We start from the raw sequence: 61117 nt of genomic DNA on the forward strand, positions 1-61117 counted from the left end.
AATACATGTAGTAATAAATAGAGTAAAATAATAAATATAATAATAATATTAAGATCAGAGTGAAATAATAAATGTATTAATCATAATAATAAAAATAGAGTAAAATAAATGTAATAGTAGCAACAATAATAGAGAAAAATAATAAATGTAATAATACCAATAATAATAGAGTAAAATAAATGTAATAGTAGCAACAATAATAGAGAGAAATAATAAATGTAATAATACCAATGATAATAGAGAAAAATAATAAATGTACCATATATTCTCAAGTATAAGCTGACCCAAATATAAGCCAACCAGGACCCTCATCCGAGTATAAGCCAAAAGGAGCTTTTTCAGTCCTAAGAAAGGGCTGAAAAACTAGGCTTATACTCAAGTATATACAGTACTTTAATTGCTTTAATTGCTGAGTTCAAAGTGCAAAAATTAATTTAGTAGCAGAAGAGAAGGGAATCGAATTTTGCACTTCTCTGTTAGCACAAAGTTGTGCCGTTTCCATTTTGTGTGTGTTTTCTCCTCGATCCTCGGGCTCTGCTTGGTAACAGGGATTCCAGTTTTCCTCTGTGAATTGCTGGAAGGTAATGCCATACTACACTTCCAAATAAGTACAAAGCCAAACCAAGCAAAAAACAGACTTTAAATAAAGAGACAATACTACGGTATGCTTGTTTTTGCAATGTTTTTATTAAAAATAGCAAAAGAGGCACAATGGAGAAGGAGTGCATCTACGCTGTAGAATTAATGCTGTTTGACACCCAATTAACTGCTATGCTATGGAATCAAGGAGGTTGTAGTTTTAGTCTTCTCTGGCAAAGAGTGCCGGGGGGGCCATCAAACTATAACTCCCAGGACCCCATAGCATTGAACCAGGGCCGTTAAAGTAGAACCAAATTGCATTAATTTTACAGTTTGGAACAGGCACAGGTGTTTTGGACTTCAACTCCCACAATCCCTAACAGCCTTGGGCTCTTTGCTTTTCCGCCGGCCAGATTCAGTGTTGTCCTGTTGATTTTGTATCTCCTTTCCCTACATCTGAAAATAAAACTCTCCCGTTTCCTGCTCTCATTTGTATATTGTGTACAAGCCCTCGTCCTGAAGAATTTGGTATACAGTAGACTCTCCGTTATCCAGAACTCAAGCAACTGGCAGAATATCAAAGACATAATACTTTCAATGCTTTAAATAAGAATTCAAATAAAATTGATTTTTATCTGCACCTTAATTGCATACTGCATCCACAATACTATTTTAATAATACAGCAAAGAAAGGTTGGTGTTTCGATTCTGCGAGGCGGGGTGAGCTCCCATAGTTAGCCCCAGCTTCTTCCAACCTAGCAGATCGAATACATGCAAATTTGAGTAGATCAATAGGTACCGCTCCAGTGGGAAGGTAACAATGCTCCATGCAGTCATACCATCCACATGACCTAGGAGGTGTCTACGGACAACGCCAGCTCTTCGACTTAGAAATGGAGATGAGTACCACCCCCCAGGGTAGGACACAACTATATCATGGTTTGCAAAGGCACTGTGCTGTGTGTGTTAACTGTAAAATGAAGTGCATGAAGCCGATTGGCTGAGCCTGCAAAGATCAGGGGGTTGATTTGATACTGTTTCTGTTCTGCTGCTGCAGAACCAGTTTGGACAAGTTTTTCAGTGCTGACTGAATACTGCTGTGAAGAGAGCTGTGTACTCAGAGAGGCCTTGCTATTTTGAGGCCTGTTTGCTGCTGAGAAAAGAAGGTGAAGAACCAGGACTGTCTTCTTGAGGGACCATTGTAAATACTACTTTTTTTTAATGTCTTGGAATCAGTAAAGTTTCTGTAGTTTTCCTGAGTGGTGGGTGATTCTGGAGCGCGGGCACAAGTAAGATCTTCCATTTATCATCTCCAATCTGCAACAAACTAGACATAATGTCAAGGGGAAACCTTTACCTTTAAAGATGTACATTGAGTTATGTCTGTATTTCATGTCTTAATTTGCTCTTAATGACTGTATTTCAATATTGATATCATTAATGCAATTTACAGTATGGGGTATATTAGACCTACCATATATACTCGAGTATAAGTCTAGTTTTTCAGCCCTTTTTAGGGCTGTAAACGCTCACCTCGGCTTATACTCAAGTGAGGGTCCTGGCCTCACTCATATTCAGGTCTGCTTATACTCGAGTATATCGGTAATCAGAGTTGGACAGTATTATCTTATTAAAGCCTTTTTATTATCTTAAATTACGGTTTTATATAAATGTTCAAAAACATTTAAGCTACTGATGCTTCAATTAATGTAATTTTATTAATATCTATTTTTATTTTTTAATTTGACCCGTAGCTGCTGCATTTCCCACCCTCGTCTTATACTTGAGTCAATAAGTTTTCCCAGTTTTTGTGGTAAAATTAGGTGCCTCGGCTTGTATTCGGGTCGGCTTATACTCGAGTATATACGGTATTTTAATAGTAACTCTCAAGGAACCAGAAACTACATTTATCTGGCATCTACCAGTCCCCACGAGTGCTGGTTAACTGAGAGTCTACTGTATTCAGATGGGTGGCGACACCATGTAGACTGGACTCAAATCTATCTGTCTATCAACACTGAATCCGTTGCAGATCTAGATCTCAAGCAAGAACAATCAGTGCCAAAAGAATCAGCCAAATATATTCTTTGCTTGCGCACCATTGTGTGCATCTGGATGCAGAAGAGAAAATGAAAAATGTACACATTGTAGCACTGCATCAACATTTGTGCAATTGCGTATATACAGCTGCACTTGTGGCTTCTTCCTCACATTCTTGGGGATCCAACCCAGTGTAAACAGGGGAGTTAATGCGGATCATGGCTTTCTGACTTCAAACGAAAGAGAGATGCTTGTCCTCTGGAACGTTGTACTTCAGTTTATGGTCTTCGAAGAGCTTGCTCAGCTCCGCCATGTACAACTGGTGTAAGTCGTCCACTTCTTCTTGGCTGGGGTTGGGATTCTTCTCAACTGGAATGGGTTTGCCAACTGGGAGGAGGAGTGGGGTGAACAAGGGAGGGAGATAAGCAAGAAGAAAGAAAACATTTATTTATTTATAGTATTTATATTCCACCCTTCTCACCCCGAAGGGGACTCAGGGCAGATCACATTACACATATAAGGCAAACATTCAATGCCTTAACATAGAACAGAGACAGAGACAAACGCAGGCTCCGAGCTGGCCTCGAACTCATGACACTTGGTCAGAGTGATTTGTTGCAGCTGGCAGCTGGCTGCTCACCAGCCTGCACCACAGCCCGGCCCTTGGCTGAGGTCCTTCATGGTGCTTTCATGGTGCCCATCAGTAGAATCATAGAGCTGGAAGCAGGGCCGCCCCAAGGTAATTTTTAAGTATAGACGAACAGAATTTTGGCACCCCCACCCAAACCAATCACTGAAAAATAAAAGCATTGGATAAGCGAAAATGTTGGATAATAAGGAGGGATTAAGGAAAAGCCTAAATAAAGAACAACACTATGAAAACAAGGGAAATCCAGACAGGAAACAATCAGGGCCAGCTAACACCTCCCAACCAAGGATGCTCCCAGGGAGGAAGCAGCCAGGCTTTGAATCTGCAAGGCCATCAAATGCTAATTAAGCTGGCCAATTGCAACATTCACACTAGCCTCAAACAGACAAGAGCTCTTTCTCCCGTCCTGGACTTTCCACAGATGTTAAGCTGCTTTCCACTTGCTTCATATAATTTTATAAACCTGTCTGCAAAACAACTTCTTATTATGGAAATAATATGCAAACTATTTGAAAAAAATTGATTTCTTGAATGTTGGGAAACCCTGACAACCCTGATATCACCTAGGCCTTGAAAAATCCATGTCCTTTTCCCACAGAAATGGCATTGTTTTCAGAAAAAAATTATTTTGTACAGAAAATTCTATTTTTCTGTGCAAAAATCAAATGCATTTTGTTTGCACAGAATAGTCTTACACTATAGTCTTCCATACTCTGCAGTTTTTGACAACTTTCTTGTAGCAAGAAGAAAAATGGTAAAATGGTAAAAAAAAAAAATTTCGTGTCAAGAGCAACCTGAGTTGCTTCTGGAGTGAGAGAATTGGCCGTCTGCAAGGACGTTGCCCAGGGGACGCCCGGATGTTTTTGATGTTTTACCATCCTTATGGGAGGCTTCTCTCATGTCCCCGCATGGAGCTGGAGCTGATAGAGGGAGCTCATCTGCGCTCTCCCCGGGTGGGATTTGAACCTGGCAGCCTTCAGGTCAGCAACCCAACCTTCAAGTCACAAGGCTTTTATCCCCTAGGCCACCGAGGGCTCCATGGTAAAAATGACTATGCATCTTTTCTTTTCTTTTTTTTTGGCAAAAAAAGGCTTCTAACTGCATACTTAATGAATAAAGGTCTATGTAAAAGGTTCTTGGAAGAATGGATTTAAGTCATGTATATGTTTTTAATGCTTTTAAATGTTTGTATAATGTATTTTTACCAATTACTGTTAATGGTTTTAAATGTGTTGTTAATTTTATTGATTGTTTGGCATTGAATCTTGCCGGGTGTTGTAAGCCGCCTTGAGTCCCCTCGGGTGAGAAAGGCGGGGGTAAAAATGTTGTAAATAAATAAATAAAAATATATAAACCCCACTTACCTAGCTTCCAATAGAACTCAGAACCTCTGAGGATGCCTGCCATAGATGTGGGTGAAATGTCAGGAGAGAATGCTACTGGAACATGGCCAGGCAGCCCGGAGACCTGGCCTCGAGGAAGGGGCGAGAAGAAAGGCATTCGCCGCTTTGCAGAGCAGAGAAACGGCGCTTCTCTGCTTTGCAAAGCGGGGAATATCTTCCTTGCGGAGGCAGGCATGGTGGCGGAGGCAGGAGTTGCCTCAATGGCACCCCCTGCAGCAGGGGTCCCCAAACTAAGGCCTGGGGGCCGGATGCGGCCCTCCAAGGTCATTTACCTGGCCCCCACCCTCAGTTTTATAATATAACATATTGTATATACATATAATATTGATAATAATATTATAATGTAATACAATATAGCACTAATAATAATACCATATAATAATATTAATTATATATTCTATATTACATATAATATTACTAATAATATTACAGTGGTATAGTTCAATACAGTAGTATATAATGCTAATATTGTGCTATGCTAATAATATAATATATTGTATGTACATATAATTTGTAAGCCACTCTGAGTCCCCTTTGGGGTGAGAAGGGTGTGATACAAATGTAGTAAATAAATGCAGTAAATAAATAAATAATTAATAAATAAATTTTAGACTTAGGCTCACCCAAAGTCTGAAATGATTTGAAGGCACACAACAACAACAACAACAACAACAACCCTAATTAACTTGACTGTCTCATTGGCTAGAAGCAGGACCACACTTCCCATTGAAATCCTGATAAATCTATGTTGGTTAAAATTGTTTTTATTTTTAAATATTATATTTTTCTTTCATTGTTCTTGTTCTTTTTCTTGTTGTTGTTGTTTTTGCACTACGAATAAGACATGTGTGGATAGGAATTTGTTTGTATTTTTTTTTTCAAATGATAATCCGGCCCCTCAACAGTCTGAAGGATTGTGGACCGGCCCTCGGCTTAAAAAGTTTGAGGACCCCTGCCCTACAGGATGGTGCCACAGGCAACTGCCTAGTTTGCCTCGCGGTTGAGCCGCCCCTGGCTGGAAGAGACCCCCAGGGCCATCCAACTCTCTTCTATGATTCTAGATCAGGCATGGTCAAACTTGGGCTCTCCAGGTGTTTTGGACTTCAACTCCCACAATTCCTAACAGCCAGTAGGCTGTTAGGAATTGTGGGAGTTGAAATCCAAAACACCTGGAGAGCCCAAGTTTGACCATGCCCGATCTAGAATCATATGGTTGCTGTTATTTTGTCTTGACTAATGTTGGCCTTCCAACAGCATCTCTCCATCTCTGATTTTGCATTTTTACATCGATATCAAAACAGGGAGAAAATTCCACGATGGGGAAATCCTTTTTCAAATCAACACTAAGAGTTCCTCTTATCTGCCTTCTCACGGAAACTTCATCCTAATTGTGTTTGTCAGAGAACCACGGGCTGCCACTGTTTGAGGCCAACCTTGATCTATCTCATTAAACGTCTTCTGCTACAAGGGGTGGCAAAAGTGAGTAAAAGCACTGAGACGGTCCAAACAAGGTGTAAAACAATTACAGGTAATCGCCGCCTGTCAAATCCCATCAGAGAAGGTGACCTTACTTGTAGGGACCTGCCTTTTTGAATTAACCTGTTGAGAAGGATTGGCTGGATTTGTCCCAACCATGCCAAACTATAACTTGTTCACTGCAACCAAATACTAGAAGATGCAAAAGAACTGCTAGCTTCAATATCAAATGTAGGATCTCTGATTGTTTGGGAATGTTGGAGATATAGAGCCCAGATTATTCGGGAAGATTTGTACATTTTTTAGGGAACTGGGAACCTAGATTGTTTGAGATAATTCATGAGATACAATAAACTGGATCCCCATTATTTGGAAAAGTCAAATGACATACAGCATAGATCTAGATTCCCATATTGTTTGAAGGGTTTGTTGGTATTCAGCACACACATACGCACAAACGCACACACAAAATAGGATCGTTAATTGGGTTGTTGTGAGTTTTCAGAGCTGTATGGCCATGTTCCTGAAGCATTCTCCCCTGACGTTTTGCCCACATCTTTGGCAAGCGTTTCTCAGAGGTTGTGAAACAAAGCAAATGGGGTTTATATATCTGTGGAATAATGTCCAGGGTGGGAGAAAGAATTCTCATCTGTTGGAGGTAAGTGTGAATGCTGCAATTGATCACCTTGATTAGCATTGAATAGCCTCACAGCTTCAAAGCCTGGCTGCTTCCTGCCTGGGGGAATCCTTTGTTGGGAGGTGTTAGCAAGGCCATTCAATGCTAATCAAGGTGACCAGTCACCACATTCACACTTGGCTCCAACAGACAAGAATTCTTTCTTCCACCCTGGACATTATTCCACAGATACTGTATATACTCGAGTATAAGCCTAGTTTTTCAGCCCTTTTTTTAAGACTGAAAAAGCCCCCCTCGGCTTATACTCGGGTGAGGGTCCTGGTTGGCTTATATTTGGGTCAGCTTATACTCGAGAATATATGCTACCTTTATTATTTTTCTCTATTATTATTGGTATTATTACATTTATTATTTTTCTTTATAATTGTTGCTACTATTACATGTATTTTACTCTATTATTATTATTATTATTATTATTAATACATTTATTATTTCACTCTGATCTTATTATTATTATTGCATTTATTATTTTACTCTATTTATTATTACATATATTTTCCTGTATTTATTATTATTATTATTATTATTATTATTATTATTATTATTATGACAGATATTATTTTACTCTATTATTATTAAAAGGATACATAAGCACATTTACATTGAAGAAGGTGAAAATAATGATTTGATCAGAGTTGGACAGTCTTATCTTAAATTTGGGCTTTATGTAAATATTCAAAAACATTTAACCTACTGATGCCTCAATTAATATAATTTTATCAGTATCTATTTTTATTTCTGAATTTACCACCCTTGGCTTATACTGGAGTCAATGTTTTCCCAGTTTTTTTGTGGTAAAATTAGGTGCCTCGGCTTATATTCGGGTCGGCTTATACTCGAGTATATATGGTATTCCCTTCTTTTCAGGATGATGTCAGTGGAATCTCTTTCGTACATGTACTCTGCAGAATGAGGTTTGACCCCACTTTGACTGCCATGGCTCAATGCTATGGAGTTGTAGATTTACAAGGTCTCATGCCTTTTTTGCCAAAGAGGGCAAAAAACACAACTCCTAGGAGTCCATAGCATTGAGCCATGGCAGTTAAAGTGATGCCAAACTGCATTCATTCTCAAGTGTAGACACACCTCTTATTGTGATTTTGGAAAGTGCTGCTTGTAAAGTCTCAAACTCCGCTGTGCCTTTGCTTGTGCTCCATGCATTCTGGTCCTGAACCTTGGTTTAACCCTTTGGAGTTTAAAGTCATATAGACAGAAATCTGTTCCCAGTCTCCAGTTAATGAGAGAAAGCTTACCCACGGTGAAGATGGGTTTCCGATACGGAAGCAAGCCAAAGCTGTACTGGAAGATTCCTCTGGCGTGGAAGAGCGGAAGGGAGACCCCCATGAACCTCTGCAGGAGTTCTTGCGTGCTTCTCAGCCAGGAACCTGGAGGGTTCTCCACTTGATCAAACAACTCATTCTCTCCAAAGGAAAAGACGGGGACAAGCGAGGCTCTGGAAGAAGCAAAGGAAAGAACAAAAGAAGGGAAGAAGAAAGGAAGAAATGTCTTATATTGTCACAATTTTCACAGATTCAGCCTATGTTGTTTGAGGAACACCGCTTGGAAAAGGCACTTCTGCGCTTACAATTTCCTTCTGGCAGCATGTGGAAATTTGGAATCTACACTCCAAAGCAGAGATGTCATTTTTCACTAAGGGTGAATCTAGGTAAAGGTAAAGGTTTCCCCTGACGTTAAGTCCAGTTGTATCCGATTCTGGGGGTTGGTGCTCATCTCTATTTCTAAGCCGAAGAGCCGGCGTTGTCCGTAGACACCTCCAAGGTCATGTGGCCGGCATGTCTGCATGGAGCGCCGTTACCTTCCCACCGGAGCGGTACCTATTGATCTACTCACATTTGCATGTCTTCGTACTGCTAGGTTGGCAGAAGCTGGAGCTAACAGCGGGTGTTCACTCCGCTACCTGGATTTGAACCTGAGACCTTTTGGTCTGCAGGTTCAGCAGCTCAGCGTTTTAACACACTGAGCCACCGGAGGCTCCAAGGGTGCATCTGCACTGTAGAATAAATGAAGTTTGACCCCATTTTAACTGCCTTGACTCAATGCTATGGAAACTTGGTATGTTTACAAAGCCTTTCACTTTCTCCGCTTGTGCCTCACCAAATTGCAAATCCCAAGGTCCCATCGCATTGAGCCGTGGCATCAATTCCACGGTGTAGGTGCAGACCACATTTTCACCTGGGAAATGTTGGAGTATTTGTGCTCAAATTCATTACCTATCAACTCTAGTTGATGCTCAGTATGTCCTTTTGAATGGCCTCACCAGTTGTGAAGTATGTGATCCTCCTTAGGTCTCACGTTTTGGCCCTGAAATCTTAGGTCTTGAGATGGTCCTGACTTAGCCACCTTACCCATGCTGTAAGGCCTGCCGGACAAAGCCCTTCCGGTTGGCCAGCAGTAAGGTGAATGCTCCAGGCCGAGCTTCCAAGGCTTCTCTTGCCCCTCCGATGACAATGGTGAGCACATTCCCACCTCCGGGTTTCCTTAAGATGTTGCCAGCAGATTCCTTGTCAGAGGCCACCAAACCTGGGTTAGGAAATGCCGGAGAAGGAGAGCAAAGTGTTCAAACTGTTTGCAAAAATATAGCTTGAAAACATAAAAGGATAGTGGGGTCTTCTGAACTTGGGCTCTGGACTATCTCTTAATTCCTCAGAGGAGTGATCAACCAAAGGAAAAGAGAAGGTGGAGAGGGATGCCACGTAGGAGATGGAGCTAGCTTCTTATCTTCTGCTTCGGAAAACAAACCAATAGATTAAAATGCATGAAAAGACATTCCACCTAAATATTTGGAAGTACAGTAGAATCTCACTTATCCAACATAAATGGGCCAGCAGAATGTTGGATAAGCAAATATCTTGGATAATAAGGAGGCATTAAGGAAAAGCCTATTAAACATCAAAATAGGTTATGATTTTACAAATTAAGCACCAAAACATCATGTTATACAACAAACTTGACAGAAAAAGTAGTTCAATACGCAGTAATGCTATGTAGTAATTACTGTATTTACGAATTTAGCACCAAAATATCACGACATATTGAAAACATTGACTACAAAAATGCCTTGGATAATCCAGGACGTTGGATAAGTGAGACTCTACTGTACCACATTTCTTGATTGAGATTGGATTCTCCTTCTTTGAGGGTCTTTTAAACAGGTTGGATAGATTTTTTTTTGAAATGCGTTAGAATCAGAATCATAGAGTTGGAAGAGACCTCATGGGCCATCGTATTCAAAGCACCCCCAACAGATGGTCATCCAGCCTCTGTTTAAAAGCCTCCAAAGAAGGAGCCTCCACCACACTCCAAGGCAGAGAGTTCCATTCCTGAACAGTTGTCACTCACAGTGAGGAAGTTCTTCCTAATGTTCAGGTGGAATCTTCTTTCCTGTAGTTTGACGCCATTGTTCTGTGTCCTAGTCTCCAGGGCAGCAGAAAACAAGCTTGCATCCTCCTCCCTATGACTTCCCTTCACATATTTATATATGACCATCATCATGTCTTCTCTCAGCCTTCTCTTCTGCAGGCTAAACATGCCCAGCTCTTTAAGCCGTTCCTCATAGAGCTTGTTCTCCAGACCCAGCTTGTCAACATCTCCCTTGAATTGAGGTGCCCAGAATTGGACACAATTTGATTCCAGGTGTGGTCTGACCAAGGCAAAATAGAATAGAATAGAGGGTGAGCATGACTTCCCTGGATCTAGACACTAGACTCCTATTGACGCAGGCCAAAATCCCATTGGCTTTTTTGCCGCCACTTGACTTTGTTCGCTCATGTTTAACTTGCTGTCCATGAGAACAACATCCTGACAGATGTCAGGAATCCTGGTGCCCTAGCTTCCATTCAACAAAGAGTCTCTTCCTTTCCAAAGTAACCTTATTGTAACTATCAGGAGAGATGCCATCACAAGGAATTTTTTTGTCAAAACTGGAAGGACTCTCTTCCATTGCCTATCTAAAGTCTTACATTCCAGTTGCTCCTGGGATCATAAATCACACTCATCTCCTCGAAACTCAGATTTTTCCTCCTTTCCAAAGATCTTGGAAGCAATTGCCATTTATTGCCCCTGGATTACACCTTGTCAGATGACTCCTATACATTCACAACAAAGAGTATCACAATAAACACATTTCCCCATTGTTGGGCGAGTGGGCTTATTAACAAAAGATCCTCCCCATAAATGCACAGCAAAGTAACTTATTAGCAGCAGTGTGACCCAGCTCCGGAATTGATAAAAAGAACAAAACACATAGAGCAAAGTTATCTTGTCCTTAGGAGGTTTTTCTTTGTAGCAAAATAATATGGTTGCACTATTTACAAAAACAAGGTTTCCACAACACAAATAAAGTTCTTTTTACTTCCCTCTTTGCTTCCACACTATTCTTCTTTCTCATGTAGATAAATAGCTTTGCTCTCAAAGAGCCTCTTCTCACACTGAATTTACACAGGATCTTCACACAGTAGCCTTACACACAGCAGCCTTCACACTGGAGCTTCACACACAAGGCCTTCAACCTGGGGCTTCTCTCACCAAAGCTTCTCACACTGAGGTCATCTCACACTGAAGCCTTCTCATACTGATGCCTTCTCACACTGAAGCCTTTCTCACACTGAAGCCTCTCTCACACTGATGCCTTCTCACACTGCAGCCTTTCTCACACTAAGGCCATCTCACACTGAAGCCTTCTTATACTGAAGCCTTTCTCACACTGAGGCCTCTCTCACACTGAAGCCTTCTCATATTGATGCCTTCTCACACTGAAGCCTTTCTCACACTGAGGCCTCTCTCACACTGAAGCCTTTCTCACACTGACGCCATCTCACACTGAAGCCTTCTCATATTGATGCCTTCTCACACTGAAGCCTTTCTCACACTAAGGCCTCTCTCACACTGCAGCCTTTCTCATACTAAGGCCATCTCACACTGAAGCCTTCTCATATTGATGCCTTCTCACACTGAAGCTTTTCTCACACTGAGGCCTCTCTCACACTGAAGCCTTCTCATATTGATGCCTTCTCACACTGAAGCTTTTCTCACAATGAGGCCTCTCTCACACTGATGCCTTCTCACACTGAAGCCTTTCTCACACTGACGCCATCTCACACTGAAGCCTTCTCATATTAATGCCTTCTCACACTGAAGCCTTTCTCACACTGAGGCCTCTCTCACACTGAAGCCTACTCAGCTACAGGCACACCTGCTTATATTGAACTACAGCTTTCCTGAGTCATTGCTTCCATTTAACCCTTTCAGTGCTTGACTCACATTTTTGTAATTAAAAACACCTAGTTAATTTTTAATATTTCTGACACCCATTTGTTTCTCAATGCCTACAAGACATCAGGCAGGGGGCTGGACTAGATAACTCTGGTGGTCCCTTCTAGTTCTGTTATGCCTTACCTCCGCTCATGACGTAGTCGCGAAAGAATGGGGCTCTGAACCAAAGATCCAGCAGCATCAGATGAGGGCTCAGGCCTCTAAACATCTTGGAAAACCCTGTGGCTTCAGTGCAGAAATTGATGAAAGCCCCGGCCACCAGGACCCCGTGGGGATGGAAGCCAAAGAGGTAATTCTTGGTGGGATCCAAATCCGCCGTTTTCACCAACTGTAAGACCAAAGATCATTTTCAGTTCTTTCAGGAGAAAATGGACACTTACCTACTGGAGCATGATTTTTGGAAAAGGTGGGAGAAATTGTAGCCGATTCACACAATTACTGGATTACTGGATGCTTGTCTTGTCTAGGTACTACACTTAGAAATGTACAGATATAGGATGGGTTAAAAACAGTCCACATGAAAGGGATCTAGAAGTCTTAGTAACCCACAAGCTGAACATGAGTCAACAGTGTGATGCTTCAGCTTAAAAAGTCAACCATCTTCTAGGCTGCATCAATAGGAGTCTAGTGCCTAGATCAGTGGTTCTCAACCTTAAGACAATTCCTCATGTTGTGGTGACCCCCAACCATAAAATTATGTATTGTCGAAGGCTTTCATGGGTTCACTGGGTTCACTGGGTTGCCCACGGAATCACTGGGTTGCCGTGAGTCTTTCAGACTGTATGGCCATGTTCCAGAAAGCTTCTGGAATATGACCATACAGCGCAAAAGACTCACAGCAATCCATAACATTATTTTTGTTGCTACTTCAGAACTCTTTTGCTACTGTTTTGCTACTGTAACATAATTTTGCTACTGTTATGCATTGTAATGTAAATATCTGATATGCAGGATGTATTTTCATTCACTGGACCAAGTTTGGCACAAATACCCGATATGCCCGAATTTGAATACTGGTGGGGTTGGGGCGGGGATTGATTTTGTCATTTGGGAGTTGCAGTTAACCAACAATCAACGAGCATTTTGAACTCTACTCAAGATGGAATTGAACCCAACTTGGCACAGAACTCCCATGACCAACAGAAAATACTGGAAGGGTTTGCTGCGAATTGACCTTGTGTTTTGGAGTTGTAGTTTATTTATTTATTTACAGTATTTATATTCCGCCCTTCTCACCCCGAAGGGGACTCAGGGCGGATGACATTATACACATATAGGGCAAACATTCAATGCCCATATACACATAGAACAAAGACAGACAGACACAGAGGCAATTTAACCTTCTCCTGAGGGGATGTTCGATTCTGGCCACAGGGGGGAGCAACTGCTTCATCATCCACTCTGACCGCACTTCCTCATTCCAATGTCGTAAATTAGTTAAATTTGCCTCCCCACTTTTTATAAGTGGTACCTTATCTCCTACTTGATAGATGCAACTATCTTTCGGGTTGCTAGGTCAGCAATGAGCAGGGGCTATTTTTTATTTTTAATTGACGGGTGCTCACCCCGCCACAGGCTGGCCTCAAACTCATGACCTCATGGTCAGAGTGATTTATTGCAGCAGGCTGCTCACCAGCCTGCGCCACAGCCTGCACCAGAGAGCACTGTGGACTCCAAACAATGATGGATCTGAACCAAACTTGGCACGAATACTCAATATGCCCAAATGTGAACACTGGTGGAGTTTGGGGAAAATAGACCTTGATATGTGGGAATTGTAGTTGCTGGGATTTATAGTTCACCTACAATCAAAGAGCCCCTTGAACCCCACCAATGATAGAATTGGGCCAAACTTCCCACACAGAGCCCCTATGACCAACATAAAAAAACTAGAGGGATTTGGGTTCCTAAAACCATCAGAAATATGTGTTTTTGATGGTCTTTGGCAACCCCTCTGAAACTCCCCATGCGATCCCAGGGGTCCTGACCCCCAGGTTGAGAAATATGGTCTAGATGGAGGGAAGTCATAATGACACCCCCTTCTGCTTTGAGGACAGGGGAAGAGGGGCCTTAGTAGTAAGCCTTGGGACATTTGAGGCTAGTTTTCATTCCCTGCAATGTAATTTTGTAGATTGTGGGACCGAATTCGCACAGTTGACAAATACTTTTCTTTACTTTATTTGTGCCAAAGAGAAAAGATATATAGATATAGATATATAGGAGGCTGCAGAAATGAGACTCTTGCCCATATTGGGAAGCTATAAAAAAAACAACAGCATCATCATCATGTGAGCTTCTGCAATCTATCTTGAAAGTAGCAACTGTGGACGGAGCCGCTATTATTAGGCAGGTCCTGTCCTTAAGGTTTTTCTTGCCGCTGTGGATTTTCCATGTGGTCCAGAGCGCCGAGTGTTGACTGTACTCATCAAGCACCGTCTCCTAATGAATTAAAGCTGAGAACAAACTGTCTCTTTTTGCTGCTTCAGTGCAACAGGGAGACTCGATTTGCTGATGGCCTCTGTTCTCTGAGGGATAAGAGCTCCATAATGTCCAACATGGACCATTTTTGCTTTCCATCACTGATCCCTGTTAAGTAAACTTAACCATCTGACGTTAGAGCAGGGATCATATGATCGTTCCTATATGGCTTGACTGCAACTCATATCCTCCCCCCACAGTTGGATATTGGTTTGAGACTGAGGGAAGATGTAGTTATATCCAGATAGCTATGGGTTCCAAATACCTAAATCAGTCCTCTTGGTGTTTTGGACATTAATCCACCAAAACCTTAACTTCATTGGCCAATGATCATTGTGGGAGCCAAAGTTGCAAACACTTGGAATTCCAGAGTTTGGGAAATGCTCCTCTAAATCTGTTTTCTTTACTCAAATGGGGCCGGGCTGTGGCACAGGCTAGTGAGCAGTCTGCTGCAATAAATCACTCTGACCATGAGGCCATGAGTTCGAGGCCAGCCCGTGGTGGGGTGAGCACCTGTCAATTAAAAAAAGATAGCCCTTGCTTGTTGCTGACCTAGCAACCCGAAAGATAGTTGCATCTATCAAGTAGGAAATAAGGTACCACTTATAAAGTGGGGAGGAAAATTTAACTAATTTACGACATTGGAATGAGGAAGTGCCGTCACAGTGGATGATGAAGCAGCTACTCCCCCCTGTGGCCAGAATCGAACATCCCCTCAGGAGAAGGTTAAATTGCCTCTGCGTCTGTCTCTGTCTCGGTTCTATGTGTATATGGACATTGAATGTTTGCCCTATATATGTATATAATGTGATCCGGCCTGAATCCCCTTCAGGGTGAGAAGGACGGAATATAAATACTGTAAATAATAAATAAAAATAAATAAATGCATAATTTCACAAAGTTTGGGAGGGGGTTGGAGAAGGAACACTACAACTCCCAAAATCCAGATGCATAATGAACTTGCTGGCTGATGGAGCCTAGAAGGTGTCGTTTCTTTTCCTCCGATCCATTTTCCCAACTGTTTAGTAGAGAGGAAATGTATGATTCCTGTATTCATAGTGTTGCACCTCAGGATAGCTTCACCTTGCTGTAAACTCCAAACTGCACACAGGTTGAAGTCTTTTGTAGTTTATTAGAAAATAGAAGATAAAAAGTTATTTAAAAGCAAAAGTAAAGTTCCGAAAGATAGTTACAAAATAAAGCCTTAAAGAATAATCCAGGAAATCACAAGGAATAAACAAAGTCCCATTAGAGCATGACAAAGTTCCATGAACATGAACACAAAAGCTGCCAGATAATCCAGGAAAACGAGAGCTTGCTTCTTGGATGAACAAAAGTTGCTTTGACAAAGGTTTGTCTCCAAACACATTACTTTAATACCCTTTGCAAAGCATGAAAGCATTTCTCTGGCCTCTAACCTCCCTCTTGTTTGCAATTCTCACACTCCTTCGAACCCTGAATTCCAAACGGTCAGCTCGATCTAAGGAACCTGTTTCATCAAGGTCAGCCTGCTCGTTAGTTTGCTGAGCCTCATTATCAGACTGAGAACTGTCCTCCTTTTCCAAGTCCATTTGCACCTGGCTAGTTTCAGTATCAACAATATCATTCCTTGCTGTGGGAAAATGAACTTGCACTCTCTGTTCCTCATCTTCTACAACAGGGACATTTTGAACCTGATTTTGAACCTGAATCCCATCATCCACATCAGAGTCAATCTGAGGTTCCAGCTGAGCTACAACACATAGGGGATGCAGAACCATTAATACCAGTCATATCGTGCCAGAGCCACAGTGGCCCAATGGGTTAAACCCTTGCGCCGGCTGGACTACTGACCTGAAGGTTGGTTGCGGACCTGAAGGTTGCCGGTTCTAATCTGCAGATGGGGCGAGCTCCCATCTGTCAGCTCTAGCTTGCGAGGACATGAGAGAAGTCCCCTGTCCTGGAGACTAGGATGTGGAACAATGGTTTCAAACTACAGGAAAGGAGATTCCAACAGCACATTCTAAGGATTATTTCTGAGTTTGATTCATTAAAATATTCCCATCCAAACCCAAGTAACGAAGGCGGAGGCATTACTTTTCATTCAACCCTCGTATAAACTGCAATCATTTTGTGATGCAAGGATAAGGCACATGTGACTTTGCTCACTTATGCATGTGTGATTAGAAGACGCAAAGAAACCTTGTAGAGAAAGAAACAACCCCCCCAAAGTCATGCGATTCGATTGTTAAATAATTACTGGATACAAAATGTAAGACGGACGAATGTTCTTGGTCTCAGTTTTGATCTCAAAGCTCAGCTGAATCCCTTTTGTATAGTTTAGTCCTTCGTGCCCACAAAGAAGGCATTTGGGAGCACAAGAAAAGTTTTGAATGGTTTGTTGTATGTTTTCCAGGCTTTATGGCCATGTTCCAGAAGCATTCTCTCCTGACGTTTCACCCACATCTATAGAATGCTTCTAGAACATGGCCATACAGTCCGGAAAACATGCAACAACCCTGTGATCCCAACCACGAAAGCCTTCGACAACACAAAGTTTTGAATCCTAGGAAACCGCAAGTATTATGACCACTTGGGAAATTAAAGTGTTAGCAAATTATACACCATTAGCCATCCCTTCCTCCCAATTTCTAGAGATGTTCTTGTTGCTAAAAATTAATTTAACATGGGAGGCATCATGAGTTTTCAAATTGTGACCGGAGAGGATCCGCTTGTTATGGCCTTCCAGGTCCTTGGCATTTGATTGATGGTGCTTTCACCGGATGCTATGGTGAATTTTCCGTCGGGTTGTTTGGTTTTGGGTCATTTTTGCCCACAATCATCCCGTTTGGAGCGTGATCAGATGAGAAACATTGTGCAGACTGGTATTGATCTGAACAAATGAGAGAGCTGGGACCAAATGGACAGAATGAATGTCAACAGGGAGAAATATAAGGGACTACACCAGGCATGGGCCAACTTGGGCCCTCCAGGTGTTTTGGACTCCAACTCCCACAATTCCTAACAGCCGGTAGGCTGTTAGGAATTGTGGGAGTTGGAGTCCAAAACACCTGGAGGGCCCAAGTTGGCCCATGCCTGCATTACACTTTGCATTAAACAAATTGCATTAATTCTGCAATGTAGATGCACCCTTGGAATATCTAGTTCCTCTCCAAAAACCATCCCAGCAAAATCGGTTGCATCGGCCCAAACTGTCTTTGCATCCTCTACAGAGTGAATGTTTGTTTTGAATGATTATCCCTTTCTGTTTGCTTTCCTTGGCCAGTCATGCCCCATTTGCCACCTGGATCGAGGTTGACGTGGTACCAGCTTTCTCCTCCTAGGAAAAGCGCAGGTGTGTTACATAATATACCCTTCACACCTCCCCGGTGGTTATGCAAAACAATCTCATTTAATCTGGGTGTTTGAAAAAGGCAAAAGGGCAGAAGAGGTCCAAGCTCCAAAAAATGCCATTAAACCAATTGGCTTGTTTGTGTTTTTCTGCTGACTGTGATTTCCCTCCGAATCTGTCTTACTATCATCAGCATTTCATATACAGTAGAGTCCAACTTATGCAACACTCGCTTATCCAACGTTCTGGATTATCCAACGCATTTTTGTAGTCAATGTTTTCAATATATCATGACATTTTGGTGCTATATTCGTAAATACAGTAATTACAACATAACATTACTGCCTATTGAACTACTTTTTCTGTCAAATTTGTTGTTTAACATGATGTTTTGGTGCTTAATTTGTAAAATCATAACCTAATTTGATGTTTAATAGGCTTCTCCCTGATCTCTCCTTATTATCCAACATATTCGCATATCCAACGTTCTGCCGGTCCATTTATGTTGGATAAGTGAGACTCTACTGTATATCTATTTCCATCTTTTCCTCCTCTTTTTTGTAAAAATTATTATATCATCAGTTGTGTGTTACAAAGCTATGTCTTTTAATATACATGCTTTAATGATCTTATGTTTTATTTATATACTAGCTGTGCCCGGCCACACGTTGCTGTGACGAAGTCTACCCTTCTGACTGGCAGCCAGGGGGAGAAGGGCTCTTCCTTGTCCTCTGTAATTTGGACTTTATTTTTCTAGGGTTTTTTAATTGAAAGACATAGATTGGATGACTATGTCTTTTGTGGCCAAATTTGGTGTGATTTGATTCAGTGGTTTTGCTGTTTACTCCATGGGAAAAATGCGCATAACATATATAGATAGATGATAGATAGATAGATAGATAGATAGATAGATAGATAGATAGATTTAACTATATTATACCCCACCTTGAGAAAAGAGGGTGGTGGATTCCCCTTCTCTGGAAGGTTTTAAACAAAGGATGGCCATCTGTCGGGGTGCTTTGATTGGGTTTTCCTGCATGGCAGAGGGTGGACTGGACGGCCCTTGGGCTCTCTTCCAAATCTATTATTCTTCTATTAGCACTAGTATTATTATGCCTTGATACATTATGCATGTCTTATATATGTATCACCTGAAATGGAAAACCATGGATGATACTGAATCCTATTAAAATGAATGTCTCTTGTCAAGTGCTGGGCGACACTTGATTGATATGAGGTGTATATACTGAGACACTTACGGCCGGCCGTCTCAATTTTCCCTTCTGTTCGGCAACTCAGCATCTGCTTAGTAGCACGAACAAATAAGACTGCCTAGCTGTCTTCCGATCCTGGTGGTAATTACAGTAGAGTCTCGCTTATCCAACATTCGCTTATCCAACGTTCTGGATTATCCAACGCATTTTTGTAGTCAATGTTTTCAATACATCGTGATATTTTGGTGCCAAATTTGTAAATACAGTAATTACTACATAGCATTACTGCGTATTGAACTACTTTTTCTGTCAAATTTGTTGTATAACATGATGTTTTGGTACTTAATTTGTAAAATCATAACCTAATTTGATGTTTAATAGGCTTTTCCTTCATCCCTCCTTATTATCCAACATATTCGCTTATCCAACGTTCTGCCGGCCCGTTTATGTTGGATAAGTGAGACTCTACTGTACCGTATATACTCGAGTACAAGCCGACCTGAATATAAGCCGAGGCACCTAATTTTACCACAAAAAAAAAAAAAACTGGGAAAACATTGACTCTAGTATAAGCCGAGGATGGTAAATTTCAGAAATAAAAATAGTTACCAATAAAATTACATTAATTGAGGCATCAGTAGGTTAAATGTTTTTGAATATTTACACAAATCTCAAATTTAAGACAAGACTGTCCAATAATAAATGTACCATATATTCTTAGTATAAGCTGACCCAAATATAAGCCAACCAGGACCCTCACCCAAGTATAAGCCGAGGGGGGCTTTTTCAGTCTTAAAAAAAGGGCTGAAAACCTAGGCTTATACTCGAGTATATACAGTAGTCTTTATTTACAAGTATATACACAAACAGCAGCCAAAGCTACTGGAACACATGTTGCTCTCACAGAAAATTAATGGCGACATCTCTCAGGTCCTTAAGCTTCTTCATCAAGATCTTTCAGCAGAAGCACACCAAAAATTGTTTTGAAGGCCCTATAAAATGCTTTTGGAGGACACCTTTCTAGCATGTCTAAGTCCTGCAATATGTTTACATTGGTCAACTTACAATGTAAACATACTATAGAATTGCATTGGAGAGTCTAGAGCAGGCATGGGCAAACTTCGGCTTTCCAGGTGTTTGTACTTAAACTCTCACAATTCCTAACAGTCTACTGACTGTTAGGAATTGTGGGAGTTGAAGTCCAAAACATCTAGAGGGAGGGATGAAGCTTGCTCATGGCTGATCTAGGAGGGTTGAATGAAAAATAATGCCTCCATCTTCGTAACTCCGCAACGGGTGGCAGTCCTGGTCTGCGGCAGGTCCTGGCTTGTTCAGTAGACTCTCCTCTACAGTTCCATTTGGTGGGAAGCCTTAGCATTGAATGGTTGTGTTGTTAAAGTGCGAAGTATGGAACCCTGCACAGACGGTCGGTCAATGCGACTTAAGCAACGTGTAATCACTGAATTCTTGACAGCAGAAGGTGTCACCCCAAAGGAGATTCATCAGAGAATGTGAGGTGTTTGTGGGGATTGTGTTGATGTAAGTACTGTGTGTCGTTGGGCGAGTGAGTTTAAATATCTTGAGGTGGGAACATCTGACTTGCACGACAAACAAAAAAATTGGATGTCCTGCGACAGCAGCCACTGAGTTTCACAAGCAAAAGGTTGACAGATTGATTCGGGATGACGGTCGTATCGCTCAGAGAGAAATTTCAAGCATAATCGGCATTTCACAAGAACATGTGGGTCACATTATTGCTTTGCTTGGCTATCGGAAGATCTGTGAACAATGGGTCCTGTGAGATGCTGGATGCGGAAACAGAGTGACAACTTCTTCCATGATGCCTTCAGAAAACTTGTTCATGGTTGGCAGAAATGTATCCAATTGTCTGGCGATTATGTAGAAAAGTGAATTGTGGTAGTTAAAGAGCACATTCTAAGGATTATATCTGCATTTGATTTATTAGCATTATCCCATCCAATCCCAAGTAACGAAGGTGGAGGCATTACTTTTCATTCAACCTTTGTAGAAAAGGCCTAGAACAGAGGTTTCCAACCTTTGGTCCTCCAGGTGTTTTGGACTTCAGCTCCCACAATTCCTAACAGCTGGTAAGATGACTGGCATTTCTGGGAGTTCAAGCCCAAAACATCCAGAGGACCAAAGGTTGTGAACCACTGGCCTAGAGGGAACATACAGTATATTATTTTTGGACAAGAGTAAATGCGATTGTAAATAATAAATACCTGTCTCGTGAATATTGGAGTCACACTAAACATCAAGCATTAAAAGAGCTGTCCAAGGTGCTGAAGAGGTTTTCTAAAACTGACTCTGCTCCATAGATGGCTCTCTTAAAGTTCAGACTTGAACCCAGTGTGGATTCACCATCCCACTAAAGTGGAAGCCACCAGAGATTATTGGAAGCATGGGAAGTTAACCATGCCTCCTTCGTGGATATTTGAAAAATTAAGGAGTGTTTTCTTCTAGGGTGACTCTGGGTGATTCAAAGCAACATGTCCTTATGGAAAATGCACCATAGTATCTCAATGTGAACACCTTGGAATAGAACCATCAGTCTGATTTAGAAGGAACCTTAAAGAACACAGCAAGTGAGGACTCATTAAGCTGAAAGTGCCTAGCAAGACCGGGCTGTGGTGCAGCTGGTTAGCAGCCAGCTGCAATAAATCACTAATGACCAAAAGGCCATGAGTTTGAAGCCAGCCCGGGTTGGAGTGAGCTCCCGACCATTAAATAGCCTAGCTTTGTGTTGACCTATGCAGCCCGAAGACAGTTGCATTTGTCAAGTAGGAAATTTAGGTACCGCTTTATGCGGGGTGGCTAATTTAACTAATTTACGACACTGTAAAACCTTCCAGCGTAAGGAAGAATGAGGAAGTACTCCATCAAGGACTCAGTGTCACATGTGGACGGTGAAGCGGCAGCTACCGCTGTGGCCAGAATCGAGCATACCCTCAGGAAGCCCAAAGCTGGAAAATGTTAAATTGCCTCTTTGTCTGTCTATATGCTGTATGTGTAATGGCACTGAATGTTTGCCATGTATATGTGCATTGTGATCCCTTCAGGATGAGAAGGGCAGAATATAAATACTGCACATAAATAAATAAATGATCTGAAGGTACCTGATGCAGACTGTGATGAATTACTTTCTAGAAATAGGACACTTTTAGGATCCGGATGAAATGACTATTCAGTTATCTAACTCACTGATTTCCCAAGGGTGCATCTACACCAGGCATGGGCAAATTTTGGCCCTCCAGGCTGTTAGGAATTGTGGGAGTTGAAGTCCAAAACACCTGGTGGGCCGACGTTTGCCCATGACTGATCTACACTATAGATTTAATGCAGTTTGAGAACACTTTAACTGCCATGGCTCAATTCTATGGAATCCTGGGAGTCATTGTTTGGTGGAGCACCATCACTTCGAGGTAGAGAAAGCTAAAGATCTTGCCAAACTACAAGTCCCATGATTCCCTAGCATTAAGTCAAAATGCAGTCAAAATGCATTGACTCTTCTATAGTGTGGATGCCCCTTCCTCTTGGCTTCTTGTTCTTCAGTCCATTTTTGATCCATGAAAGGACTTTTTTTTGCTGCCTGCTAAGATTTTTGTGAAGGAATGCTTTGGATGTCCAAGTAAGCAATATCAATGAGACCAAGAAGCATTATGAGATCATCACACTTTTTGGAAAACGGTAATGGCAATTTTCTTTGGAAACCGGAACAATTTTGCACAACCTTTCATGTTCTTGCAGCTGCCGACAGCTTTAGAGGAACCCAATTCAAAATGGAGAAGGGGGAGGGTCCGTGTTGTCAAATGTTTAATATCAAAGGAGCACAAAGAGATCTTTCAGTAAATGGTATTATCTTCTGGTCATAAGATCAGGCATCAACAACCTTGGTCTATTAGCTATTAGAAATTTGGACTGTGCCAAATTTGGTATGTGCCAAAACATTTATTTGGCTCCAGAGGCATCCTTGGAGATTTCTTATTGAGATAATCAATCCTTTGTGGGCACAGAAAAACCACAGCATAGTGATATAGGGCCCCATAGAGGTATATGGGACCACAATGTGACCACACAGTGAAGTGATGGAAAGGAAGGGTCCCAGAAATGGGGCTTGCCCCCAATGTCTTTGCATCCATGAGAGGTACCATGTTTGAATCTTCATAGCATCATGGAGTTGGAAGGGACCTCAAAGACCATGCTATGCAATAATATGCAATCCAAATATTCCTGAGATATATTTCAATAATTAAGCATAACTATCAGATCACCTCTCCACCTTCTTCTCAAATGTCATTCTTCCAATATCTGTGCATTTATCATAGCCTGTTCCTGGGGTTATTTTGGGTGCTGATTCAGAAAATTGCATTGGACAAACCACATCAACTCTAGTTTCTTATATATGGCTATCAAGGGTTATTTTGGGCAAGCAAATGGCAACTGATAGATGTCACATGTCATATGTTGTGTATTTCAAAACCCAGAGCTCATGGAGGAAAACTGGTGCCATTTTTGGAATCAGCAGGTCAAAGATACCCCAAAACAGGTCTAATATTCGAGACACCAAAATGTGTGTTGGCCGGTGTAAAAGAGTTGAAAGAGCCCCCAAAGGCCATACTGTTATTCTGACCTCTCATCAAGCCCTGAAGACCTGGCTATGCGAGCAAGCGTTTAAAGAATAAGTTTTTGTTGCTTCAAGGCGGTCTGGATTAAGGTTTTTGTACAAGGTCTGGAGAATGAATGGCACAAGCATTTTGCACTGCTTTAATTTTGTTTATTGTATATTATAATACTATTGACATGTTTTAACTGTTTTAATGTTATTTTATTGTATTGGCAGTAATTGCCATTTTTGTAAGCCGCCCTGAGTCCCCTCGGGTGAGAAGGGTGGGGTAGAAATGATAGAAATAAATAAATAAATAAATAAACTTCAGATTAAGAAGAACATCCTGACAGTAAGAGCGGCTAAACAGTGGAACTCTTTGCCTCGGAGTGTGGTGGAAACTCCTTCCTTGGAAACTTTTAAACAGAGGTTGGATGGCCATCTGTCAGGGGTCTTTGATTGTGCTTTCCTGCATAGCAGAGGGTTGGACTAGATGGCCCATGTGGTCTCTTCCAACTCTATCATTCTATGATTTGGAATGCTGGTAACTGGATTGACCCAGGGCTGTAATTTGCCTTCCCTTCTTCTTGTTGCCTTGATTTCTGTTGAACTAATTGGCTTGACCTTGGACTGTATGACTATTTTGTTGGAGATTTGAGGTCAAGGCTTTTGACAGAAAGGGCTTGGAAACACCCAACACAATCCACATGGCGAGGTGGGGTCCGCATGTGCAAATCTGCTCCGCTCCTGTACTATTTGGCACAGCTCCATATTAAGGGCTTTATATCTTCAGTATGGAATAGAATAGTTTTATTGTCATTGTGCTATTGCAGTCCTACGAATGAGAGGCCTTAAAGAAACCCTGTTATGAAAATTATTGAATTCAGCAATGTATATTTGCACTTGGGGATGCTTTCTAGTTCTTTCTTGGTTTCTGGATGTTCACGTAGCAGCCTCAGGCCTCAGGCAGGCCGAGGGGCAGCAAACTTGTGAATAACAAAATCTGTGAATTCCAAATCCATGAATGCAGAGGGTCAACTGCAACTAAATATTGCTCATCCTTCTCTTTATTAACAACCAAGGGGTGGAACTGATATAGCATGCTCTACTCTTTTGAAATTATGTACTCCAGTTTGTCACAAGTTATGCATATTTATAATTTACAGTGTTGCTCATCTGTCTGGTTGATCTGTTCACGCTGGATCTATTTATATAATAAGTATGTTTCTGAGATAACTGTTTATCATGCAGTGGTTCGAGGGATGTGCCGAATCTGTGTTCTGCACCTACATTGGCCACTCTGCCGTATTGATCTGCTCAGATCCTTTCTGAAATTCTAACGTCAAAAATTAAAAATTGTGCAGTTATCACTAGTAAAGGAATGCTTTAATATGTGGCAGTTGTCAGAAGTCAATAACTGATGGCAAAATAAAAAATGTCACAGAGAGGGGAGCATTTTGCATTACTCTTACTAATCTTGCATCAGCCTAGCGTAGTGGTTTGAGCATTGAACTATGACCAAAGATCAGGGTTCAAATGCTTGCTCAGCCATGGAAAGCCATTGCTCACCTGAGGAGAGTCACACTCTCTCAGCCTCAGGAAGCCAATGGCAAACTTCTTCTGAACAAATCTTGCCAAGAACGCTCTCTATTCTTGACAAGATTTGTCTTAGGGTCACCATAAGCCAGAAATGACTTGGAAGCACACAATAACAACCAACCTGTATATTATGTTTCTTGTAAGTATGCCTGGGTGCTTATACTTGCTGGAGTCAACAGTTGCAGTTGTAAAACATCTGGTTAAAAACAACCAATTTGCTCCCTTTCATAATATTCTAGATCAACTATCAATGTCCTGAATGTGAATGCTATTGGTATCCTGAAATAGAGTAGATTCACTGAATCAGAAGTGCAGGGGTGAATCAGCCTGTAGGTAAGCATCTTGTGATTCATTTAAACGGCATTGACTTAATAATTCTGCTCAAATAGAGACTAAAATGGCTAATAATTTGCTGTGTTTTTGTGATGACTCCCATTACTTACTCCCAACTATAGTAAGGTTAACTGATGAATGGTGAATCAACCCATAAGTACATTCCAGTGATTTAATAAGTTTACTTTAATAATAATAATAATAATAATAATAATAAAACTTTATTTATACCCCACCACCATCTCCCCACGGGGACTCGGGGCAGCTCACATGGGGCAAAGCCCGGTCAACATAGTTCACAGAGGTAACGACATAAATACATTTGCACAATATACACAAGTGAAAACACAATAAGGTAATAACACAAGAGTTAATACAACAGTAATAATATCAAGGAACCACCAATACAATTCAATCAACTTCATAGGTGGGGGAACTGCAGTAGCAATATAGAGATAGCATCAACAGATTAAAATACCCAAATAAGAGGGATCTAATAAAATTCAGAATAGAATTATAATGAGGCTGGTGATTTAATTGGGGCTATCAATTAATTGGTGCTATTAATTGGGACCTAATGCAAGATGCGGAAGCATGTTGACATCTGTCAACATTCCTCACCTTGCTGGGACTTGTAGAATCATAGAATGATAGAATCCTAGAGTTGGAAGAGACCTCGTGGACCATCCAGTCCAACACCCTGCCAAGAAGCAGGAAAACCACATTTAAAGCACCCCCGACAGATGGCCAGCCTCTGCTTAAAGCCTCCAAAGAAGGAGCCTCCACCACTGTCAGGGGCAGAGAGTTCCACTGCTGAACAGCTCTCACAGTCAGGAAGTTCTTCCTCGTGTTCAGGTGGAATCTCCTTTCCTGCAATTTGAAGCCATTGTTCCGAGTCCTAGTCTGCAGGGCAGCAGCAAACAACCTTGCTCCCTCCTCCCTATGACTTCCTTCCCCTCACATCTTGATTCATGACCCTCATCATGTCTCCTCTCAGCCTTCTCTTCTGCAGGCTAAACATGCCCAGCTCTTTCAGCCGCTCCTCATAGGGCTTGTTCTCCAGACCCTTGGTCATTTTAGTCGCCCTCCTCTGGACACATTCCAGCTTAGAGTCAACATCTCCCTTCAATTGTGGTGCTCAGATTTGGACACAATGTGATTCCAGTTGTGGTCTGACCAAGGCAGAATAGAGGAGGAGCATGACTTCCTTGGATCTAGGCCAATGATGGGCAAACTTTTGCGCTTGGTGTGTCAAAATTCACCAAAAAAACCTAGCATGACTTGGGTGGTGTGTCACTTCGAGAAACAAACCATAATTTCGCAATATGTATAGTTTAAATAACAAAAATATAATTGTAATATATAACTGTATTTAATAAATCAAAAACTATTTACTACCATTATTTCCATGTACAACAATCTATGGTACCTCTTGCAGTTTCCATGCTGATTTCTCCCTATTCTAGTTTCAATGTAGTCATGAATAATGAATAATAATATAATAGTAATAATATGATAATATATTACAATAATAATAGAATGATATTATATATATATATATATATATATATATATATATATATATATGTAATGTGCATAATTCCCATGGACTAAACAACAAAACCACTGGACCAAATCGCATCAAATTTGGCCACAAAAGACTTAGTCATCCAATCAATCTGCATACGACAGCGTGTCAGCAAAAATGGCTAGGCGTGTCAGTGCTGACACACGTGTCATAGGTTGGCCATCACTGATCTAGGCACTAGACTCCTATTGATGCAGGCCAAAATCCCATTGGCTTTTTGCCGTTGCATGACATTGTTTGCTCATGTTTAACTTGTTGTCCACGAGGACTCCAAGGTCTTTTTCACACATACTTGAAGTCAATTGCTTCCTTCCCTTCCTCCTGAGAGCAGCAAAGGTCAACCCTACTTTCCCTGCCACACGTTCTTCTTTCCCTCTGTTTCTCTCTGTCATTTAGAGTCCCTTCCCAGATGAACAGCAGTCAGAGGGAAGGACAGCAATCTTTACCTCCTTATCCTGAGATGCTACAGAGTCATTAGGAGAGGATTAGAAGGGCCACTTAATCTCTTGGGAGGAGTACTTAATCCCGTTTGGTTTAAGAAAACCTGACTGTATGTTCAGATACGAACGGGGATGAGAAGGAAACAGCTAGCACCTGAAATAGCCATGCATTTAACAGTGTTTAGAATATGCATTCAGAGACTTGTGCCTTGCCAACAATAGGGAAACCGATCACCAAAAACAAGGCAATAAAAGCGACTCCCTCCCACATTTCTCCAGTTCTTTCCAGCACCATGCAGAATTCAAAAAGTGTCTTGTTGAAACTCTTTTCCTCCCAGTTTTCCTCCCACAATGAGTCCAAGAGAATAGGCAGCGAACAGGGCTTTACTAGAGGAAAGTTTCCTCTGCCTCTCCTTATTGTTGGGAATCACCCTGGACTACTCAAGTCTAAATGTAGTCAGATAGATGATAGAGTTAGATTGAGGGAATCCTTTCCCCGTTTCCAAAGCATGCCTAGATAGGCTTCACCATTGTTTCCTGCTTCCCATCCTATTTAGGTCAGCCCGCCCTTTGATGTTTCTAGAAATGTGATCTCTCCTAGGACTTTGACATAACTTCCCCAATTTGGCCTTTGGAATGTTTATGGCCCTAGAGAAGAAGCGACCCATGAGGTTTGGTCACCATTCCAGCTTCCTGCTTTGTTCCAGAGAGGACACACCTCTATTAGTCAAGATGTAGCTACCTAGAGCTTTGTTATTTTAATCTGTCTATGTGTATTAGAACAGGATAGATTAGATAGTTAGCTCCAAACCTTTTCTATCCATCAATGGATTTCTTTTTACCTCAATAAATGCTTTTAAACTTTAAAGCTAACTTTGCATCTCTTTGCCTTCCTGATGACACAAGGCCTTCCAAAACTCACACCGCGTAAGTCTCACGCTGCTGCAATTTTTACTCTGCTATTTTAATGGGAATTTACCTCATAAAGAGGGTGATTAGAGCTTAACATCTCATCCATTCCCAACACTTACAGGGTTGCCATATTCCAGTTTTCCACATCCCAGAAGCCCATTTTACATCATATGCAAATTACGAACATTAATAGCTGCATTTCTTGTCTCTCTGGTAAACACCTAAGTGGTAAGCATGAAGCCATGGAAGTCTGGAAGATGTTTTAATCATTCAGTATGTAAACAAACCAGTGGCATCTAGTAGCTGGTATGTTAGCAGAACAATGAATGCTCTCCAAATTTTAGTACAGATTTCTAAGGAGCTACAGAAAAGAAGGTTGAGAGGAGACGTGATAGCCGTATATAAATATGTGAAAGGGTGTCATAAGGAAGAGGGAGCGGGCTTGTTTTCTGCTGCCCTGGAAACTAGGACTCGGAGCAATGGGTTCAAGTTCCAGGAAAGAGGATTCCATCTGAATATTAGGAAGAACTTCCTGACCGTATGAGCTGTTCAAAAGTGGAACTCTCTGCCTTGGAGTGTGGTGGAAGCTCCTTCCTTGGAAACTTTTAAACAGAGGTTGGATGACCATCTGTCAGGGATACTTTGGTTGTGCTTTTCCTGCATGGCAGGGGGTTGGACTAGATGGCCCATGGGGTCTCTTCCAACTATTATTCTATGATTCAAAGTGAATGAGTGAATGTCAGGTCCTAAATCTTATCTTCCTAATATAGTGGTTCTCAACCTGTGGGTCCCCTGGTGTTCTGGCCAACAACTCCCAGAAATCCCAGCCAGTTTACCAGCTGTTAGGATTTCTAGGAGTTGAAGGCCAAAACATGTGTGGACCCACAGGTTCAGAACCACTACCCTGATAGTTTTGGAAACATTGAAGGTCAGAGTACAATTAAGAGCAGGATTACAGCTATAGACATGAAAAGCACTGAGTTAAATTAATTTTACCATAGTGGCAAGATTTAGTAGGCTGGGAATGGGATGTATTGATGGGGGAATGAGAGCATTTCCTAACCATTCTGCTCCCCAATGAAATTTTCCATCAGGGCCCAAAATATCTACCATTGCAGTTACTAACAACATCAGTTGAGCATTTGGAAATACAATTTCCAAAAGGGAATGCAAACACAACAAATAGACCACACCTGGAATCACACTGTGTCCAGTTCTGGGCACCGCAGTTGAAGGGAGATGTTGACAAGCTGGAAAGTGTCCAGAGGAGGGCGACTCAAAGGATCAAGGGTCTGGAGAACAAGCCCTATGAGGAGCGGCTTAAAGAGCTTGGCATGTTTAGCCTGCAGAAGAGAAGGCTGAGAGGAGACATGATGAGGGCCATGTATAAATATGTGAGGGGAAGTCATAGGGAGGAGGGAGCAAGCTTGTTTTCTGCTGCCCTGCAGACTAGGAACAGCAGCTTCAAACTACAGGAAAGGAGATTCCACCTGAACATCAGGAAGAACTTCTTCACTGTGAGGGCTGTTCAGCAGAGGAACTCTCTGCCCCGGACTGTGGTGGAGGTTCCTCCTTTGGAAGCTTTTAAGCTGAGCATGGATGGCCATCTGTCGGGGGTGCTTTGAATGAGATTTTCCTGCTTCTTGCAGGGGGTTGGACTGGATGGCCCTTGAGGTCAATTTCAACTCTAAGATTCTATGATTCCAAAAGTTCTGCATCTGAAAGATGTTCCATGAATCATTCTCTGCAATGCCACAAATTTGTGAATTGGAGGAAACCTGCACTTGAGAGGCAGAATTCCTATTTTAGGGGAAGATTCCTTCATCCCACCCTGTTCCCTGGAGATATACCCTTGTAATGGCTTCTTCCCTCTTTCAGAAAACACAAGCCTCAATCAGACTGCTAAGCTGATTTCTATACAACTCTAGTTTGATTTTCAAAGAAACATTTGGAGTTGACTTAGACCCTTTCCACACAGCTGAATAAAATCCCATATTATCTGCTTTGAATTGGAATGTTTGGCAGTGTGGACTCAGATAACCCAGTTCAAAGCAGATATTGTAGGATTTTCTGCCTTGATATTCTGGGTTATATGGCTGTGGTGAAAGGCATTTATATAGAGCCAGTCCTTCTGGCTTCACCTGATGAATTCGGTGGAGCTTCCAAAGCTTACATGGCGTATTTTGTGAATTTTTGGCTGGTCCAATAAAGGCTCGCTATTTTATGGATTTGGATATCATTGAAAAAGGATATAGTTGACATGACAGGATGGCATATAATTTCTTGGTACAGTAGAGTCTCACTTATCCAACACTCGCTTATCCAACATTTTGGCTTATCCAACACATTTTTGTACTCAATGTTTGCAATACATTGTGATATTTTGGTGCTAAATTCGTAAATACAGTAATTACTACATAGCATTACTGCGAATTGAACTACTTTTTCTGTCAAATTTGTTTTGGTGCTTAATTTGTAAAATCATAATCTAATTTGATGTTTAATAGGCTTTTCCTTAATCCCTCCTTATTATCCAAGATATTCACTTATCCAACATTTTGCTGGCCCGTTTAGCTTGGATAAGTGAGACTCTACTGTAGTTGGAAAGTGCCATCTGCTGGTGTGATGGAGCACAGCAGGGCTCTAGAATCCATTTTGGAACTAAAAGAAAGGATAAAACAGTTGGTCAACGAAGGCTGAGGCTAAATTGCCATATACGTCATGCAGTTTGGAACAACATTATATGGTCAATGTGATCATTACAATGCAGTTCAGTGCAGGTACGCTGTAATATATGGTGCTACACTGACTGTATAATGCCGTTCCAAACTGTATTCCAAAAACTGCTCTCCTTTGACGATTACATGACAAGGCATGACTCAATAGGAAAGACTGATGTTTGAAAAGGTAGAAATCCATAGGGAAAAGAGGGAAACATTCCAGATAGAGAGACTTAAGGAAACCACAGATGCTTTGAGTCTGCAAGACCTGAGCGAAGCTGTTGAGGAGAGGATCATAGAATCAGAGTTGGAAGAGACTACGTGGGCCATTAAGTCCAAAACCCTGCCATGCAGGAAAAGCACAATCATGGTGGATGCCTCACCTCCAAGAGGTCCTTGGACCAAAATGTGGCCTTGAAGCCCACAATGGTTGCTCACAACTGTGGCAGACACTCATTCATTGGAGGTTTTCAAACAGAGATTGGATGCTTTAACTTGAGATTAGTGAATTTGCAGAAGATTGGATTAGGTCAACCCATTGGTTTCTTCCAACAGTGTGGCTGGAATCCCATCTTATGCATGTGTAAAAAGCCTTAGGTGGCAAAGTGTGTTAAAGCGCTGAGCTGCTGAACTTGCAAACTGAAAGGTCCCAGGTTCAAATCCAGGGAGCAGAGTGAGTGCCCGCTGTTAGCTCCAGCTTCTGCCAACCTAGCAGTTTGAAAACATGCAAATGTGAGTAGATCAATAGGTACCGCTCCGGCAGGAAAGTAACAGCATTCCATGGAGTTATGCCAGCCACATGACCTTGGAGGTGTCTATGGACAACGGCAGCTCTTCGGCTTAGAAACGGAGATGAGTACTAACCCCCAGAGTCAGACACGACTGGACTTAATGTCAGGGGAAACCTTTACCTTTACTTTAAAAAGCCACAATGGATGGACTATAATTCTGGAGACCAGATTTTCACTCTTTACTAAGAAATGAAAATCCACTCAGTGATTCTGGGTGAGTTATATGCTCTCAGCCCTAGAAAAGTCATAAGTTTGCCTTAAGTTGGAAATTGTTGCACTGGAGCCCTGAAGCCTCTTTTCACCACAAACCACACACTGTGCAGATAATCCAATGTAAAGGTTTATTAAAAACAGAGTATAATAAAAGCTGAATATATGAAAAGCAAGCAAATATTAAAAAGGAATGAAAGTTCACTGGGTTATGTCCATAAGAGTCAAGAGTCCCCAAAAATCTCTTCAGAAAAAGTATCTAAGACAAACCAGCAAAATATGCAAGAACGGGGCACATGGATCCAAGGCAGACAAAACTATGCCATTCTAAGGCAAGGTACATGAATACCAGACAGATAAAACCATACCTCGCAAAACCAGAGCACAGAAACAGCTTGACACTTGATTACATGAATTCCACGGCTCTTCCCAAGAGGTCTATACGTGAACACAGTGTTGCTCTTGTTGTGGTAATCTCTGAGCGGTTAGACTCAATTTAACCCTCTCTGGGGGAGATTCCACCAAAATCAGCAGAGTAGCAAAAGCAAAGTTTTCAAATGCAGCAGTTACTTACACGGGGTGAGCAAGAGAAGCCTTTGTCTATTTAGGATTGCAATGGACTGCAGAGTCTCAGTAAAAGTTCAAAAAGTATTTATTCAGGTAAAAAGAACTCCATTGTAGATAGAAAGGCTTGGGAGCTGTCTAGTTACTCTAGACTGGTTTCTAAGGAAAAATAAGAAAGGAAAAATAACAAACATCTAAATAGTTACATCTTGCCAGGAGAGATGGCAAGATGCTTCTTGTTAGCTAGAAGAACAAAGGGAGAAGAGAGAACCGAAATAGTTCCAACCTCATGGTCCAGTTTATTGGGGCCATAAAAGACATTCTGACCAATGGGAAGTTAGTGTCCCTAAAGATTTACATTTTTGCTAACTTCAAAGTAAGGGATGTGACGTACACAGGATAGAGTGAAACACAGTAAAGCCTGCCTAGTCATGCTTTGGAAACAGGGAAAGGATTCCCTCAATCTAACTCTATCATCTACCTAACTACATCTAGACTTGAGTAGTCCAGGATGATTCCCAACAGCTCTCACAATGATTGTATCAACATGAACCATGTTTAAAACCCCCAAATCCCTCCCATGAGATCACTTCATTTGCACCTGGTTTCCTTATCTCTGAGCTGGCAGGAGAAGTGTCTTTAATTGTCAATCCTGTTGGCGTAGGTCTAATCTCTCTGACCTCGACAAACACTTGTTTTCACCAATTTCCTCGGACAACACTTCAGGTAGGTTCACCTAGGAATAGTCTTCACCATTCTCTGGGAACGACCAGTTGAAACCAAAACATTGCTGCTGGAAGAGTCCAAAACACTTCCTTCTGGGCCCTCTGAAACTCTCACAGCATCCCCAGCCTCATCTTCTGGACACTCAGAAGCTGACCAGACCACAACAGAAATGGCTTAAAGACACACATCAACCCATATATAAGAAGCGGGATATTTTTGTCCGAGATACAACACATTCAGTTGGCTGTCATGAAATGTGTAATAAGTCATGCATCCAGCTGGGCATTGGATGACAAATGTTGCCACCCAACCTTGAGTTTCACAACACAAATTTAGATGTAGGCTATGCCACCCTGATGTAGGGTCATAGACATTGATTTGGTGATGCTTCGCTTACCGTGATGGGGAAGTAGTCCTTCATATATCTCCAGACAACCAAGTTTCGAATCATATTGATCTTCCTGCCACCGTTGCGCGGACTGTCCCAATCGTAGGCCCACCATGCTCCGTAAAGCACACTGATCAACCAGAAGCGGGTGAAGACCAGGCCAATGAAGATCACAATGCACAACGGAGCTGTTGAGGGAACGACAGTCTTTCAGAAAATGCCATGCCCTTGATATAAGGTGTATGAGAACGAATCTGCTTATAAAGTTTGATGCCACTTGTGTCATTGCATCTTCCTACAAAACCCTGGCATTGGGTGAGGCAGAGCGCTCTGGAAGTTCTCAGCAAGAGCAAAGGAACTGTCCAAAGTCCTGAACTCTGTTCCTCAAATATATTACAAAAGATTGTATACAATTACCTTAAAGCAGGCATGGGATAGTTTCAGCCATCCAGATGTTTTGGACGTCAACTCCCACATAACATCTGGAGGGCCAGAGTTTGCCCATGCCTGCAGTAAAGTTATATGAAGGTGTAAATGAGGCATAAATGAATGCTGTGTTTGAGTTGAGTCCCATCCTCAAGATATCTCATTATATACTGTGTTTCCCCGAAAATAAGACAGTGTCTTATATTAATTTTTGCTCCCAAAGATGCACTAGGTCTTATTTTCAGGGGATGTCTTATTTTTCCATGAAGAAGAATTCGCATTTATTGTTGAACTAAAAAAATGAACATTTATTATATGCTGTACAGTAGTCATCACAAACCAGCATAACCAGACAAACTGTGAATCCTATCAAGAATTTCTTGTTACTACCATTATTTCCATGTACAACTGGTATGTACATTTACCGATCCTGCATGCTCTGGTGTTCTGTTTGTCAGGCGCTGGGCATGCTTCCAAACAAAAACTTTGCTAGGTCTTACTTTCGGGGGAAGCCTTATATTTAGCAATTCAGCAAAACTTCTACTAGGTCTTATTTTCCGGGGATGTCTTATTTTTGGGGAAACAGAGTACATACAGTAGGCACTGCTCATTTTCAGGTTCCAGTGTTGCGAATTTAATTATTGATTTTATTAATATGGGGTCTCTAGGAATCTCTAGCAACTTCAGTGTGACTATGGTCAGCATTTTCAGGAAGCTGACCAACAGTTGAGTTCGAGGACCAAGATAACTATATTCATTCTATACTGTAGAATAGATGCACCTGAGAGATCTGAAGGTAAATCCAGCATCCAACTTGCAAAGAGGATGTTACTTCAGAGTTAATGAACCACTTGGCTATGGAATCTTGAGATTTGTAGTTTGAGGCACCAGAACTCTTTGGCAGGGAAGGCTAAAGACCTGTTAAAACTACAGCTTCCATTATTCCACAGCACTGAGCCATGGCAATTCAAGTGGTGTCAAACTGCATTAGTTCTACAGTGCAGATGCACCCCTTGTAGACATGGATGACAAAGCTATCCGAAGCACACAAAAACATTATAATTGTGGATGAGTAACATTTCAAGCATTGATTCAATGCCAGTTCCTTCGGCTGCGTTGTTTTATGACTGGTGAAAACCCAAAGTGCATCTTATTAGCTGATAGCATGACCTTGTTCTCGGTCGAATTGACTGATGATTAATCAAGGCAGAGATTAAATCTCACATCATTCCCTCAATGGCAGATGGCAGCTTCTATATACTGGGATGGAGAATCTGCTCTGGGTTTTAGCCCAAATCTGAAAGGAGAAATCTATCAGGATTGTCTCATGCTCTCTTAGGACTATAATACCTTGGATAAATAATAATAATAATAATAATAATAATAATAATAATAATAATAATAATAACGACAACAACAACAACAACAACAACAACAACAACAACAACAACAGGTGTACTGTGTATATCCACATTACATTCTGTATAACACATTACAATTACCAAAATGTATCAGCTATCTACTTATATGGTTTATTGATCATAAATGAGATATCACATAGGGTTGTTGTGAATTTTCCGGGCTGTATGACTATGTTACAGAAGCATTCTTTCCTGACATTGGCAGGCATCCTAAGAGGTTGTGAGGTCTGTTGGAAACTAGGCAAGTGAGGTTTAAGGTAAAGGTAAAGGTTTTCCCCTGACGTAAAGTCCAGTCGTGACCGACTCTGGGGGTTGGTGCTCATCTCCCTTTCTAAGCTGAAGAACCGGCATTGTCCATAGACACCTCCAAGGTCATGTGGCCATAGGCATGACTGCATGGCGCGCCGTTACCTTCCCGCCGGAGCGGTACCTATTGATCTACTCACATTTGGCATGTTTTTGAACTGCTAGGTTGGCAGGAGCTGGGGCTAACAGCGGGCGCTCATTCCGTTCCCGGGATTTGAACCTGGCACCTTTTGGTCCGCAAGTTCAGATGCTCAGTGCTTTAACACACTGTGCCACCAGTGAGGTTTAAAATGTCCAAGATGGGAGAAAGAACTTTTATCTGCTTGAGCCAAGTGTGAATGTTGCCATTGGCCAGCTTGATTAGCAGGGAATAGTCTGGCTGCTTCCTGCCTGTGGGAATCCTTTGTTGGTAGGTGTTATCACAAATAATATGCTGTGTCCAGGTTGGTTCATCCAGTGCTCTGCTATGGCTGACCTTCTCTGGTTGACTTAGTCTGCAGTGCTTTTCATGTTCCTTGATTTGTGTTTGGGCAATGCTGCTATATTTGGTGGTCCTTCTGTAGACTTGTCCACAGCTGCATGGTGTACGGTAGACTCCTGCAAAGGTGAGAGGATCGCTTTTGTCTTTGGCTGAACATAGCATTTTCTTAATGAGTCTGTTTGTAGGTTGTGTTTCTTCCTCAGCTTCCCTATGCAGTCATGTATGATAAGTCAATGTATGATAAGAACACTTTTCCTTTGGGTGGATCTTTGTCTTTACTCTCACGGCTTCTTCTTGGCCTTGAGTTTTTATGAAGGTATCTATCCGTGTGTGCAGGTTTTCTGTAAACTGTGTGACCCAATTGCTGATTGAGTTTGTAGATGACTAGGATATCTAGAAATGGCAGTTTTCCTTCATTTTTTTCCATAGTGAATTAAATGTTTGGGTGGATGCTCTTGAGGTGGTTCAGGAACCTGTTGAGTTCTTCTCCATGGCTCCAAATGGTGAAGGTGTCAACCATATATCTGAATCACGTAGACGGCCTTTTTGTTGCTTGTTTCTCAAAATGTTCCATGTAGAAATTTACTATGATCGGGCTGAGAGGGATCCCCATGACTACTCCATCTTTCTGTTCCTAGATTCATTGTCCCACTGGAAGTAGATACTTTAATGCTTTTATGTGTAATAGAGATGTTGAGCTTAACAGCAAATAATGGCTTGGTAGTAGCCTGGTACAGGCAAAATCTCATTAGTTAAGAATGGAGGCTTATCTTGTTAGGCTGAGTTATAGGCTTTGTTATGGCAGTAAAGTAACTAAAATGTCTTTCTCATGTGAAAGCCTGGGAGAATGAGAGCTGAAGATGTTTTAAAATACCTGGGGAATAGTATGGGGTTATTTTTATATGAGATCATTTCATTAATGTATTGTGAAAACTTAATACAAATTAATTTTAAAAATGTGTGGCTGCTTCTTATGCCAACGTGACCCCCAGCTTTCTGCATACAAGGTCCTTTTGTCTGTTTGGACAAAAGGGATGCTCAATGCTCATTTTGGTGCAAACTGTCACCTCTCTTTCATTAGCAGCTTGCTGAAAAATGCCAGCTTTTCCCAGAAAGAAACTAGAAAAAAAAGTCTCTGGAGTCCTGACATCACAAGCTTGTCTGAGGCCAGCTGCCAGACCTTTGCGTGCTAAGAGGGCTAAGCAATTGCCTACTGTGAGAATGAATCAGCTCTTCCATTCTCTTCCTTCGCACTGTTCATCTGGGCAGCCTCCGAGGCCTAGGCTTCATCTCCATAGCCATGGCAACAACACACAGCAGCCGCCACGGAGCCCATCTGCTAATGGGCAGAATGGTTGGCACAGAAGCCCTGGCTGCCAGGCAAACAGAGGGATCCTTTGAGCCACAAGGCAGACTGGCAAACCTGCATCTTGAGCACAAAAAGAAGGCACAAGCAATGTCAGTTCTGTGGACTACAAATCCAGAAACGCTCAATTGCCATAAGCATAAGCTCTTACGGCAAGGAATGATTGGGCACACCTGTCAATGAGCACACCTGGAATACTATGCCCAGTTCTGAGTATAACAATTCAAGAACGATATTGACAAGGTGGAAGATGTTGTTGCACCTCAGGTTAGCTTCCCCTTTCTAAAGACACCATGCTGTACACAGAACGTAGTCTTTTGTAGTTTATTAGAAAATAGGGAAAAGATGAGCTTTGCAACTCCTTCCTCACAAAACTCTGCCACTTGCGTCCTCAACCACTTGTTTCCAACAATAAAAGGGGGGTGGTGGCTGGCAACGCAGCGTTTTGGCGATGATGCGCAGCTGCGGGTAGGGGTGACCAGCTGGTTGAGGATGCAAGCGGCAGAGTTTTGTGGGGAAGGAGTTGCCAAGCTCATTCATTGCTATGTTAAGTGCCTAGATTTGAATGGCGACTACGTGAGATGTGGTATTTGGGTGTGGCTTTCAACTGCATATGGTAAATGTTTTCTCCTATACTTTGTTCATTTTTAATTCCAAAATGTAATCTAATTTCTGGATAGCCCTCGTAGATAGATAGATAGATAGATAGATAGATAGATAGATAGATAGATAGACAGACAGACAGACAGACAGACAGACAGACAGACAGACAGACAGACAGATATTCCTGGAGTTAAACTTTAAAAATATGCCTGTTAAGACTTACATGTAAATTCAACTTAAGAACAGACCTACAGAACCTATCTTGTTGGTAACATGGGGACTGCCTGTACTGATATACAATACAGCTTGAGTGCATTATTGGGCCAATGTAGACTTCACTTCACTTCACTTTATTTCTTAATTAATCGCTCTCCACCAGAGTGCTCTGAGCGACTTAGACCCGTATGATGCATTTCAGTTCCAGCCAAAATCATTCACAGTGTTGAATCTTGTAGCCAAAATAGATTCAGTACCTTGGACAGATCTAGCTGATGTGGTAGAGCACTGTGTTCCCAAACTCTTATCTTCCAGTTCCTTGGGACTTTAGCTCCCAGAGTTCTTGATCACTGGCCAAGGCAGATGTTAGCTTCTGGTAGCTAAAGACCAAAACCCATGGAGAGCTAGAGTTTGGAAATTACTGGTAGACTATATTTCCCCATGTGAGCCTTTCCGAACCCTGATGTTCTCAGGAGAGACCCTTTTCTCAGTCCCACCACCTTTGAAGGTGAGAACACAAGGCTCTTCTTGGTGGCTGCTCCTCAACTCTGGAACTCCCTTCCAAAGGAAGCCAGAATAACCCTCTTTGCTATCCTTACCTTTTTATTCCTGCACACTTTCTAAATATAATCTTTTTAAAGAACGGGAATTTAAAGGAGTGCTGTATTGTGTATAAAAATATTGTGGTATTTTAATAGGTTTCAAATAAAAATACCTCTTCAGGAATTTTCTAGGGTGACTTTATAGTAATGGTTCGATTGGGTTCACTCTTATACAGTTTCCTGTTCCTACAGTAAGCTCAGGAGTCATAATCTCTGCAGATATGGGAGCTGTACTGTATCTCAAGCATAGTTTCTGCCTATCTGGCAAGACGCTTTATTACTTAATTGTGGTAATTATTTCAAAATGCAAATATGATTTCTTCCCTTCTCTATGTTTGGTGATGCCTTTGTAGCCACATTACATGCATCAGAAGAGACACCAGGACTGAAAGGAGATCCATTGTTGGTTATTGACTGTAATGCTTAAGCAGAACCTCCATATTCAGAGAAATAATAATAATACGTACCATATAACAAAATCTGAAAAATGTTCTGTTCCTGGTTCGAAAATGTTATTTCCTCTTTAAATACATTGTACTTACTTTGTTATACTCTAGAAACATAGTTTTTGTGTTTTCCACAAACTATGCTGAATTGGCTGAGACTGGGTGAGATATTCATTGAAAAACTATAGCAACATTTGCTGCAAGATGTACCACAAAAACAAAGTTTTTTGGAGTTTAATAAATGTTTTCCATGTGTTTATGATAGAACCAATTAAGAAATGTCATTTATAGCACAGGAACAAAAATTGTATTACAATAGTATACAATGCCCTCAATATTATGAAGCCAAAGAGCTGGGATGGGTGCGAGGGTTGCAGCGTTTTGCAGCATCCCAGAGGCATCTGAAGACTATTGGAATCAGATTCCTTGGGCCAAAAGGCCACTGATAATCTCTTCCTATCTCCAGCTTGCGTTTCCCCCCTTTTCTCCTCTATTCCTTTGTCTCCAATAAGCACACTGTGCTCAGATGTTTGCCAGCCATGCCTTGAGCTTCCTACAGCCCTGATTTCCTTTCCCAAGAGTTACGCCGTCACCTTGGCAACTGCAAACGGGTTTCTCCCTTGAGTTGTCTGCATGAGCCAAAATGCTTCTTTTGCTCTGTCGAGCCATAGCTTCACACATACTTCTACTATCAGGATGCATAATATTCTGGGCATCCAGCTGTCTGGGCCCAGATCCAATATCTGCTCAGCTACTGGCTGCCAGGCACAGAATTCACCTCCATGTGCAATATTTTGTGACCATCCTCAATCCAAAAGCAGACAGGGGTGAAGCTTCTTTCATAGTGTCACACCTCAGGTTAGCTTCACCTTGCTAAAATACACCAGGCTGCACATAGGTTATAGTCTTTTGTAGTTTATTGGAAATAGGGGAAAAGATAGTTCTTAAAAGTCAAAAGTTCAGTTCCAAAAGATAGTTGCAAAACAAGGCTGCAAGAAATAATCCAAAGAAACACTTGGCAAGAAACGAAGTCCTTTCAGTACATGACAAAGTAGTGTTCGACAAGCTCTGACTCTCCTAGGTTTCAGGAAAGCAGTGAAGACATGGCTATGTACTCAAGCGTTCAAGGAGTAACATCTGAGGTTGATATGACGTGAATCAAGGTGCAGACGAAGGTGTTAGTGGATGAATTTAACTATACATGCATTTTAAATTTTATAATTCACTAGCTGTGCCCAGCCATGCGTTGCTGTGTCGTTGTCTGGTGGTGTTGGTGAGAAATTGTTGAGGTAGTGGTGGTATTGAATGTCTGTTGTATGGTTGTCTTTATGTTTAGTATGCACACTGAAGTGGATTATATGGCAGTGTGGAGTCAAGATAATCCAGTTCAAAGCAGATAATATAAGATTCTAAATGGGTTATATAGCTGTTTGGAAGGGCCTTGAGTCTACACTGCCATATAATCCAGTTAAAATCTGATAATCTGTGGAAGAGGCCTAAGTGAGGCCTAACTGTGCCTGTCCCCTGGGCTGAGTGAGTTGCTAGGAGACCTAGTGGGTGGAGCTTAGCCTTCAAACTAGCAGCAATTGGATAAAATCTATTATTCCTCTCCCTGTAATTAGGACTTTATTTTTCTTTTCTTTTTGTTGTATCAACCTAGAGGCATGAATGATGGGTTGTGTTGTCAAATTTCGAGGTTGGGGGGCCTGTAGTTTTGTTGTTTTGTCCGCTGCCCTGATGCCATCACTCTTTTATATATATATATATAGATTGGTTTTATAGAGTCTAATTAGTTTTAATTGATGTGGTGTTTATTAATATGTCATTGTTTTATTGAATGTATTTTGGGCAATGTAATTTGCCGACTGTTGTAAGCTGCCCTGAGTCCCTCCGAGTGAGAAAAGTGGGGTAAAAATGATGTAAATAAATAAATAAATAAATAAATGAGCGATAATACATCAAGGCTACAAGATAACCCAGGAAAGCAGAACTTGTTTCTTGATTCAAAGAGACATTGCTTTGACAAAGATTCCTCTCTCAGCAGACTGTTTTAATAGCATAAAAATGAAGGCATTCCTTTGCCCTTTGACTTCTCTCTTATTTGCTATTCTAAGACTTCTGCGAACCCCCCTAAATTCCAAGCGGCTGGCCCGGTCCAGAGATGCTGTATCGTCAAGGCCAAACTGCTTGTTAGTGTTATCAGGCTGGGAGCTGCTCTCCCTTCCTGCTTCTTGCACCTGTGAAACATCAGCATCAACAACACCATTTCCTCCCATGGGAAAGCCTCCCTGTTCCCCATCTTCCACAGCAGGAACACCCTGCACCTGGATCCCATAATTCCCATCAGAGTCATCTTGAAACTCATCCTGAGTATCCTGAACCTGAATCCCTTCAACTTGAACCTGTATTCCAAAATCCTCATCAGAGTCACTCTGAGGCTGAGTCACAACACATAGTTATGTACCAGATGCATGCCTTGTGATCTCTATGTTAGAAATGTTAAACATTAACTAGGTATTTTTAATTACAAAAATGTGAGTCAAGCACTGAAAGAGTTAAATAAGCTAGTGTCGCCCAAGCCAAAGCCTGTTAGAGTGTGGGCCAAAGCTAGTGAGAAGTGTTAAAATGCCTCAGTGTTACTCAGCCTCTGTGCGAGAAGGCCATTGTGTGAGTAGGCTTCAGTATGAAGTAGGCCTCACTGTGAGAGAAGGCCTGGTGTGAGAAGAAGCTCCAGTGTGAAGGCTGCTGTGTGTAAACCTAATGTGTGAAGCTCCAGGTTAAAGTGTTCCTCTATAAAGCTACTGTGTGAAGCTCCTGTGTAAATTCGATGTGAGAGAAGGCTCTGTGAGAGCGAAGCTGTTTATCTACATGAGAAAGAAGCCCAGCATGGAAGGAAAGAAGAATGTATAAAGAACTTTATTTATGTTATGGAAACCTTGTTTTTGGAAATATCACAACCACATTATTTTGCTATAAAGAAAAGCCTCCTAAGGAAGAGATAACATTGTTCTGTGTGTTTTTGTTCTTTTTAAGACTTTAGACTATTGGTGCTGCTAATAAGTTACTCTGCTAGACGTTTATGGGGGGGGGGAGTGTCTTTTGTTTATAAGTTTATTACTCATCCAACACTTTATACCAGGCATGGGCAAACTTTTGCCCTTCAAGTGTTTTGGACTTGAACTGAGGCTGTCAGGAATTGTGGGAGTTCAAGTCCAAAACATCTGGAGAGCCGAGGTTTGCTCATGCCTCCTCTGTACCCACAGGACTGTTTCTTATGGTTTCATTTACACACAAAATAGAAATTTTCTAGGTCTTCCAGGAGATTGTATGACACATTTCCTCCAGAAGTTACCATAATAGCCCGTTGGAGGAACTTGGAAATTCCTAGCAATTATACCTCGCAATGAGTTTCTAGCTTTCTTACCTTCAAGGCAACATCAAGTAATGCATTTCAACACAGTTCACCATTATTGTTATTTTCTTGTTTGCATGCTAAATTCAGGAACGTATCCCTCCATGAATAGCAGGTTCATAAAGTAGTTTGTCATGCAAGTAAAGAAAGTGCATTTCCCACATTTCCCCAAATATAGAACTCAACAGTGGCTTGTTGTTGTTCATTGCCATCAAAGTTTACTTTGATTATGGTGACCTTATGAATCAGGGCGATTGGAATAATTTCCAATTGGCAAGAAGGTCAGATCACCCCATCTGTTTAACTTGTATGCTGTCTATCATACATAAAACAGGATTAGATTTGGAGGAAAGAAGCATGAAAAATGAAAGAAAGAACATCAACAATCTACGACAGGGGTCCTTAAACTAAGGTCATTGACCTGGCCCCTGTCTTAAACTTTAGACTTAGGGTTGACCTAAGTCTTTGGAGGTCTCTTTGCTTACTTATGGCCTTATGAGATCGTCTAGATGGTCTTTGAAGGACTCGTTGCTACAGCCTTATGAGACCATCTAGATGGCTTTTGGAGGTGACTTTCCTTACCTATGGTTCTATGAGACAGTCTAAATGGCCTTTGGGAGACCCTTTCCTTACCTATGGTCTTATGAAACCATCTAGATGGTCTTTGAAGGTCCCTTTCCTTATCTATGGTTTTCTAGTGGCCTTATGAGATCATCTAGATAGCCTTTGAGGGTCCCTTTCCTTACCCATGGTCTTATGAGACCATCTAGATGGTCTTTGGAGGTCTCTTTACTTGCCTATGGTCTTATGAGATCGTCTAGATGGTCTTTGGAGGTCTCTTTGCTTACCTATGGTCTTATGAGACCATCTAGATGGTCTTTGGGGGACCCTTTCTTTACCTATGGTCTTATGAAACCATCTTAGATGGTCTTTGAGGGTCCCTTATCTATGGTCTTCTAGTGGCCTTATGAGATCATCTAGATGGCCTTTGAGGGTCCCTTTCTTTACCTATGGTCTTTTGAGACCATCTAGATGGTTTTTGGAGGTCTCTTTACTTACCTATGGTCTTATGAGACCATCTAGATGGTCTTTGGAGGTCTCTTTACTTACCTATGGTCTAGATGGTCTTTGGAGGTATCTTTGCTTACCTATGGTCTTATGAGATCGTCTAGACTAGGGATCCCCAAACTAAGGCCCATGGGCCGGATGCGGCCCTCCAAGGTCATTGACCTGGCCTCTGTCCTAAACTTTAGACTTAGGGTTGAACTAAGTCTGAAATGACTTGAAGGCACAAAACAACAACAATCCTAATTTTGGATTATTTCATCATAGTCCGGCCCCCACAACAGTCTGAGGGACTGTGAATCGGCCCTCCACTTAAAAATTCTGAGGACTTCTGATCTACGATATCCAGATGGATCAAAAAAGATATAGGGAGGCATTGTCTGAATACTTCCAACTGAATAAAGAAGAAGACACTGATATAACCTCTATTTGGGATGCAAGTAAAGCGTACATTAGAGGACATTTCATACAACAAAATTCAAGAAAGAATAGAGACAAAAGAGACAAACAAAAGGAATTGGAAGAAAGGATTACTGTATTAGAAGAAAAGATTAAGATAAACCCGAAAGATAAGGAGTTAACTTTCAACTTGGAGGTAGTGAAAAGGCAAATAGAAAGTTTACAACTGGAAGAAATAGGAAAGAAAATGATATACATAAGGCAACAAAATTTCGAAAATGCGAATAAGATAGGAAAATGGTTAGTGAGAAAGATAAATAAAAGGAAACAACAACACTACATTGATAAAATTCAAGAGGATAATAACACATACTTGGACTGGAAGGAGATAGAAAATCAATTTGTTAATTACTATAGGAAATTATATACAGAAGATAACATCCCAAAGGAAAAAGTCACGCAATATCTAGGGAAACAAAATATTAAGAAAATATCAGAAAGCCAAAGAGAACGTTTGAATAAAAAAATAGAATTAGAGGAAATAGAGAGAGCTATTCAAAGGCTACCTTCCAATAAAGCCCCAGGGCCGGATGGGCTAACATCTATTTATTACAAAATATTCCATGACATCTTATGTTCCCCATTACAAAGGGTTATGAATAGTATCTTAGAGGGGGGTAACGTCCCACAAACATGGGAAAAGGCTAATATAGTATTAATCCCCCCAAAAAACACTGATAATGTGAAAGTTTCAAATTATAGACCAATTTCACTGACAAACGTTGATTATAAAATCTTTTCTAGCATTCTGGGAGACAGACTGAAAACTGTTTTGGCTGAAAGAATTCACGAGGACCAGTGTGGATTCCTGCCAGGTAGACAACAAAAAGAAAATATTAGAATACTTCTAAATTCTATCGAGTATTATGAAAAAAACAGACAAAAAGAAGTTGCTTTCTTATTTCTAGATGCCGAAAAGGCATTTGACAGTGTAAACTGGTTTTGCATGCTCGAAATTCTTTCAGAAATGGACATAGGGTTTTTTTTCATGAATGCTATAAAAAAGATCTATTCACAACAAAGTGCAAGAATCATAATAAATGGACAATTATCAGACACCATAGAAGTAAAAAAAAGGAACAAGGCAGGGGTGTCCCCTCTCCCCTCTCTTATTCATCTTAACTGCAGAAATTCTCCTGGATGTAATCAGGAAAAATGAAGATCTGAAGGGACTGAGAACCAAAAATAATAGTTATAAAATACGAGCATACGCAGATGATATTGTTTGTATAATCGAGGACCCCTCAAGTCAGATAATGTTTTGGTTGGAAGCTTTTGAAAGTTTCGGGGAAATAGCTGGAATAAAGATAAATAGGGAAAAAACTAAGATCTTGACAAAGAATACTTCACAAACACAAAAGGAGGAAATACAAAATAAAACAGGGATTGAGGTAGTTAAAAAAATCAAATATCTTGGGATTGAGCTCACAGTAAGCAATGCCCAACTAGAAAAAAACAACTATGATAAAAAATGGAGAGAAATGAAAAAGAAATTGAAGACTTGGGAGACCTTACCGACCTCTCTCTTAGGAAAGATCGCGATAATAAAAATGAAGGTTTTGGCCGAAATGCTTTTCCTATTCCGGAATTTACCTATCCTGAGAAATAAAAAAATACTGAGTGAATGGCAGAGAGAAATCAACAAATTTATCTGGGGCAGGAAACGTGCAAGGATAAAATTTAAATATATGAAGGATGATATACAGAGAGGGGGGTTGGGTGTCCCCGACCTCCAGCTGTACTACGACGCAGCGGCACTGGAATGGGTCAAGGAATGGGCCACTCTGAAGAAAACCAGGCTCTTGGCATTAGAAGGACAGGATCTGTATAAGGGATGGCATGCTTACCTTTGGAGAAGGAAAGGTTTTAAAGAAAGGAATTTTAGCAATCACTACCTTAGAAAAGCTTTACTATTAACTTGGGAGAAATATAAACCTAGACTCCTCAGGAAGACCCCATTATGGCTCTCGCCACTTGAATTAGAACACAAAAGAGAGATCCCCAGGGAAAGATGGCTAACATATAAGCAACTGTTAAAGATAGATAATTCTGGAACAAATCTTAAATCTTATGAGGAGATCAAACAAATAGAGCCATCTATAACCTGGTTAAATTACTGGCAGATCAGGGAATGCTTTAAAGTAGATAATCTAATAGGATTTGAGACAAGTAACACAGTTTGGGATAAGGTCCTAAAACTTGAGACGAGAATAATTAAAGTATTATATCAGCAATTGCTAATATGGGAAACTGAAGAGGTTTACGTCAAAGAAAACATGATTTTATGGGCAAGGGAATGTGGACATACCATAATGGTAGAGGAATGGGAAAGATATTGGCAAAAGAGAATAAAATATACATACTCAACAGTGTTAAAAGAAAGCTGGTATAAAAATTTTTACAGGTGGTACATTACACCAGCTAAATTGGCAAAATTCAACAAAGGAAAGATGGGAGACGAATGCTGGAAATGTAGGAAAATGAAGGGGGATTTCTTTCATATGTGGTGGGGGTGTAAGAAGATCAAAAGCTTTTGGAGATCAATTAAGAAAGAGATGGAAATTATACTTCAAAGAAAGCTTGTATTTAAACCAGCATACTTTTTATTAGGTTTAACAGATTTTTTTACGGACTTAAACAATGAAAAACTGTTTATATACATGATAAGTGCAGCTAGATTGGTGATAGCGAGGACCTGGAAAACATCGGAAGTCCCATCACTGGAGCAATGGACACTGAAATTGCTGGATATACAGAGCATGGACATTCTAACGCAGATAATCTCTCAAGATAATCATGCAGGAATGAAAACGGACTGGAGTAAATTAAGTATATACTTAAAGGAAAAAAGGAATTTGAATATATAAAGAGTCTTTATGTTACAGAGGAGGCACTCTAGGGGGATAAGATTACCGGCACGGGATATGAAATAAAAGAGAATTTTATGAAGTTAAACGCAGAGCAGGGGAGCTGGAAGGCTATAGAGGGTGGGGGGTATAGGGGAACTGTAGCAGTGTATGTCCTTTCCTGTTTTAGTTTTAGTTTTTGTTTTTTTTTGTTTTTTCTTTATTGGTTTCTCCATGTTTTTGTATGGTTCATATGTGTTCCTCTTTTTTTTAGTCTATCGATATAACCATAAATAAAAGGATTAAAAAAAAAAATTCTGAGGACTTCTGATCTACGATATCCAGATGGCACCATACTACTAGCAGAAAATAGCAAAAATGAATAGTGAAGAAAGACAAGAAAGAAAGTGCAAAGGCAGGTTTATGGTAGATAATTAAGAATACAATTTGAAGTAAAGAATGAAGACCTTGAACCACTCCTTGGCTTGGAATGGAATGCGGCCGTTGATCATAATGGAAACCACATACAAGAAATCCGAAGAACATATCAAGATATGTCATTGAATATTAATATTAGGATGATCCATGCCATTGTATTCCCAATTTCTATGTGCAGTAAAGGAGTGACAGTGAAAAAAGTTGAGATGACTCAATGACAGTTGACAACAACCTCAAGAAGAGACCCCAAGTCTCCATAGTATCAACAAGTGCAAGGCCATGGCTTCCTTGATGGAAATCCAGCCATCTGGAATGCAGTATCCTTTCTTTCCTATTTCCTCTATCTAACCAGGCATTATTGTCTTTTCCAGCGAGTCAAGTCTTCTCACAATGTGGCCAAAGTATGACACCTCACTTGATTCATCTTGGCTTCTGAGAATCCAGGCTTGACCCAAGCAGAGTACACAAAAGTCCCTTTCATATGATCCTCAAAGACTGACTAATAAGTAAAGAGAATTACAAAGGGATAGTAAGAAAGGTGCCAGTCTAACCTCCCTGAGAAGGGATTTCCAGAGCCTGGAGCAACCATGAAGAAGGCCTTCTCCTATATTCCCAACAGATGCACCTGGGAGACAGAGAAGGACCTCCCAGAAGATCTCAAAACACAACCAGATCTCAAAACACAAAGACAAGGTGGTGTGCTCCCATCTCCAGTTAGCAATTGGACTAAAAGGTTCGGAAGGACAGAATTAAAGCAGTCCTGGCAGATGGCCATCCAGCCTCAGTTTAAAAACCTCCAGAAAATGAGACTCCACCAGATTCCCAGATAGCATATCCCACAGTTGGACAGCTCTAAACACCAGGAAGGTCTTTCTAATACTTCTGGAACATGGCCACACAGCCCGAAAGACATACAACAACCCGGTGATCCCGGCCATGAAAGCCTTCGACAACACATTGGTCTTTCTAATGTTTACATGGAGTCTCTTTTCCTGAAATTTGAATCTATTTATTTATTTGAAACATTTATATTCCGCCCTTCTCACCCCGAAGGGGACTCAGGGTGGCTTACAAGTTATATATGCATACAATAAATTATATTATTAGTATAGCACAATATAAGCACTACATAAGCATTATATATTATGATATTGTACTATACGACTAGAATGCAATATTATTAGTAATATTGCATGTAATATAAATATACAATTATAATAGTGTATTATTATTATTATTACATTGTATTACATCATAATATTATTATAATCTATGGCTCCATTGTGTCTTAGTCTCTTACCATGTTCTCCTCAGTGGGACAGCCTTTGAAAAATTTAATATTACTATCGCCTTCTTTTCTCCAAGCTAAACATACCCAGCTCCCTAAACTGCTCCTTACATGGGACATCCTTTGAAACATTTAACATTACTATCATGTCCCCTTCTCTAAGCCTTCTTTTCTTCAAGCTAAACATACTCCTTACAGAGCTTGGCTTCCAGACCTTTGATTATTTTGGTCACCTTTCTCTGGATTCGTTCTAATTTGTTCATGTCTTTGCGGTGCCCAGGCCTTGGACACAATATTTCAGGTGAGATCTAACCAACACAGATGAGAGTGGGATTATTCCTTTCATTGATCCCAATACTATTCTCCTATTGATGCAGCTTAGAATCACATTGGCTTTTTTTAGCTGCTCAATCACACTGTTGACTCTTGTGCAACTTATGGTCTAACTAATAAGACTTCTAAATCCCTTTCAAATGGACTTTTTTCAAGCCAGGTGTTACCCATCCCTTGCCACCTACCATTAAATTTATTTATTTATTTATTTACAGCATTTATATTCCGCCCTTCTCACCCCGAAGGGGACTCAGGGCGAATCAATTACACATATAGGCAAACATTCAATGCCTTTTAACATAGAACAAAGACAAGACAAACATAGGCTCCGAGCGGGCCTCGAACTCATGACCTCCTGGTCAGAGTGATTCATTGCAGTGATTCATTGCAGCTGCTCTCCAGCCTGCGCCACAGCCCGAGCCCAAGACATTGTAGGACCTGTTTCAATAAAGTCTTCTATCCCTCCCCATTTCTTGCCACCCGTCACTATCAGGCAGTTGGCAATTCTTAGAAAAATTAAAAAAAATCTCTCTCTTTTTACCTAAGGCAAGGAAGCTGAAGACCCATTGAGCCACAGAAGCCGTCTGCAGCCGTCTCTGTAACGGGACAGAGCGGGGAGCGAACGCGATCTTCATCTTGAGCGTTCTGTGGCTGGAAAAATCGCAAGGCCAAAGACGCTTCCCAAGGGGAGAGAGTCAAAAGGGGCAAAGTCTCTGCCCTTTGTAGTGTTGACGCAGCATTAAAGGAGCTGCATTGGGCAAGGTGAGATCAGGGCGCAATGCAGTCTGGAGGAAGCCTCTCCCCTTTTATTGAAAAGAAAATGCACATGGGTGTGTGTGCATTAGCATGCAAAAGGGTCCTGGCATTGGACTGTAACTCCCAGAATCTCCCAAGACAGCAAGCAAGAGGGGAATCTGGGAGCTGAAGTTCAAAACAGGGAATAATATAATAATAACAACACTTTATTCACTGTATATACTCGAGTATAAGCCTAGTTTTTCAGCCCTTTTTTTAAGACTGAAAAAGCCCCCCTCGGCTTATATTCGGGTGAGGATCCTGGTTGGCTTATATTTGGCTCAGCTTATACCTGAGAATATGTGGTACTTTTATTATTTTTCTCTATTATTATTGGTATTATTACATTTGCAGTAGAGTCTCACTTATCCAACACTCGCTTATCCAACGTTCTGGATTATCCAACACATTTTTGTAGTCAATGTTTTCAATATATCATGATATTTTGGTGCTAAATTCACAAATACAGTCATTACTACATAGCTTTACTGCATATTGAACTACTTTTTCTGCCAAATTTGTTGTCTAACATGATGTTTTGGTGCTTAATTTGTAAAATCATAACCTAATTTGGTGTGTAATAGGCTTTTCCTTAATGCCTCCTTATTATCCAACATATTCGCTTATCCAACATTCTGCCGGCCCGTTTATGTTGGATAAGTGAGACTCTACTGTATTATTTTTATTTATTATTGTTGCTACTACTACATTTATTTTAGGGAAAGGTAAAGGTTTTCCCCTGACGTTAAGTCCAGTCGTGACCGACTCTAGGGGTTGGTGCTCATCTCCATTTCTAAGCCGAAGAGCCGGCGCTGTCCGTAGACACCTCCAAGGTCATGTGGCTGGCATGACTGCATGGAGCGCCGTTACCTTCCCGCTGGAGCGGTACCTATTGATCTACTCACATTGGCATGTTATCAAACTGCTAGGTTGGCAGAAGCTGGAGCTAACAGCAGGAGCTCATTCTGCTCCCGGGATTTGAACCTGGGACGTTTCGGTCTGCAAGTTCATCAGCTCAGCGCTTTAACACACTTCGCCACCACCAGGGGCCCCATACATTTATTTTACATTTATTTTACTCTATTTTTATTATTATTAACACATTTATTATTTCACTCAGATCTTATTATTATTACATTTATTATTTTACTCTATTTATTATTACATGTATTATTTTCCTGTAATTATTATTAGTATTACATATATTATTTTACTCTATGATTATTAAATGGATACATATGCACATTTACATTGAAGAAGATGAGAATAATGATTTGATCAGAGTTGGATAGTCTTATCTTAAATTTGAGCTTTATGTAAATATATTTAAAAACATTTAATCTACTGATGCCTCAATTAATGTAATTTTATTGGTATCTATTTTTATTTCCGAAATTTACCACTCTCGGCTTATACTTGAGTCAATGTTCTCACAGTTTTTTTTTTTTTGTGGTAAAATTAGGTGCCTCGGCTTATATTCGGATCGGCTTATACTCGAGTATATATGGTATATTATGCTCTTCTCTCCGACGGGACTCAGGGCAGATTACAGCATATAACCAGACACAGGCAAACATTCAATGCCTTGTTACAATGACATACAATGAGGCATAAATACACAGACCAAGGCAAAGGCTTCTCCTTTCATTTCCGGCTCTGGAGGCGATGCTCAACTCTGGCTCTTGGGAAGGTGCTCTTCTCTATTTCCAAGCTGAGGAACCTGCATTGTCCATAGACACCTCCTAGTCATGTGGCCAGCATGACGTCTTGGGGCGTCTTTTTGTCTTTTTTCTGCCAAAGCGGTACCTGTTGATCTATTCACATTTGCATGTTTTCGAACTGTTAGGTTGGCAGGAGCTAGGGCTAACAGCAGGAGCTCACCCCGTCCTGTGCATTCGAACTGGATGGCAATTCAGCAGGACAAACTGGCAATTCAGTTTAACTCATTGAACCACTGCAGCCTCTTGTTGAGGGATTCTAAGACTAATAGTACAGAAATGACTGGTTCAGAAAAATGGCGTCAAATAATATTATGCAACACGATTTTTGTTCCTGGGTAATACATATTATTTCCTAATCCATTCTATCATAAAAGCATTGAAACATTTTATTGAACTGCAAAAAACTTCATTTTTGCAGGATATCCTGCAGCACATTTTGCTATACTTTTTCCAATGAATATCTCATAGAGTCTCAGCCAATTCAACCTAGTTTGTGGCAGCCACAAAGGCAAAGTTTGTGAAGTATAACAACTACTTTCAGGCTGATGCATTGGAGAAGTGGTTCTCAACCTGTAGGTCCCCAGGTGTCTACAACTCCCAGCCAGTTTACCAGCTGTTAGGGTTTCTGGGAGTTGAAGGCCAAAACATCTGGGGATCCACAGGTTGAGAACCACTGCATTGGAGAAAGACAATTAGGTGGATACTTGTATCATTTGCAGATTTTTGACTTCCATGGAGGTCCCTAATTCCTGACCCCTGCAAATATAAAGAACCAAATATACAAATGCACTTGATGGTAGCCTGGCCTCACCCATTTATTATCTGGTTTGCAAGAATATCATGAGTTGGGGAGCTTGTCAAAGACCATATACTGAAATCATTCCAGAGCACGACTTTTCAATCCGTCTGTTCACGGAGATGCTTGTTTTTCAAACAATTGCACCCACATTAACAAGGTTTCTATTTTTACTTAATACAGACAGAGCAAGTAGTACCAACAGAGCTTTTGTTACTTGGGACACATAAGAGTCTCTTGTGTTTGCACACAAGCTAAGAAAGACTCAGACAAAAGTCATTGCCCAGCAAATGTGGCTTTGTTGAGCTGAAGCTAGGGAAGAACAAGGGCAAACTCTTAGAAAGAAAGGAAGGCAGCACATTTCAGAGACAGCTAGAAACTACCCTGTCTTTGGAATGGTTAACCTGCTCTGGGTTTTAGTCTGAACCAGGTGAAGGTTTAACCAGAGAAGAATAGAGGGATACTATGGGTCCTTCAGACCAGTCCTATATCCCAGGATCTGATCCCATGTTTTCTGCATTAAACCGGATTATATGAGTCCCTACTGCCAGATTATCTAGGATAAACAGAAAACCTGGGATCAGATCCTGGAATATAGCGCCTGTCTGGAAGGGCCCTCTGACTAACCCCCTAACCCTCAATCTTCCTTCCTGAACCTTGTCTGATAGAGTTTCAATGTAGTCAGATATCTATCTTTCCATCCATCCATCCATCCATCCATCCATCCATCCATCCATCTCAGGGTCTTTGTATTTTATGATCTTTTTGGTCTTTATTTTATTTTATTGGTCATCAGTTTATTTATTAAGTTATAGTTAGAGTTGTTTATATTGTCTGATATGCTTTGTCTTGATGTAAACTGTTTTGTATGGTTTCTTTGGCCACTGAATGGTTTCCATATGTTTGGAAACCTCCCTAGTCCCTTTGAGGACATAGAGCAGTCTATAAATTATTATTATTATTATTATTATTATTATTATTATTATTATTATTATTATTATTATTATTATTATTATTTAACCTAGACTCGCATTGACTTTTTAGCTGCTGTATCTGTTGTGATGGAGTCTTCGAGTAGAGATACTACTAGTTGTGTTAGAGGAGGCAGGAAAACTACTCGTGAGCAAGACTCCGATGAGGAGCAACAAAGGAAGAGAATCCAGGAAATACTTATGGAACCCACTGATGATGATTCCTTTGAGGGTTTTGAAGGGGATTGTGGGGCTGGGAGTCAGGAGGATGGGATATCGGACTCTGGGAGTGAAGAGATGGATTGGACTAGGGTTCAAGAGATCCGGGATATTTTTGAGGAACCCACAAGCAGTAGTACATTTGAGGGATGGCACAGTGAAGATACAGCTGGATCCTGGGGAGTTATGGGTTTGGATAGAAGGTGGACTGGCTGGAGAGATCGTAGAAGGGCAGCAGCTGGAGGTAGGTGTGGTGGGGCATTGTACGACTCCAGCTCTGATGAGGATTTGCGGCAACAAGGTTCAGCTGTGGATAGGGCGTTAGCTGGCTCAAGTCCGGAGGAGGACTTGTAGATAAAAGTAAGTTTGTTGCTAATGTAACCTTGCAATCAGCAAGGTGTTTGTTGGGAGCTTTCGGGATCTCTATTTCAGAAGACGTGTTTGGAAGACTGCTTTGGGACCTGCCGGCTTGCCTCCGTTGCTTTGGCTCTTTGTGTTGACCTTGGACTGGGATTCGGAGCTTGTGACTTCTCCCTAACGACGCGGATTGGAACTCGATGCCTGTGACTTCTCCCTAGCGATGCGGACTGGGACTCGGTGCTTGTGACTACTCTCTAATTACGTGGATTGGAACTCGATGCCTGTGACTTCTCCCTAGCGATGCGGACTGGGACTCGGTGCTTGTGACTACTCTCTAATTACGTGGATTGGAACTCGATGCCTGTGACTTCTCGCTAACGATGCGGACCGGATGTGGCGGCTGTGACTTCTCCTTTATGACTGCGGCTGTGACTTCTCCTTTATGACGTGGTTTTGGGGCACTGTGTGGCCGCTAGTCACTGTGGGTTGTTGCTGGTTGCTTTCCTGTGTTTGCTAAGCTCCATCAAGTAGGTGGAGTGAGTTTCCAGCCGTTTTGACATAGTTTGTTTTAATCCGGATTATTTCCCAGGATAATCCGGATTATATCCCAAGTTCGGGTTTTTTTTAGTTCTTTTGGACATTGTTACTTCACACTGAAGGGAAAGTGTTTTGAGCCCTTTTTTGGTTGTTTTCTAGGCTCTTTTGTGTTGTTTTGCAATAAACTGAGTTATTTACATTGGCTGGCGTCTGACCGTAACAGTATCACTCTGTTGCATCATGTTCACTTATGGTCTACTAAGACTCCTAGATCCCTTTCACATGGATTCTTTTTCTGCATACCTCTTGAAACTCATACCCACATTGTGAGCTGAACTATTTCTCAAAACCAAGCCACTGAATCAACAGAACATTCCCTAAGCACTTTCCTACTGAGTTGCACTTGATTGAATTGGTCAATTCTAGTTAGGAACAACAATTGGATTTCCAAACAACCCTCTGCACATTCAAATGGGAAGACTAGCAAGCATACTCCCAGTTGCAGAATTAGTTGCACAAGATTGGTATATAGCAGAATTGTGGTATGGTGCAACCTGCACATAACTAGGTGAGGTTAGATTTCATGACTCAAGTGCAACGTAAGATCTTGGGCACAACTGTTATCTGTTTCATTTAAGTGTGGAGTTCACACTCCTGCTCAGTATCACCAATGAACATGGCAGAATTGCTGACCATAAAAGGCTGACTGCAGCAAAGCTTAGCTAAGTAATAGTGGTGCTTTCTGATAAGAGGTTGATGACTATCCTTCAGATCACAAAGTCCAAAGGTTCAACCCATCTGTTTGGTACCATTGGAAGATATGCTCTTGGCAGCAGGCCCACAACTAGGCCTTTGTACAAGGGGGAAAAATACACAGAAAGGAATAAAAATGGGGTGTGAAAGGCAGGGTGGCTGGTGGGTCCCAGGGAAGCAATGAACCAAGGCAGAAAATTTCCCACAAAACATTTATGGATGTAAAGATTCAGGAAAAAATGAAAAGAGGTAAACTGTTTCTCTTTGGAAGTTTTTAAACAGAAGCTTGGTGGCTATCTTTTGGCAGGAGGTTGGACTAGATGACCTTTAGGGACCCTTTAAAATCCATGATCCTATCCATGTTTGCTTGAGCACTCTCGCTTTGGGGGAAGAAGTTATGTACTTCTTCCAAGGAGGCCAGGGACTCTTTTAAAGCCTTTTAATAGCGTGCTCTTTTATGGACTTTTATCCTTATAATGGATTTCTTTTCATGCTAAAGATAGCTTCGCTGCCTTTTAACACTATCTTTTTGAGTGTTTTTAATTAATTGTTTCTCTGTGCACTCTTATCTGAATTTAATACTGGTAAGTGATCTAAGTGATCTTGAATCCAGCTTTGAGGTACTGGCAGGATGTCCTGGAGATGATGATGATGATGATGATGGAGGAAATCATGAAAATGAACAAAATTTGGCTACCAGGGTTAAAAAACACTCAGAAAACAGGAGAATTCCAGTCAAGAAACAACCAGGGCCAGCTAACACCTCCGAACAAAGGATTCCCCCAGGCAGGAAGCAGACAGGCTTTGAAGCTGCAAGGCCATTCAGTGCTAATCAAGGTGGGCAGTCACACCATTCACTCTCTCCTCAAACAGACAAGAGTTCTTTCTCCCACCCTGGACTTTCCACAGAGATATAAACCCCACTTGCCTTATTTCCAACAGACCTGTCAACCTCTGAGGATGTCTGTCATTGATGTGGGTGAAATGTTAGGGGATAATGCTTCTGGAACATGGCCATACAGCCCGGAAAACTCACAGCAACCCAATAATAATTTTAATTATTATTTCTTGCATAGCCTTCTAGAATAATAATGAGAACAGATATAGCGGTTTGGGCACTGGATGAAGACACTACAGACCAGGATCTGATTTCTTACCTGGTCATGAAAACCCACTCAGTGGCTTTGGGGGAGTCACACAATTTTAGCTCTTGAAAACCTCGATAGGTCCACAAAAGTCAACATTAACACTGAAATATAACACCGTCAGAGCTCTGCGAGTGCAGCATTTTTTCGAAAGAAGCAGTGTTTTAGGATTTTGACCTTCGTAGGGAGACCAAGATGCTTGTTTATAAAGCTATAGTCCTCCTCTGTTGTTCATTGGCAAAAAATGAACCTTCTACAAATGTCACTCTCAACTTCTGGAAAGATTCCATCAGCGTTGCCTCTGAAAAATCCTGCAAATCTCTTGGGAAGAAGACAGGTGAAAAAAGAAGCAAAGACCACCAGAATCTAAGTGATGATCAATGTGTTGTCGAACGAAAGTGATGATCCTTCACTATCAATTTCACTGGAACAAAGGCCACGTTGTCTCCATGCCTGATCACCATCTCTCAAAACAGAATGTCAGTGGGCAGCAAAAGAGATTTAAAGATGGTCTTACGGGTAACTTTTAAAATGTGGTATAAATACTGGGAACTGGGAAGTCCTGGCCCTCAAACGTTGGAACTGGAGGTCAGTTGTTACCAGTGGAGCCATAGATTTTGAAGAGAATGAATGGCAGGCGAAAGGGAGAAACAGGCCAAGAGGAAGAAGGCACCTCAAGCAAACCCTTGTTGTGACCGCTTTCTATATGGAAACTGATATCCGCACTGCGAAAGAAAGACCATGTGAATCCAGAATAGGACTCCACATTAACTTATTGCCTAGAGTTATGCAGCCATAATGGATTCATATTCACTAGTGATATGTATTCACAATTAGGCACAAGTGTATAATTCAGAGGGATTATAAACATCTCCCAATCCTGGCTGACTTAGTATCAGTTGCTGTGAGTGATGGCACGGGGGTCTGTTCTCCTGTCAATCAAGGAGCAGCAGACTGAAGTCTCCAATCCCTTTGATCAACAATCCATGGCATAAGGATTCTGCTTCTGATTGTCAAATTGGAGATCAATGGCAGAAGAAGGTGAAAATGTCAGTCTACTGCACTCCATTTAACAGTAGAACAGACATCTATTGCTCGCAGTGGCTGCTGCCCAGTAAATCTAGATTGGAGAGATTTTTATGAACCCTGTGTATTTTCTACACTTTTGAAAAAGTGTATCCTACCTTGTTTTATAGAAATATGAGCAATGTTGTGGTGAATTCACTCCAGGATTTAGTCTGAAATTTTCAAAGGCTATCCAAAATATTGAACTCGGTCCATTGTGTAGAGCTGGCAGAGCAAAATGAAACATTAAACTATTGATGAGATTTGCATGGCCTTTGTACTAGCTGCATCACTGTAAAACATATGTCATGTTTAAAAACCCACAACGTCAGGGATCAAATCATGTATTCTAGCCAAAAATTATGTTGTTGATGATGATGTTGATGATAACAAGATCAGTGAGGCAGAGATGAAATATGCCAATTATTACTTGAAATCTTATTGATCCCTAGAAGTTTCAGTTGAATTATCATTGGACCAAAACTCCTTCCAGTAACACCTTTTTTTTAAAAAAAAAAATCCAGTCTAGACAGCATTTACCATTTACCATGTGAGCTGCATACTTCATTCTTAATAGCTGTTCTTCCTTCTCCAAACAGCTTCTGAAGGCTAAAATATGACATCCAGGAATAGAATCTGGTCATTCCCAGAAACACACAGCTCTGGAGACTTTATTTAAACAGATAATGCTTTTTTAAAAAAAACAGCCTACAAAGTATCTTTCTAAGGAGACCAAGATTTATCCATTGTTTTCCATTCCTTCCCACTTTTCTCTGTGCTGATTTCAGCTGTTTCCCCTCCAGCTCTTCCAGGATCTGTCCAAATTTCTGAGTACTGAAAATGCTTATTAGAGAGGTAGAGAACAGAAGCAATTCTGGAGCACTGTCCAGCATTTGTGTAAAAGTGTGGTGATGATGTGGAGGATGTTACTCTATTTTGCAAAAAGAAGAATCAAGATTTGGGGACTGAATCTGCCAGTGTCTTATGGACGCCTAAATCCCTGCACTGGTTGGGTATTTTGGTGCAATAAAGACCATTGGGCCCCCCGGTTAAAGCACTGAGCTGCTGAACTTGTGGACCAGAAGGTTGCAGGTTCGAATCCGGGGAGCGGAGTGAGCGCCTGCTTTTAGCCCCAGCTTCTGCCAACCTAGCAGTTCGAAGACATGCAAATGTGAGTAGATCAATAGGTACCGCTCCGGCAGTCATGCCAGCCACATGACCTTGGAAGTGTCTATGGACAACGCCAGCTCTTCAGCTTAGAAATGGAGATGAGCAGAGTTGGACACGACTGGACTTAATGCCAGGAGAAACTTTTGCCTTTACCTAAAGACTATTCGCATTCAGTTCAAGGTTGCAAAAACTATGTAGCACATGACTGCATTATGGCCTGGATAATACTGACTTTAGAATTAAATGTGATGTCTTTACATGTTTTCTGTAAGTTTTTAAATAGTTTTATTTGATATGTTAATTGGGTTTTTCTATGATGTTTTTATATGATGTTTTAACGGATTATGTATTGTGGTCGAATGTATTTGTATGAATTTTATATGTTGTACGCCGCTTTGAATCCCACCCATGGGAGAAAAGCAGGATAGAAATGAATTAACAACAACAACAACAACAACAACAATGTTAAAAGAGCTTTAAACCATCTCAAGGTGCTCTTGCATGATTGGAGGAAGTTGACCATAAAGTAACAGTGAGGGACCTGGAGAGTCTTAGGTCATACTTTTAATTGTAAGCCTCTTTGAGTCTCTTTTGTGAGAGATAAATTAGGGTATAAATAAACATCATCATCATCATCATCATCTACAAAAGCAGCATAAATTTTCAATGTGTCGACTGCAAAGACTCTGCACAAGCCAGTAAAGACGGTCCCAGTGGTGATCGGCACACTGGGTGCCGTGCCTAAAGACCTTGGCCTGCAATTAAAAACAATCGGCGCTGACAAAATCACCATTTCTCAGCTGCAAAAGGCCACCCTACTCAGATATGCATGCATTATTCACTGATACATCACATAGTCCTAGACACTTGGGAAGTGTCCGATGTGTTATGCAATACAAAAGCCAGCATAGTGATCTTGTTTTCTGTGTACTAAACTTGTTGTGCACCAAATAATAACAGAGAGAATAAATCTGTGAATAATCAAATCCACAAATGTCAAAACTGCAAGTGTGGAGGGGCTTTAAGCCATGGAGTGTGGGGGCATGGAAGACTACTAAATGTCACCTGGACCACAGCATATCCTAGTACTCCATAACACAGGCATGAAGAAACTTCGGCCCTCCGGGTTTTTTGGACTTCAATTCCCACAATTCCTAACAACCAGTAGTTAGGAATGGTGGGAGTTGAAGTCCAAAACACCTGGAGGGCCAAAGTTTGTCCATGCCTGCCATAACATGTTCCTCTGCATTTTGTCTTTGCAAGTTTTGTTTTGTACTTTGTGACTGTGTGTCCTCTATGTTTTATTGTGATGGGGCATCCTATACTCTACACTGCAGCTGTGCCTCCTGCCTCTTGACCTGTGATTAAACAATGTGGTTGTTTGTGCATCCTGTACTTTGCCATTTGGTTCTGCCTCTCCTGCTTTGTACTGTGGTTTGGTATTGTAGATGTAGGTAAAAGGTAAAGGTTTCCCCTGATGTTAAGTCCAGTCGTGACCGGCTCTGGGGGTTGGTGTTCATCTCAATTTCTAGGCTGAAGAGCCGGCATTGTCCATAGACATCTCCAAGGTCATGTGGCTGGCATGACTGCATGGAGCGCCGTTACCTTCCCACCGGAGTGGTACCTATTGATCTACTCGCATTTCCATGTTTTCGAATTGCTAGGTTGGCAGAAGCTGGAGCTAACAGCGGGCACTCACTCCGCTCCCAGGATTTGAACCTGGGACCTTTTGGTCCACAAGTTCAGCAGCTCAGCACCTTAACACACTGTGCCACCAGGGGCCCCCATTGTAGGTGTGCAGCCCATATTTTCCTTTTGTACTG

The 61117-nt window shown here is 41.2% G+C and overlaps 1 protein-coding gene across 1 annotated transcript; it reads right to left on the minus strand.

Moving 5' to 3' along the window:
* Positions 1–667: 667 nt before the first annotated feature.
* Positions 668–50665, minus strand: mogat2 (monoacylglycerol O-acyltransferase 2). The gene is made up of 6 exons (XM_062974478.1): positions 50304–50665; positions 34064–34242; positions 12260–12464; positions 9211–9385; positions 8098–8297; positions 668–3006 (listed from the first exon to the last, which is right to left on the minus strand). Exons 1-6 carry the CDS (start codon positions 50395–50397, stop codon positions 2852–2854), a joined length of 1008 nt encoding a protein of 335 aa, XP_062830548.1. The 5' UTR covers positions 50398–50665; the 3' UTR covers positions 668–2851.
* Positions 50666–61117: the final 10452 nt, after the last annotated feature.

This window comes from Anolis carolinensis, chromosome 3, assembly GCF_035594765.1.
Source record: "Anolis carolinensis isolate JA03-04 chromosome 3, rAnoCar3.1.pri, whole genome shotgun sequence".
NCBI lineage: Eukaryota > Metazoa > Chordata > Lepidosauria > Squamata > Dactyloidae > Anolis > Anolis carolinensis.

What these genes read in the sequence shown, in the direction of transcription:
- mogat2 (XM_062974478.1), bottom strand. Translation starts at nt 50,397, where the DNA reads ATGAAGATCGCGTTCGCTCCCCGCTCTGTCCCGTTACAGAGACGGCTG. An exon ending in CTTCAGCTTCCTTGCCTTAG is followed by an intron (nt 34,243 to 50,303) that starts GTAAAAAGAGAG and finishes TTCCCTCAACAG; the next exon opens with CTCCGTTGTGCATTGTGATC. An exon ending in CGGCAGGCCTTACAGCATGG is followed by an intron (nt 8,298 to 9,210) that starts GTAAGGTGGCTA and finishes TGCTTCTTCCAG; the next exon opens with AGCCTCGCTTGTCCCCGTCT.